This window comes from Rousettus aegyptiacus, unplaced genomic scaffold (assembly GCF_014176215.1).
Source record: "Rousettus aegyptiacus isolate mRouAeg1 unplaced genomic scaffold, mRouAeg1.p scaffold_m13_p_6, whole genome shotgun sequence".
Classification (NCBI taxonomy): Eukaryota; Metazoa; Chordata; class Mammalia; order Chiroptera; family Pteropodidae; genus Rousettus; species Rousettus aegyptiacus.
The window spans coordinates 26,151,729-26,223,817 of record NW_023416309.1 but is presented as its reverse complement, the minus strand read 5'-3'; positions in this window follow the sequence as shown (position 1 = coordinate 26,223,817).

Sequence of the window (72,089 nt, the reverse complement as noted above, 5' to 3'; positions counted from 1 at the left end):
GGAGAACTTGTCTTTTGGAAGAGGAGAAGAGAGGCTAATGAAATCTATGTTATTCATTTAAAACCACTTCCAAAGTCTTATTTTAAAAAGAGAGATATGTTCTAAAATATTGCAATCTAAGTAATACCAAGAAAGCCTTCCCACTTTCCACCCTCAGTTTGATTCTTTTTACACTTTAAATTATTTTTTATCATTTTTTTCTTCTAAAGCTACATGTTTCCAAACACATAATGCAGATTATTTAAAATAGTTTTCACTTGTATCCATTTGTACATTATTGGACAACTAATTCAAATTTCACATAGGACCAGGGAAATGTAACTATGGCGTTCAGAGTAGAAAAACCAAAATGATCAAGAAAATGGAGGAAACATTATTCGAGGAGAATCCATGAACAATTAGGAACAAATGCTACAAATAGTTTTATTCAAAGACTCTGAAGTCCTATAAATATAAATTAAATCCTATCAGTTTTGTGGCCCTGTGAGGACTTTAAGAAAGTTGACATTTAAGTTTATTGTTGAGGATGAGGTATTATGAGTACCCATTTTAGGAATCAGGAGCCAGGCTCCCAGTCCTAATTCTGAGACTCAAAAGTTATTTAATTTTGCTCGATCTCACAATCCATGCCAGTTTAGAAAGGAATTATATAAGGAGTCTTTCTGGGATAAAAATAAGGGTTGTAGGAGAGATCTGAATCCTCTAATATTTCATAGACATGTAGTATGGTCTGGAAAGGCATCTATAACTTGATTATACCATCAAGGGATCTGTGATTCCTTAAAGTTTAAGAACAAGCCCATGATTTTTCCAGAACATTGGACATATCAAATTTATCAGGTAGGTACAAGCCACAGATATAAAGAGTATTCAGATTTTTTTAAATAAAATATGTGGTTAAATTCATCAATATGCAAAAAAATCATAAAGAAAAATCCAAGACGTTTATCAATAACTTCTCTGACTGATGTAAAAGAAATAAATATACTATTCTATAATCCAAGCTATAGTGTGTACCATGAAACATTTTCGTTTAGCCACTGATTGTAAAAGATAATTAATATTGCCAGCATGGATAAGAACAATTTAAAATAGGAAAATAGTTGGCACTCTATAATAATGTCACTAGATGTTTATTAAATTTTAATCAAGAGTTTCACAATCTATGCTTACCAGAATTTGGGCAACTGTGTTTGGCAATGTTCCTATTTTTAAACACTGATCCTTGTGTAACTTTCAAGATACATGTTCTTTGTGAGAGCCTTTTTGACTCTTTGAATGAAGCTCTAGTTTCAGTTTATGTCTCCAATCTGCTATCCAGTAATCAATCTTAAAGGTATGAAGTGTTGCACAATTATTTCTAAGCCACTCGCTGACATAAAACACAATGTGCCAATTTTCTAATTTATATAAGAATTGATATTGCAATATCTCAACATATTTTTTTCACGTGTGATCTGGTACCATTATCAAAGCAAAAAAAAATGCACTAGATAAATTTAAACAGGTAATAAAGAGTTTATTCAAGGTTCTTGCAATAAGAGAGAGAACTCAGTTTAAATGTAGTCAGTAGTATTGAAATGGCCATGTGTAGAATGAGATGGATGATAGTCAGAGGAATCAATTTATTAATTATATAAATGTCTAACCAATGTACTGTATACCTGAAACTAATTAAAAAAAAAAAAAAAAACTCAGTGTGAGTTCAACCTTGCTGAAACAAAGGCCAGAAGAGTTTTTAAAAGCTCAAGTAGGAGGATCATAGGTCATCTGTATTTGCTAATTAAAATAAACTTTCACCTCTCTTTACGACAGCAGGCAGTTTCACAAAGTGCAGCAGGCAGTTTCACAAAGTGCAAATCAACCACCAAAGTTAGACTTCTACTATTCCACAGAGACTAAGAGATAAGGTCTCTACCTTCCTTTATGATTAAATTTCAAATGTATGTCTCCTAGGTCTTTAAGAAAGACCGCTAGGTTGTAAAACTGGCAAGTATTTTAATAAGATTTATTCAAAGAGGAAGGTAAAAAATTAACAAAAGTTTTCTAAAGTAAATGCTCTAAGAAAGGAAGGTCAAGGCCTCACTTCAGGAAGAGGCCTGGGTAAAATTTTAGTCAAGCCGAGGAAACTGTCAAAGCTGTCTCGGCCACTTTCAGACTTTCAAAATGCACCTCACTCTTTTCACATATCACGCAATATCTATCAATTGCAGAATCACTGGCTGCACTAAGATGCTAATAAGAAGTTACCATTTCAGCTTAAGCTATTCAAAAAATGATGAAATCTATAACCTTTTTTCACAGAAAATATGAAATTTATATTCTACTATTTAAAATAGATCTTTTTTTTTTTTTTTTTTTTTTTTTTGCCTGGGAGTTTGTTAAATTTTTCTTCAGATATTTATGTGAATTTTTAGTCACCGTGCATTTTTATTATTATTATTTCTCAAGTCCATTTGAAAAAAAGGGCATTAATGCAGCCTAATTGATTATTTTAGTGTGTCTGATTCATCATATAAAGGGCAGTCATTTCTCTTGACAGCTTGTACGGAGCATCTATATGCTTGTAAATATTTTGTATTGATCATAGTGTACGACCTGATCATTAAAAAAAAAAAATGCTCAGAATTGTCCTTGGCTATACACTTCTGAGACTGTCTTTCCATGTACTGTTTCTGGGGCTTCTTTATTCATCAGTTAGCCACATTGTTCACACTGTGCCAAGAGCAATTACAAAACGTATTCTCCAGCCAATGACCTTGGTGCAGAAGTAACCCCTTGACAGTGAATCTCTACTTTAGTGACAGTAAGAAGGTGACTTATCCCATTTCAACAGTTAAAGGGACCATATAACAGGCATATTTTCTCTCAGATGAAGTGAATAAGGGGACTGAAAGAAAAAGTTTAGTAAGAGAAAATAAAGCATGAAATACAAAGCTTCACCACAAAGGGAATAATGTATCAACCTACTTCTTTACAGACCTGTACTTCAGATTATATTATTATCACTCTTAAGCAAAGAAAGAGTCCCTCACTATTTAAACTGTAATAATATGGAGTAACAATAATATAAAACCCAGAAACAATTGGGTTCCTCAGAAACAGGCTCTGAAACAGAGATTTGCACACAGAAGTTTATTGGGGATGGATCTTTGAACCGAAAATTGATAAAAGAGTAAGAAAGCTAGGACTGAGGAGAAGGCATGTTGAACTACTGCGATTCATTTGCAATAGATCTCTTGTCTGGACTCAGGGGGAGTTCTGAACTTGAAAGGCCGTTAATGATGCCCTGGATTGAGGCAAGGGAACCTATGCTTTCTGTTCCCACAATGATCACCGCTGAATGCTGACTACCATGGAGGAGGTGGGGTAACCTTGAACAAGGTAGCTCCTTTCCTCTCAGGGCGGTTTGTGAGAAGAACTAACTATAGCAGTAGCAGCCACCACTCCCAGCTGTTGCCCACAGTGAATGTCTCCCTCTGCAAAGGGATCTGGGTGACACAAGATAGCATCCACTTTAGTTCACTCTTTTCAGCTTTGATCAACTTACTTTATATGATAAATTCATCTAAATGAGGAAGAGTTTTGCTGTCATTCTAATTGGTCTTTACCTGGGGAAAACTTGCAAGTGGAAGCTAAGTAGGACAAAGACCCCAGAAGCAGCAACTGATATTTATCATCTCCCTTGTCTAATACCATTCTAGATGCTTTTCATCCTCAGCTAGTATTTCTGCTTATACAGGGGTTTATCCCATAATCCCTAAGGGGTCTAAATTCCTGATCTCCATTACCTTTTAATCTTCAAAATAGTAAGTATACTGCCAAAAGTTACGCTCCTGTACACAATCAAATGTACACTTCCCTGTCTCCACTACTTAACAAGAGACTTTTCTCTTCCTAATGTCCTTGCTGGTCTCTTGGCACAGGAAGCACAAAGTAATTAAGTGGACGGGCCTAGAGTTTAATGGGGTACTTATTGTACCCCTGGTATAATGATTTCCCCTCTGGAACTGAAACCTCTAGACATCGAGTAGTGTATAAGAGAAGTACAATTGTACTAAGTGCAGCACTGGGAGTGCTGGTAGACATTCTGTTCCCAATTCTACCTTTGATTAGTGGACTCCACCAGGGATTCAGTCTGCTGATATAAACACCATATTATCCCTCCAGGATATTATCTCCAATCTGGCATTCCAGCTGGACATTTCGAACATTTTTTCCTCTCTCTGTCAGGCTCGGGGCTTCTGTTTCATATGATATAGGACAAATGGATTTTTATGATTATGCGCCTTATTTTCTGTATACTTTGCTGCAGATATGGGTACCCTGGTCTGATAATGGTATTTTGTAGAATCTAGGACTTTTGGAGCAAATATTCAGCAGATTTTCAGAGAGTGGTATTTATAGAGACCTTCAATCAGGAAAGGCAGATCCTAGTCAGAATATGTCAATTCTAGTCAAGGTAGACTTGTTGCCTTTTCCAACATACGAATAGTTGGTCCCACAATAGACAGTGTCACATCCGAGGCATGGGCTAGGTGACATCTGCTGTCAGAAGTATTACCTAGAGAAGCTGTGGTGAGCAGGAACCCATGCTATTGTATTTATATACAGCCTCCATCCCTACCACCATGGCCATTCCATTCGAGAACCCATTATTTCTGGATGCTGGCAGATGTCACCTACATGAGTAATTCTGCCTACTTGATTGTTAGTGAGTTTTCCATAGCACCCACGGAAAACAATGATTTTCACACCCATACGCCTCTTCCTCAAATCTCTTTGCCCATGATTTTAAAACTTTTAATTTATTTTGAGTATCCTTTAGTGGCTGAAGAAGAATAGATGAGAAACAGTTTTGTTTCATTTTATATCTGGAAAGCCTGTCTCTTTTATGTGGTCTCTAACTTTTGGTTATGAAATAAATGATTTTCTTATAAGGAATACAGAGCTGAATAAATTAAAACCGAATAAACAAAAACTAACACTTTCAAATTTGTCTATAGAAATCTTCTTAGTCATATTTGTAATTTGTTAGGCACATTTTAAAATTACAGAGTTACTTGTGGGCAATTATCTTGTTATTTGTTCTAACCCTATATAGACAACCTCCCCCCCTGCCCCCAACACACACATAAAAGCAATTATGCCAAGAAAATTTAAGTGACCTATGGATAAATTATTGATAAAATAAGGATTCAGGCACAGAACTATTAATGATTATTTCAGCTCTGCCTATAACATCATGTTCCCTCTCTGAGAATATATGTGAATTATCTTTAAAATGATAAAGCTAGAAAATTATTATATTATCTTTTTTTTTTTAGAAGTAAATTTCCATTGCTCTGGTATCCATTGAGCATTAAACTTGTTCAAATGCTTATTGAGAGCAGGGAATGGAATGAATTCCACTAAAAGATGACATAAGGCATAATTTCTTATTTCAGAGAAGTTGTAATTTAACTTGTGTTGAATAAGAATTCTGCTTTATGACTTTCTATTGTCTTTTTCTAACCATCATTACAGAGATTGCAAAAGATATCATGGGTTATCTCTTCTACTAAGGGAATTGGAATCGATCATGAATGCTCTAGGTCACTCTCATTCTAAGTGCTCGTCACAAATGTTGTGCCATTTGTCTTTGTATCTTACACTGACTTCTACGGGTAGAAACATACTTTCTTAGGCAAACAGAAATACCTTAAAAAGAATGTTTTTCATTTTCTAGGTTTTTCTACTTAAAAATATTTTTTTGTTCTAATAAATCTCTCCCTTTCCTTACATTATTTTTTTTTCTTACAGAGTTAATAAGTAATTTTGTCACTCTGAATACCAGTAAAATTACTAATATTTTATCCTCTACTTTTGGAAGTTTGACGTAGAAGTATTTATGAGGTCATATTTATGATAAGACTATAATATATTTAATTTGCATGCATATTTTCTCAAATAATTTTCTTTTGTTTTGATTACATCAGCTCAAATAATCAGATATTATTAATCATTAGCCTTTTAAAAAGAAAATTAAGTTTTATTCATGACACTAAAATATATACCAAACATAAACCTTGATTTCCATAATTACCAGGCAGTGGGCACGAGATGAAAAAGGCATTGACAAACTCACTTAGAACATCATGATGGAAGTGAGGAAAATAACTAAAATAACTGTAGCATTTATATAATCAACTCAGTGAAGTAAGTGAACCATTTACACTGTTTTTTGTAGTGTAAAATATAACTATAATTAAAAAGTATAAAAATATTCTAAGTCAATCCAAATGAAATAAAAAAACATTAATTGTATACCTATTAGGCCCTATCTTTATATAATAAACTAAATTTTCCATTAGTGGGAAAATAAAGGGCTATGAAATATTGTCACTTGTTTTTAAAGAAACTATATTTAATTAAAGTCAGATTTAATATCCTTTGGCATATATTGGGTATTTAAAATATCACCTTTTAGATTATATCCTGGATGAGTAGGTAAACTAAATAAACACACTGAAAATCATGGGTATAATGAAGTTCTAAATTCTAATTGAGGAGCTTATGCCAATAATTAATTTCAATACAGTGAGATGTACATAATGATACCAGCAGCTGTAGATTTTGAGCAGAATAGAAAAATCAACATTAACTTTACTAAAGTGGGGAAGGGAGCCAGGACAAACTTCGGAGAAGAAATGAGAAGAAAAAACGAAAAGACATCAGAAAACCCCCTACTTTGAAAAATAACCCATTCCACCCACCCCCTCTAGGATCAGACTATGGGAGCAACCACACAGTGTTAAAAAGGAGTTCTTTTTTCTGATGGAGAGGCTTGGGCAAGAACAGCTTCCTGAAGGTAGGTGAGTCATGAAAAATGGTTCTGTTCTATATCCATGGCAGTGTTTCCTCCTTCAAGTGAAAAAACACCTTGCTTTGAGGTGAGGAAGTTAGGAACACACTTGAATCATGCTAATAAGTAAAACAACATAACTACAATAAAATATTTTATTGTCAGAGCATGTTATCGTGGGAACACAACAATTTGAGTGGGCACTTCCTCTTGGTATGAAACACTCCCAAGGTGAAACATGATATAAAACTTGACAAAGAAGATGAGGCATTTTTTTTTTTTATATCAGAGTTGTTTATAATATATGAGGACTATACATTTTATCTTTTGCTTTTAAAAACCGTTTAATAACATCAGGTGTGGGAAAATAGTCTTCATAAAAAAATAAACTGAATAAGATGCTTTTTTATTATGCTATCTAAATATTAACACTACAAATGGAAAATTACAATAATTTTTTTACTTCGAATCAGTTTCCATTTCATTAAACAATAATATTTGTCAAATTGGATTGAATCGTATCCCTCTCTTATCATAGACTAATATTTTCAAATATGTTCTTCAATTCATTTAAACCAGATAGAAACAGCAAGATTCTCTGTAATATGTGGCAATTAATATGCAAAAATATACTCTGAATATTTCCCTTATTTATAATATGAATATTTAAATTAGAAATTAGTTATTTTCACTAAAATTATATGAGTCTACTTATTATAATGTGTCACTTTAGTATTTATCAAAATTATACATCTCATCATGAATTATAATTTTCAGGAATTTAGTTGGTCTTTTTTTTAATTGAAATATATTTTACATGTAACAGTGTATAAATTTAAGATGTACAAAATGTTGATTTAATACATTTCTATATTGTAATACAATTGCCATTGTAACGATAATTATGACTCTATCATGTCAGATAATTATCATTTCTTTTTAGTAGTTGTAATAATTAATATCTAGCTTCCTAATAAGTTTGATAATTATAATACAATATTGTTATTTATATTCACTATATTAAGCATTAGATCACTAGGACTTATTTACTACTCATTGAAAATGTATACTCTTAACATCCGATTGGTTAAAAAAATGCTAGAGTGAATAGCCTGTACAGTGAAAACATCTGTAAACATACAATACAAGAACCGTTGATGAATCCATATATTGACATGTTTCTTGATCAATAATCACTGAGTGTAGGGTCAGGCCTGGTTAGTGCTTGGATGGGAGACCACCTAGGAAGACCAGGTGCTGTAGGCATGAAAAAAAAAAAAGATACCAGGAGAGGGAGTGGTGAATAATCACTGGGGGGAAAAAAAAAATGTCTCTTAAATTGCAAAAAGTGTAAGATTTCAAAAGGTTTATGTATACTGGAAATTAATTAGTAAACTAAAATATCAACTAGGACCTGAGTTCTCTTAAAGGAATCTTTTAGTAATTAATTTGCTCCATTTCTAAAATGTTTGCAATATTGCTAGTGGAGTCTACTGGGCAAGTGTGCAGTGTTAATGAGCAAAGCAGTATATATATACACATACACACTTCTCTCTTTGTGTGTGTGTGTGTGTGTGTGTGTGTGTGTGTGTGTGTATATATATATATAATACTGCTTTATTAACTACTTGGAACCATTGGTGTTTACATTGGAAAGAAGAAATTTCATTCCATTTATTACCATTAACATTTATGAGAACAGCATAACAATTTATAGGAGCAGCATAATAAAATAGGTCTTAAAGTAGGTAAAATAAGTTTTCCAACTCCAGAATACATACATAGCATTCCTGTTTCCTGTTCTGTTCCCCATGGTGTGACCTCTGATCTCAAGTGTCTTATCTTTTCACTCTCCCAAAGCTTTTTGCTCTTCCATTAAAGCACAATATAGAAGTATCATCGTATAAACATTTTCCCTCATTAGTTTTATTTTATTTTAGCTTTTTGAGGGAAGAATTCATATCTTTTAAAAACCATGTAAGCCAGCATAGCAACTAGAATTTAATGAGTGATATGTCAATATTTATAGAATTCATTGAGAAAGCAATCAACTCTTCAAATGGTGCCTTTTACCTTACGTCATAGCTTCACAATAAGTGTGAAGATTTTGCCAGTAAAATGTCAGGAAACACAAAAAGTGTTGACCTAAAAATAAAAATATTTCCTCTAGAGGTCTAAGAGGAGAATCATACCAACAATTCTATTATAACTGTGTTTCAGCATATATTTGCACATTGTTGATGCAAAACCATTGACTTTTTCAGTAGATTCAAGTTAATTATTATGAGTACATAATATTGGTGTTGCATTTGCTTTTCAGAGTAGTAACAAAATTAATTCATAGAAAGGAATATTACTAACATGAATCATTTAGTATAAAGTTTTCTTAATATGGGGTAGAATTTCAATTATAGTTTTATAAATTTTTCATCATTTTAATAGATATACAATTTAACACCACTACATGTTTTTCTCATGTTATAACTTGTTTTATAAAATATTTATAAAATTCTACACAATTTTTAAAATATTTGAATGACAGAAATAAACTAATTTCTTATTAATTTAGTTCTGTAATAATTTATTTTTATCATTTTGCTGAACATCCAGTTATATATCTTTTGTCCAATTAATATTTTCCAGCAGTAGTCTGGGTGATAGGCTGATAAAAGTGAATAAGGAAATTATTTTGTGTTTTTCTCAAACTTCTTATAGTACCTGTCTTTATATCATATTAAGGACAAACTTCAAGCTATATCAATTCTATCCAAGAAATATAAATAAACACAACAGAAAAAAATGTTTGCTTTATAATTGTACTATGAAGTGGTTCCAGAGAATTTGTGGACTTAGACACTGTAATTAAATGAAAATAAGGGCCATTCAGTTGAATAATTGCCAGACCTATTAAGAATAAAAGCAAGAAAAGAGCATTTTCTTTAGGGAAGTCTTACAGATTTGCTAATATTCAAATAATATCCAAAGCATATATACAACAGGTCCACTGTTCTCTGTTTCATAATGTGATCACATACCTTTTTCAAATGTGCACACTATGTGAAAATTGTGGTGCCGTAGTAAAATTGAAATGATTATAGTAATGAAAAGTATCTTTTGTTTACGTGTGTATTTCTGTTTCATCTACATTTAAAAAATGGGCTTGCCCAATAATATTTTCTGAAATAACCCATCAAATGCATTTTAGATATAGTCACTTGCCTACATGAATCAAGTAGCTATTTGTGCCAGGCATATAGAAATAAATTTTGATGTCATATTTAATGACATATTTAAATTTTTACCACCATTGTATTTTCTCAACAAATAATGAGTTAAATTGTGGGTTAGGAGTGGGGAGAAGCTGAAAATTTGGTGGTACTGTTTATGAGACTGTGAAAAGTAAAATAGGGTCAAAAAAATCTGTATTTGTACAAACACTGAACAACCCACAGATTGCTTTACATCCCATTTCTTTTGTAACCTGCCAAAGTTCAGCACTAAGCTCATTGAAAATAAGCATTTTGCTAAGCCTTTTTCTAGTGACATGAACAGTGCTATAAAAATTTAACAGTGTTACAATGCTCATTAACGGCTACTCACATTTAGGTTGTAAATAAGAATGCTTTTAAGTACATTACTGCAGTGAAGATAATCCTAAACACATTTTATTTCATTGTAATTCTATATTCAATAGCATAAATTAAACTAAGGGCTTGCTCCTTCCCTACTGAGTAAAGATTATGTAGTTTACACCAGTGTGTGTGTGTGTGTGTATGTGTGAGAGAGAGAGAGAGAGAGAGAGAGAGAGAGAGAGAGAGAGAGAGAATGTGTATGCGAGTGTGTATCTTGCTAGTAAATAATAAATCTAGATTATTATTTGAAAATTATTATACATAGGCCCAACAGCCTGTTAATTGTTAGACGTATGAGTATGTTTGTGCAGCTTTTGTTTCTAGCTTTGATTGCATTTCCCCATTCTCCAATCCCATCTCCTTATTTTACTGTCATTTTCTTTTCCTTTTACCTCAGTTTTCTCTTTAACATTAATGCCAACATGTGATCTGAAACCTCAATATACAGATGGTCTGAGGGGGTTCTGGATGAACAATATCAAGTACATGAGGGCATTTGTTTCTCAATAGGCCAAATCTTTGGAATGCATCCTATTCAAAAAAGACACACACACACACACACACACACACACACACACACACACCCTGAGAAATTCCCAAACATTTGTGCATAATTTTAAAAACTAAATAAAATCACAAATCACCATAATATAGCGATAAAAATATACATGTAAACTTATGTTTTGGGGTTCTCATTCTTTTTGCTAATGGCATTATCCTTGCTCCTTAACCATTCATAGATTCAGAGCTTTATATCTCTATAAAATAGAAATCCAGTCTCTTATTCAATAAACAATTATAAGTAATGAAAGTACAATAGAATCTACATTAATCAATTTCTATTCCACCCAAGAAATTACACAGTACAACTAATACTCTACTCATGATCTGTGCTTTAGTCAGTAAGCTAATCTCTGGTAATTGTTTACAATTCTGCTCCCATCAGTCATTCTCATCTAATCCCAAATCTATTTAGATTAATTGTACTTTTGATAGTAATTAGAACATTTAAGTAAATAATTGGATTTGTTATCCATCACCATGATAATGTGGCATAACAAATAACTCAAAACATTAGTGGCATAAAATAATGAATCTTTATCTAGTTCATGAATTTGTGAGTTTTAGCTGTGAACTTGGATGGGCTTTCTGGCTCGTTCACCCATTTGCAGTCAATTAAAGATTGGCTTATATGGATTGGCTAACTATCAATTGATTTAAAATGGCCACAGATGGGAACTCAGCTTTGCTCCATGTATCCTCTGTCCTCCTGCTGGCTTGGGCATGGTTGTGGCAGAAGAACAAGAATGAAAGAACAACTTTGAGAAAACTATTTCAAGTCTCTGCTTTCATCATGTCTACTAACATCCAATTGACCAAAGCTAATTACCTCACACATTAAGAAATCAGAGTAGGAGAGCAACAATAGGTATTATAACAAGAGGAATAGATAAAAGTATTAGTGAAGAATAGGGCCTACACTTATACAATCCACCACAGTCTAGCAAATATCCATGCCCTTCTTATATTCAAGATATACATGCCATTACTTAAGCTACCCAGAGTCTCACCCAGATAAAGAATCAAGATAAGAGTACACAATCATGGGATCTATATCAGGTCTGAATGTAACATTTGCTGATACAGAGACTGTGAACTAAATAGTAATGAGATAGAAACTATAATCACAGGACAAACTCACATTCTAAAAAGAAGATGAATAAAAAGCATTTAGCAGTCATTGGACTATAGAAGTTTTGGTATCTTTTAGGGTGAATGTTGTCAAGTCCCCCTACTCCTGGGATGGAATATATATATATATATTTTGTTGTTGTTTAAACTTTGATTTTCTCCTCCCCAGTCCATTGTTCTCCAGAGCGCTTGAATTTGCCCACTGGAAAAAAATTTCTTTATAACATCTTCCTCTTTGTTAATTTCTTAAAAGGTTATTAGAAAATATGCCTTTGTGTAACTTTCTCTCTACTTCTGCCCATGAAAAGATGAGAGGCCAGAAGCTTTTGTACATTTTCAGCAAGCTCAGTTATTCAGTACAGAATGACAATGCTTCTGCTAATATAACTGTCTCAAAACCTCTGGACTTTTTAAATACATGTTATCCTATTTTATTCCATGTACCTAAAGTTACAGTACCCATTCTTTTCAGGACTCTTTCTACTAACTTTGGCACAGTATTCCGCTATAATAAACACCCTTAACGTTCCCAGGTCTCTTACAACGGAAATGTTCTACCTAGCACCAGTATAATTATTTCAAAGGTCCTAACAAAAAGTATCACATCTACACTCTTGATTTTGTTAGCCCGAGGCCACGTCTTCATTTGCTACATTTTCCTAGTGAGAAAGGCTAAGTATGAGAAACAGTTTTAATTTTTAATCTAGTAAATTTTGAGATCTATTTTCTCTAAATTCTGCTTGTGAGCTGGTTATTTTTTTTTAAAAAAACTCTCTTGTTCTTATACAAACTTTTAGAGATCTAGTAAAAAGTAAGCTATACATTAAACAGTCGACCTGTAAATTTGTTACTCATGTCCCAAAACTTGTTAGCTTTTGTATGTTTCAAATTGTCACAGTAACCAAGAAGGCCTTAAAGTTCCCCTTGGCCTCTCTAAACATTAGACTGGCTTCTCCCTGACTCTAGTCCCCAAATTTCTCTTATCCAGAGAATTTACTTTAGCAAAAGTATAACTGTAAATTCTTTCAATGTGACCAAGACATGAGAACAACCAACTGCTAATACCCCATGTGATACAGTATAACATATGGCTGGATTCAGAATCAGAAAGCGAAGCCACTACAGGTTTGCATGGCAAAAGAAATGGATAGAGGGATTGGTGGGAACTGGGACTTTAATGCAATAAGTCTAGCCCAATAATAATGCAAACCAGTGAAATATTTACATTAAAAAAAAAAAAGAAGAAATGTTTCTAAGAATGCTGTGGAAAGATTTAACAAAGATAACACCAAATAAAAATTATCTATTGAATCAAATAAAGGCAAGACAATTATAAAATATTAAAAAGATTTATAAAATCTTGAAAGAATCTGTTCTCAAACTGATTCACCAGTGACTTTCAGTTCTGAGTCACTTTATAGACATTGAAAATGGACATCAAAGAAAATGACTAATAGATACTGTTTACCTGAGTAAAAACAAAGGCAGAGCTATATTGAATGAAAGGTTTTTATCCTATATTAAAAGATTGATGGAGAGATTTAAGTTAAAATATGATTTTTAACATTTCTTGAAAATTGTAATTTGTTTAAACTAATTTGTATTTGGGCAAATGTATTTGAATACTTATTTTACTTGTTAAGAGAGCTCTTACTATGAAATAATTTAGCACTATGGTGGCAAATAATATATACTTATTATATTTTACATTAGATTCTGAAAACGATGTAACTTTAAGATATTCATTGTCACTCAGTGCATTTAGGAAATCCCTATAGATTTTCTCTGCTGCAAATTTTCATTAAAATTGCTCTACATGTGTTTACATAAGTGTGGGACCCTGTTTCCTAAATTTCTTTCCATTCGAATGCCCATTTCCTTTCATTTGCTTAATTATTGTCACAGGCTTAAGTCCATATGCTCATGTTATTGCAGTCCCTATTTTTAGCCAACTATAAATTTCTTTCTCTTTAGTTCTTTCATTTTATTAGACCCTTTATGTCTTCTTATAGTGCCACATGTCTCTTAAGTTTATAAGCTATATGATTAAGAAAGCACTGGCCTCTTAATTAGCGTAATAATGGCTAGGATACAATAACAATTCAATGTGGTTTGACCTAACTGTGACCAGGTAAATTCCAAGTCCAGTGGTTATCAGGATTAAGCACTGAGCCAGAGCAGTTTCTGTGGAGGTTTGTAGAAAGTCAACTTCTTTTCTGGTCAGCCAGCCTGGGGTACTGCAGCCTTGGGCTTCTTAACCCTTACATTTCTGGTCTTTTTATTGATCCAAAAGAGTGCTCTCTAAGCAAAATAGCTTTTCTTTCAACAATCGTGCATAAATTCAAACTAATGACTGAGATGCTGATCATAGTTTTAATGAAAAGAAGCTGGTGGATAGGAATACCACTCCTAGAATCAAGATTATGTTCTTCCAAGGTGAATTGGAATGGCCATTTGCAAGAAAAGACCAGTAGGCAAACATTCTCTATAGTGTTTACTACTGCAGTTTGGGTGGTAAGAATAAGTTCACCTGTGGGAATTATTCTCAAGTGTCTCCCAATGATCTCTGTCGGCCCAAAGAAAACAGGTTATCTTACATGGTACACTCAGCCTTGTGTTCTCAATCATTGTTGACAGCCAGTTTCATTGTCAAAAGTTAAACATTCGCCAGAAGCTTCCACAAGCAAAGGAATGCTGTTAGTAGACCTGAAATTTTAATGGCTCCTTCCTGGTTGATACAGCTTTTGGCAGATGTAGTGAGAGACTGGAAAATAAGACTACAATTTATGAAAGAAACATCACATAATTTGAGGCAAACTAGATTACATTTCTCCCTTGGGGACTCAATTGCAAGAGAGTACACAGCCCACTTTCCCTTCCATGATTCCAGATATTCCCTTCTTATTAAGTGAGAGACAGCTTCTTCCAGAACAAGGTTTATCAATTTCAGCACTGTTAACATTTTGGGCCAGAAAATTATTTGTTGTAAGAGGCTATTGTAGGATGTGTAACAGCATCTTTGGCCTCTACCCACTAGTAGCACCCCCTATTATTACAACCAAAACATCCCTGGATATTGCAAATGTTCCTTCATTAAGGCAAAGTCACCACCAGTTGAGAATCACTGTCCTAGAAACACCTTAGCCAAGATAATAACCTCCGTCATTTAGTCATTACCAGACTCACTCTCATGATCAAAAAGTGGTCAGATTCATTTCACCTGCACTGAAGTTAGGAGAGTTAATGCATTGTCTATGAACAACCAAGTTGATTGGGCATAGAAAATATAATACCATATAATGCAAGGTAAAGATAACAGGCCATCAACGACCAGTCAGAAGAAAGCAATAATTCCATGTTAGTGTTCACTGAACCTCTTACACACATTTACAAACCAAATAAGGAAGTCAAGATAGAAGGGGAGAAAAGTATAAAGAGGTATTTTATTTCTAGGCATATGTCCCTGACCCACAGTTGTGTTACTCCTGACATTTTCCCACTGAGAGGCTCCTGGGCTAACAGGCAGCTGAGAATAGATGAACTATGGGTAAGATCCCCATCTAATTTTTTCCCCCAAACTGGAACACACTTGAGAATAAAAAGTGGTATTATTAATAATGAGTCTAGAACAAGTATAAATGGTATGTTCCTGGCAAAATTACTGTGGATGGCTCTACGCAGACTAGGAGAAGCAATCCACCTGCCCTGTTATAGTTGGCTTCTACCAGGCTAGGCTAGGCTAGAAAAGACCTGCTACCTACTTCCTGTAAGATTGGTAAGGGGCAGGGGAGGATTAGCCTTCTGATTCTATGTAAGATGGCTTAGCATTTGTTTCTCTGACAGAACCATTGTCTTGACTGATTTGACGAGGTCTGAATATTTCATTACTAAAGAGAGCAGTCCTTCTGATATTTAGATGGTGTGCCAGGATACCTGCAGTTGGGAAGCCAACATCTCCTTCATGGCATCTGAATCATTCCTGTCTTTAGTTCTCGATTTTTTAAAAATTCGTTTTGAGCATTTAGTCCCTCCACTTCTCTGTTCTTTCCTCAACCCCTATTTAACTTCGCCCACCAATACATTATTAAGATTTTTATTTGATTATCAATTTGTACACACAAATTTTTATTTCCAAAACTGTGTTTTTTGAATGTTCTTTATATACAACAGCACGTTCTTACTTAAGGATGCTTTTTTTTTTCTCTAAAGATATTATTGAAATATATATTTTTAAAGTTTATTTTCTTTTTTCAAATATTTTTCTTTTATTTATTCTCCGACATTGATATAGTGGTTTAATGAAGTGTATGATGATTGTATCCTGTCTGCTTTAATTTAAGGGAGGGTCAATTAAAGGCTGATTTGAGGGTCTATGTCCATGGATGAGTTTTTCAACTGTAAGATTCACTGGAATTATTTTTTCATTGGGGAAATCTTATCTTAGTACATTTAAGTCTTTTTCCTTTTGGATGGTGATATTCCACCTTACCCCAAATCCACAACAAAATATTCTCTTACCTGGCTGCTGTTATTCCAGGAACCAAGTGGGAGAAGAAAGTAGGGGCTCATTATTCACAAAGTATATTTCAATCAATGCCCCTATTTTCATTACAGTGTCTTCTGTTCCTCATTCTGCTTTGTGCTTTCTACAAAATACACTTCCAATATTCTGTCAGAGTAAGAAAGAAATAGCCATCCAGATTCTCAAAGTAAGGATGATATCTGAGGGGTTAGCGTCTTTAAAAGAACTTAAATAAACATTCAGTTTTAGCTCCAATTTTGCCCATCAATTTCTCCCAGATATCACTAATTTCTGAGCCTTTCAGAGATGTGGTAGTGTAAATCATTCAGTTTTATCCACTGCTAATAATAGGCTTCATGGCTACTGGGTTAATCATCACTCATCATTCATCTGCTTTCCAGTCTCCAAAATATTTTTCTCACTTCTGTTCTGTTATTTTCTTGAGAGAATATGTCTTTTGAAATGTCACTTCTTGTCACTAATGGGAATTGGCAGAAATAGATGTAGAAGAACCTATTCAATTAGACATATTTATTCAGAAACGTGACCCTGACAAGGAAAAGACACATGATATTAAAGAAGGAATTCAGAGGCTTAAACTCTTCTTAATAGCAAATAACAATGTACCTCAGAAAAACATTAGAACGGCACTTTTATATTCACCACAGCATTGTTACAAAATAAAATGAGACACTATGACCAATTCAAGATGTTTACCTTTCACCAATGATCTATTAATAAGCTCTGTTACTCTGTATGGTTTTCCAGAATCCCTAGTAAAAGCAAGTAATGTATTATTGGTCTTTTCATACCAAAGAGGGGAAAAGTTTCAGTTATAGAAACAGTGATTAAATCTCATACCATTTGTATCACTACCTTGAAAATGGAAATTATGAGGTACCAGCTGTGGACTCCAATTTTATATCTCATAAATGGAAGAGAGTACATTAATATTACTGTCATATAAATTGCTCCCCAAAGCAGAGCAGAACTATCAGTGAATAAATTTACATGAGTTTTGGATACTTTTTTATTTAGTATATTCAGATACTTTCTGTGAATTTTTTTTGTGAATTACACATTTAAAAAGAATCTTGATGTCTTCATCAACATAGATGCTTTGAAGGTATGCATTTTAGATTTAAAATACTGTACAGGTAAATTTTTGAGCCACATGAAGGAAAATGTGAAGTTGTTTGGTATCTTTACAAAAATTATTTTGTTTTTTTCTTTTAAATTGATTACTTTGACTTTAAGACAACTTAACTCATTTGTCCAGTCCATAGACTACACAGGTCAGATATTTCAAATTACACTTTTCCCTACTACTTGTCATATTAACCCATAATATCACAAGTAAAAATAGTAAAACATTAGAAGCATGCTGGTCTCCTCACTCTTACTTTGTGGAAGGTTCTACACTGTTATAGATGACTGTGAAAATAAAAATTAGAAAGAAAAGTGTTGCTTAACAAAGCTATTTCTACTGCTTTAATAAGTCAGACAGAACTGCAAAAGTGGAAAGTCTTCATAAAATGAAAGCCTGCAGTTTGTTATCAATAACTCTGACATTAAATTTTATGTAAATGAAATTGTAATCAAAGGATATAAATGTGACTACCAAAGCTAACAATGGAATTGTTACATAAGAATCCTTCTTTCTTTTCCTGGGAACATATATGTGACATAAATGTATTTTGTTTCATTTAACAGGTAAGAATAATTCATATGACCTATAAATATTACAAAATATACTCTTTAAAAGTTATGTACTCTATTACAACTACAAAAATAAGCAGGCTTTTAAAAATTGTAAAATATCAATCCTGCTAAACCTGTCCTTAATTAAGATTTAAACTGTTTCATTTTTTTACTTCACTGTTTTCAAATATCGCTAAGTATCATTTCTAATGCTTCTCATCTAAGCACATATAACGTAAAAGCACCTGTTCCTTAGATATTGCATACAATATACTCCATTTCTAGAACCAATACATCACTTTAAATAATAACAAATAACCTAAAGTATATATGCTTATAGGAATACCAGACTACAAAAAAATATGTGAAGAAAATGATGACATTGCTAAACAGCCTCAAAGCAGCTGATTTACCATAATAATTTAGAGTCAGCTGATTCTTTCCTATCATATAAATATAATGATGACATAATTTTTCCATTATTTTTATTTATCACATTTAAGTAATTTCTCATTTTAATATAATGATGTTCTTTTATGAAACTATGTCCTCTCATTAACTGATTAAGATTGGAAGAATTATTCTTATTCTGTGTTGCATCGGTTCATTTCATTGCCTTTTTCAAATTCTTACATGTCAAAAAAAATTTCTTAAACTTCATAAAATGGAATTTACATTTATATGCAATTTGTTCTGCAAAAAAAAAAAAAAAAAAGCCCTTGAATAAACTGTGTTTTTTCCATAGATATAAATGTGGAACTGCAGGATTATGTCAATTACATAAACTAAAGCATTTAAATTAAATGAAATATAATTCTGCATAATATTATCTAGGTACTCATTAGAAAGAGATTATCTTTAATATATGATTTACCAAAGAAAGCCCAATTAGTGTTCTAAAATGTCTCAGTGCCAACAGTCTGGGGAGAATGAAAATATAATCTTCCAGAATAGAGTAGATTTCAAAGATGTTTAGAAGATGATGAAATCTGGATTTTACAGAGAATGATAAATCTTGTGATACTACTAATGCAAATCCATGCATATCAATTTTGATTTTGTGTTCAAATACATAATATAAAACAACATATTGTCCAGATACAAATTCTATTGACCTAAGTCTATTTCCTTACAATAAATCATACAGATTATGAATGATAAAATTTTATTTAATTTGACATAGAAATTAAACTACAATGAACCCTAAACAAGGATCAAGATTAGTTTTATACATCATACATCTATTATGTTAAATTGATTGTGATAATAAGAACTTTTGTAAGCAACTGAGAATACAGGTAATAAAAATTCACGGAAAATAAAAAATACTAAAATTATTTTTGGCAAAGTAGTCTTATTTTCCTTAAACAGAATTTATCTTGTAAAAATCAAGTTACTTTAGTTGCAAAGAGGACACTCCTATGAATATCACTATACCTGGAATGTGTAATACAGATCCTTTGAGACATAACTGGGCAGGAAACAATCACAGCAACTACACAGTTAGGTTGGTAGAGGAATAGAAATGTCACTTAGGATACAACAATATCTCAAGATTTCTAGTTTGACAGTAACTCTGATTACTCAAAAATTCTAACAGTATTTCCTTCAACAGAAAATATCCATTGCCCACTAATTTTATGACAGTATTCTAGTGATTTGGTTTCTTTCTATTTCTGATTTATATACATGTTTGATGGGGAAAACAATTTATATAAGTTTCTCATTCTCATGGAATCCCTTTAAAACTATTATACTGGAGCCTGTGGGTACTTTCCCCACCCAGCTTTAGAGTGTATTGGGAACAAATAATAATCAGCCAAGTTCCTCTCCAGGAACTGTCACTAGCCAGAAAGAGCTGCTGACCCAAGGTCGCTCCCTTCTTATCCTACATCCAATTATTGGTCCATGCAGTTATAAGGACTGGCTTTCTCAGGGTAAGATCATTATGAAGGGCCATCCCAGGTCCAGGGCTCCCCGTGGGATTGATTGAGGCCATTTGCCTTACTTCGTCCCGGTTCAATATCTCCCTGTGCCAATTTATACTTCCTTCCCACAAGTGTTGATCGAACACAGACATCTACATCTTAGAGTCTGTTTTCTAGGGAAAATAATATAAAACCATTGACACTTGGAGTGCTCTGAGGAAGTAAACTCTAAAGTGAAAAAACAAATGATGTGTATCACTCACCAGCAGGTTGATAATGAGGAACGCATTCCTAATGGTAAAGTGAAATAAAGATGGTCCTTGCAACGCTTTAGCTGTACCATTGTTAAAGCTCGTTTATGTTAAACTAAGGTAAGATTGAAGCAGGGAATGTATGAGCAGGTGTAATGTCCTAATTGAGAAATATAAATAATAAGGAATTGAACGACATTGTTGTGATAATCGATGAAAAATAATGAAAAGCTGAAAATAATCACAAATTTAACGTGAAGTGTGAAAGTCACAGGAGCTGTATTATGAAAGACCTATGTAGCTCAGTTAATATGGTAGAAGCTAGGAAAATAGGTACTGAGAGGGTTGAACAAAAAGAAGATGGAACATAAAGTTTGGATTAAATCTTGGCTTCAATTACATAGTAATTTATCATTGAATTTGACAAATGTTCTATTTTCTATCCTATGAAAAAGGAGGGCCAGATGCATTTCACAATATCATGGGGCAGAAAAGAGTATATATGTAGGTTTTTGGTCCAGGGCTATATTACTTACTCTCCTGCCTTCTGTCATAATGTAATCTGGATGGTCCTCGAAAATCTATAAAACCCACCAAACGTCATATTAGTCGTTCTGTCGATGACATCTTGTTAGTTTAAGTAGATGGCTAAGAATTGACAATCACCTTGGAGGTCTTGGTATGACACTTGTACTCTAGAATACGGAGATTAAACAAACAAAAAGATTCAAAAACTTATCATATCTATAAAAATTTTTTTTTAAGGATTCAGGTTTCTGAGAGATGCTGGGGCATACTCTCTAAAGTAAAGGACAAATCATTGTATCTTATATTTCATACCACTAAGAAGAAAGCACAATACCTGCTAGTTTTCATCTGATTCTAGAGACAAGATATTTCAGGATATTTCAAACTTGCAAACGATAATGTGCTACATTTACCAAGTGACATTACTATGGATTGTGTGTCTCCTCTCTCCTCCAAATTCATATGTCGAAGCCCTATGTTGTGATGGTATTTGGAGATGGAACTTTTGAGAGATAATTAAGTTTAGATAAAGTCATGAGAATAGGGCCTTCATGATGAGATTAGTGCCCTTATAAGGCAGGAAGACACCTGAGCGCCCACCTTCGCTTTCTTTCTCTCTCTCTCGCTGTCTCTCTCTCTGTGAGTGTGTGTGTGTGTGTGTGTGTGTGTGTGTGTGTGTGTGTGTGTGTGTGTCTGTGCACGCTCACAAAGAAGAGATCATGTGAGCACACAGTGTGATAGCCATCTCCAAGCCAGGAATCATACTTTTACCAGGAACTAAATTGGCCAGCACCTTGAACTTGGACTTCCCAGCCACCAGAACTATGAGAAATAGATGTCATTTTTGCCACCTAGTCTATAGAATTTTTTTATAGCAGCTCAAGCAGACTGAGGTAAACATAAAATCTATGATATTTGAGTAGGACTGAGAATATGAAAGGCTTCTGAGGTCCAGGTGGCAATTCAAGAAGTCCTATCGTTTGAACAATATAGATAACAGACATGCACTATTGGAAAATATCCTATGTGAGGCTCATGGCAACTCCAGTATGAAATTCACAACTTAGAACTCTGGGTTAATGGACTCATGTTTCAAAATCAATAGCATGTAATTGTACACTACACGAAAATAGCTCTGATATGTTATAAACTTGGTAGAGACAGAGTGTGACATCAAGAGGTGTCACTTAACAGAGTCTGACCATATGATCAGAACTGCTCTTTATAATCCAGTTTCTGTTAGGGCAAACAAGCCAAAGGTAGGGGTGGCCCAGCAATAATCTGTCATAAGGTAGAAGTGGTACATTTGAGATCAGGCATAAATGTAATCAGAAGACAAGCTACATGAGTAGGTAACTTCCCTGTCAGACATTACTGTCACACTGTACCTTTTGCCTCATCTCAAACTTATTTCATATTAGGTTATCTTTTGATTAACTAATGGAAGAGGAAAAAGGCAAAATTTGTTTAATAGATGTGTTGCTCTCTGTGGGGTGCAAGCTAACAATGGATGGCTCAAAGCCTAGAGAATACCAGGTAGGGAAAAATCCTCCCAATGAACACGTTTTCATCCACTTTGTGTGGACAGAAGAATAGCTTGCGGTAGGAATATAGTCTGACTCATGTGAATGGTAAATACTTTGGTTGGTTGGTCAATGGATCAAGAAAGATAAGAACATATAAGATAAGAAAAACTGGGAAAGAATCAAATTGATGGATTTAGGAAAGTGATTACAAGATGCAAAGACCTTTGAACCCTATGTTAATGCTCACTAAATAGCACATATAGAAATTTTCTATCCAAGACCTTCAGAGTATTTTATCTACTGACATAAGGTCCTGAATAATATTGCATTGAACCAAGAAACACAAATTAAGAGAAAAAAAAGTTAGGGAGGCTCTGCATACCTAATAGAATCTGCTGAATTAGTGCCCAGGAAAGGACATCAATACATCCCTAACCCCCAAGTGAGAAGAATCAGAGCTCAGCTACATAACTGGGCTGTCAGGCCTGTTCTACTGCATCATGTGGTCATACTGAGGTTTTTCTGTTTTGCTCGAGTATCTGCAATAAGCACGTGTGATATAGTAGGAGTCCAGGCCTACAATACTGTGAGCCATACCCCTTTGAGTCCAAGATTAATGGCATTGAGAGAGATCTTATTTTCTTTTCCACCCCTTATAAAGCTACTTCTTGACCAGCATGGCCCTCTACTTAGCTATGATCAGAGACTACTTCATATTGATACTTTGTAACAGTCTCACCTAATGGCAACAGCAAAGTCAAAGTGTGATGGTCCTTCCATATTCTTAAAGAAGATTGAACTCTTTCTTTGGTCAAGATTCTTGTACCACAGATTGTTGTAAATTCGTTCAGTGAGGGCATCTACATATCCAGGGAATCCAAAAACACCGAAACAATAAGTTGCAAATCTTACTGTATTTCATTTGAATTAAAGTCAGATAAAATTAAGAAGGAGGCTGTGTCAACCATTGTCAGTACTACTACAGCAGAAACCAAATGATTACAGAGAAGCAACCCATGGAAATGAGATTTTTAGAGAAGTTTTCTCAAAACTCAAAGTTGAGCTGGCACAAAGGAAATTTTGTCATATGCCCAGTGATCTCTGAAGAAATCTGTGCTTTCTGTACTTTACAAGGGAAAGGGGATAGAAAGTGGCTCTCAATTCTGCCATGTAGTGGGGGAAAAATGGACTAATCAGACCATTTCTTGGAGAGATTCCAATCTGAAACAAGCTCTTTAGTCATCTCTTGAATGCACAGTCTCATGTCAATGTGAGAGAAGAAGTCAAAGGTGTTCTCCTGACCAATTTATTGACTTTATTGTGAAACTACAGTGACAGGGGTGAAGATGGATATAAAAGAGCAAAAAAAATCCTGATGAAAGTATTGCTGCTTTATGCTCGGAAAAGTTTTTTTTTTTTTTTTAAATCTTTTATATTTGAGTTTAGTCTTGGTTTAACTTTTAAAACACTACTATAGTTCGATATTCTGAAAAGTATTCTTAACATGAGGAATAAAAAATTAGAACATTCCACCTGTTTTCTGTTTCTTAAAAAAGCTTAGTTTCCAAAAGAAACTGAGGTTAATATTGTTGGTGAAGGGAGTACGGAACAGTGTATCAGACACAGTATCCTTTCAAACTTACACGTCTAGCTGCATGTAGAGCTACTCGCTTTTGTTGCAGCTCTTGGTCACTAGTTGGCCCCTTCTCATTCTCTCCTTCATCCTGGTTTCCCCTGCATATTTAGCTATTCTGATTCCCTGAAAATATCCTAACATATTTACCACCAACATTTGCATTTACATATCTACAAATGAGGTTACTATAATATGTTTCTCTTTTAAATCTTAAAAATACAAAAATGTAGGCAAAATTTAATATGGTAAACTCTTGTTTTATCTATGAATTTTTAACAACTTGTTTTTAAAACTTTTTCCCATTTACCTCATTTCTTAACCATGTTAGCCCTTAGTAAAAGCATCACAACTAATTTTCCTTTAAATAGCATGATATTCTGTGAAAACTTTTTCTCAGTCTATATCAGTTTTATTAAACTTTTTCACTGTTATATACCTAACACCTAGTACAGTGCGTAGCATTTTTTTCCCTTGAGTAAATGAATGAATGAATGAATGAGAGTCATCCCATGGTCCTCAGGCTAATCCTGTCTCTGTTTACTAGATCGCAACCTTTTGGCCTCTTTCCTTCATAATCTTGTTTCTTCTCTCTACTAATATTCCCATCAACACAATTTGTTAAAAACAATTTTTCCTATCTTACAAAAAGAAAATATCTTCACCTTGAATCTCAGTTCAGCTACTGCCCAATTTCTCTGCTCCCTTCAAAGTAAAATTTCTTGAATGGCCACTGTGGTTTAGGACCACTGTAAGCCCATGCCATTCTCTTATTCTTGCCTTAGAAATTGCTCATGGCCGCCTGAGTTCCACCTGTCAGTGAGATCATTGTCTGTCAGTCTTAACCTGTGACATGTTCTATTACTCCTTCTTCATTTACGTTTATGATGTAGGAGTCTGGTTCCCATACAGCCATCGTGCTCTTCTGTTTCTGATATTTCTTCTGTGGGTACCTGTGTGACATGTAGCTGAGCAGTTTTAGGTTGGACTAGTCTCTTGGTCTTAATACTGTCCTCTTCCATGGTTCCTCCTCTTTTCTTGTCAATGGATTCCATAGGATCCCCTCCTTGAAATGAGAAAAATTTCTTTCACACTCTTCTCTGATATGTAAGTTATAAAATATAGTACCATATCCTCAATGTATCTTAGAGATTTGAGTTATACAAGTCATCTCAGCAGTATAATCCCTGTTCTAGGGGGCTCTCTGTACAAGGTCCTTAGTAGTAAGATAATCAATGTAGTCCGTGCTATTATATTGTAAATTGTTGCTTCTCTATTACATGGACTCATTATCATTTGATCTACCTATTATATTTTGTCTTTTATAAAGATAAGTTGCTTCACAAGAATTTTGTATAAGTAGATGCTCAGGGCTTCCTTATAAATACTTAGATTTACCTAAATTTCAAGGATGTGCAAGATTAGCTATAAGTCTCTCCATGTGTTGTGCCTGTTCAGATTTGTTCCCTATGGCCAAAGTATGATTGTATCTTGTGGGATGGTTGATGTAATGAGATATGACTATATAGCAGTTGCTGGTAAAGTGATAAATTTTCAGATATTTAATTCTCATATGGAAAAAAACAGCAAATGTGTGTGTGTGTGTGTGTGTGTGTGTGTGTGTATTCAGTGAAGCATCAGAAAGTATAATAATCTAATATTTTCTATCTCAAACTTCTATCTCTTCAGTTCAAATTGAAAAACAGAAGACTTATAGATTCCACTTAGAGATAAAAAATGTGTGATACTTCTCAAAAGCTGTTTCCTTCCTTGAGGGGAATACTATGAGAACATAAATCACTTAGGATACTATTACCTGTGTGATAATTGAGGAAAATCAAGATAACTTGTTTACTATACCATTTTTTCAAGTTTATATTGTAGAACAAATGATGAAAAACTGAAAATTTGGTTTTCATCACCCAGTGTCACTAGAATTGTTTTGCTTTCCCATCAGTATAAAGACCTTAAGGAAAATTAAATAAGTGTGATAGACATATTGAGGAAATTAGGTGCTGAAATAGCACTCGCCTCTCTGGTTCTGAGACTGCACAGGGAAACTCTCTAGTTTCTCTGAATCATGACATTCAGTAAGGCAGGGTTTCTCTACCATTTAAAATCCTACTTCCTCTTGATAAAAATCTCTCTTTGACTTTTAGTGTTATTTAAATCTAAAATTTATCATATATTGTGACACAGAACTCAAAGCAATTGAACAAAGGTATTATTTTATTCATGAACTAAATATGCCTTTTATGCACATCATTCTGATATGATTCTATTTATCAAAAACAACCTCATTCTGAGCTGTAGTAGCCTCTCTTTGTTCATAAAAATGAGAGAGAGAGAAACAGCAATATGATAGATTGATGATAGATAGATAGATAGATAGATAGATAGATAGATAGATAGATGAGAGAAAGGAGAGAAGTAGATTGAGGAGAAAGGAAGAAACTTTTATTTAAGGAAATCCACAAAATTGAAGTAGAAAAATTGGAGTGGAAAAAATTGGAGTACAAAAATTGGAGTACAAAAAAGTCTCAGGAAGAGAAAGGCAGAGTGTAGATAATCCAAATCAGAGGATTTGCTATAGTATTTTATAGACACAAAGGTAATACTAAGGAGCATACTAGAGTGTATTCATTTTTAAAGAGTTCATGGGAGTCCATTGTAATATTCATATTCATACTGTAATATTCATATTCATGAAGATGTCATAACATCATAATAATATTGTGATGACAGCTATTAACACACACCCATTCTGCTTCTGGGAAATTGTAATAGGTGCCTTAGATAAATGAAGACAGATTCCCCATACTTCACAAACCCTCACCTAACCCCTCAAAGCTTTAGAAGAAATTTTCCTTCACATCTGCTCATAGTGTCTTATTTCACTTTTCTTTGCTAGAGATTCTGTTCTCTGAGAAAGCTCTTCTTTATTTTGGAGATTTAATCTAAATAAAATGAGATATTCTTGATAGCATGAAGCATATCCAAAGAGAGAAAAAGTCATTATTCAAACCAAATACTGGAAGATCAATTGGATGACACATTGACACCTTACCAAATTAAGTCATAAGTTATTATATTGAGTGAATGATTTGAAAAACAAATGTGATAAAGTGAATCATTATATTGTGTAATTAATTCTTTGATATGGTTGGCAAGCATTTTTAGTATTTGACAGACTTTATTTCAAATATTGGCTCTACCACTTACTATGTGATATTAGACAAGATACTTAATCTTTTTAAGATGGAGTTTCCGCATATTAACTCTAAATCATACTTACATATTAGGGTTAATGTAATACCCAAATAGGGTAATCATTTTTAAAGCTTCTAGTTTATTATAAATTATTATGATAATCTTCATCATCACCACTATGAATTTTTATTTTTCTAAATTTATATCCAGCTTCTAAGACTAGAAAGAATTACAAGTGATTTCAAAGTGACATAGCAGTATCAGGTGTTCATACTAATTGGTAAAAGTACAGAGAGAAGAAAAAACTCTCGTCTATTTACAATAGCTACTCCAGTGTAGATACCGAGGAATCCAGAAGAGTCTCAAGACCCCTTTGAGTATGTAAATAATGAGAAATATACCAAGAGCAAGAAAATGAACCTTAGATAAGCTTGAGGACAAGCTACAGACTTGCGAAGAATTTATGCTTCAAAACCACTGAAGCAGTTGTTATTCAGACCCAGTCACACAATCTATTGTCCTACTCTGACAGTTGTACAGATTCTTCTAATCTATAAATTGGAGATAATGATGCTGCCATGGAAAATTCATTTGAAAGACACTGTGAAGTGTAAAGCATCGTCATGTTATTACACATGGCTCACTGGTCTGATTATTGATACATACAGTGTCAAAAACAGTTTTTTCATTCTGCTGCTAAATTAAAAATGAAAAATAAATATGTTAGTATTATTCTCTATCAATTCTGTGGTTGTCACATTTAACTGAGTTAACATTTCATCATCAGACCTATTTAAATTTTTTATTGAACATGTGGCAGAACTGTTATAGAACTGCATGTATTTTAAGATTCTCTCATAAATGAGGCAATTAAATAGGCAATTACTATTTTGGCCTTGATATTCTGATATGTCTTACTGAAAGAAATGTATATTGTGTTATTTTTCTGAGTTTTTTAAACCTAGAATGTTTTCCATGTGTTTCTGTCAGTTATAGCTCATCATGAATGCAACAGTTTTTGAAATATTACTTATTCTTCTCCATGCATGCCTTATTTTTTCTAATTCAGAGCCCCTGTTCAAATATTTTACCAGTTTTTATCCTGTACCTTAAGCTAGCCAGGCCCATTCACATAGATTGTGGGTGAAGTAACTACAATAACGATAAATTTGTATAGAACTACTTCAGTTTGCATACAACCTACTCTTATATTTAAGCTTCTTTTTTAATCTTGATCTGTATTTTCTATTGTTTTTGGAGATGGTCTTGATATTTGATATTTTTGTCTTCTCTAGTTCTTTAGACTTTTCAGCCAATCTTGATTTTTCTGAAATGACCCTCAATGTTCACAAAAATATATCATCTCTCACTATTTCTGCCTTCCTTTGGTAAATTTCCCTCTTCTAAATTTAAGTACTAAAACATAAGCCATAACATAGCTACCACTGTTCACCACCCTTCCCTATGGACTAAGAGGAAGAGGGAAGAATCTAAACAACTCTTTTCTTTGCTTAGTAAATTCCTTTACCCTGTATTTACATATACAAACCTGATACAGTCCTCAAATGTCTTTAGTTCTTTTCAATTTCAATACCACTATGACGTGATCCTAACATAACATTAATCAATTAACACTCAGCTATACCTAAAATTTACCTAGAGCTTTCAGGCTAAGTCTAAACTCTTTAACATGGCTTATAAACTCTTTGTGATCTACCTCCTCTTTACCTTCCCAAATGACCATGAGCTCTTGGGGCTTAAAACATTATACTCTTATTCAGTTACCTAAATGTATTACATTCTTTCATATTTTTTATGTTTTTGCAGGTAATGCAAAAGCATGATAAAGTTTTAGCCCTACTGATTATCGATTGATCAGTCTGTGCTGGGAAATGCATTTGGCACTGGGGATAAAAAGATGACTAGCGCAAAAATTCTCCACCAGACAAGAAGCTACAATTATCTTGTAAATGGATAGTGTCTGAACCGAATTATTAAAAACTAGGTCAAGAGGGAAAAAGTCATTCCTAAGAGAGTTAAACAAACAAACAAACAAAAAACAGCATGAGCTTCCAGGTTTTCTGATTCAGTTGTTCTGATTTGAAAATTGCATTTCTAACAAGTTCCCAGGTGATGCTGGTTTTGCTGGTCAGAGAGAACCATGGATTTTAAGGAGAAAATACAGTCACCATGTTGAGCAGATAGGAAGGTAACAGTGAATATGTAAAATTCCTCAAAAACCAGTAAAAAGGCAGAACATAAAGAATCCAGTGAATGAAAAACAGGACCAAAAGGAAAGAAGGTATACCTCCCAGCCTACTAAGCTGAATTTGAGGGTGGCTAAAATCTATTTAAATATATGATTTCTTCCATAATTGGCTGAGGAATTTTGCTATTTGGGAATGCCATTTGGGAATTTTTTTTGAAAGGCATATATTTAGTTTATAATTATTCAAAATATAAATATAAATTAATTCAGGATAATAATGTTAATGTTTAAAGGAAATATTTTAGAGCTGGAAGAAACATTATTACAAAATCCATCATTTTAAGGAGACAAATAAATAAATAAGAATGGTATATTTATATTATCTTACTAGATCAGTTGGTATACAAAGAAAGAAAATTTGAGTTTTTTTTTTAACTTAGTCCAGAATTCACTTGACTAGAAGATGATCTATCAACCTTTATGATCTAAGGTAATTTTACCTGACTCCACTGGCTAATGCCAAGACTCCCATTGACTGTACACATTTTTTGATCCACCTACCTAAAATTTGAAATTCCTAATTTTTAAATTTTATTTGTCTTCTAAAATTATTTAATAGTTTTATAACTATTTACAAAACTGGCATACTTGATGTAAATTCAGTTGTCACCATGATCAGGGCCATTTATATTGCTCAAATACAGATCACAAAGTATGACCTATGTGCTAGTGTACCATAACTATATAAAATGTTATTATTTTTCTTTTTGTTTTGTAAAATAAATTGGCAGAGTATGCAAGTGCACTCATTATTTTGTGATTTTTTTTTCAGTTGTTTCACACCTATGCTTCATTAGTATAATGAGTGAATGAATAGCTACTGAAAGTTTATACAGATGTGATTTTTAAAATGTCATTCTTTCATCTGTGATTCAAAAAAAAAGGAATAATGCTGTCTTTTGATAAATTTTCATTTAACTACTAAATATATAAAGTTGTTAATAAAAAATCAATATAAATTAGCCTTAAAAAATGAGAGAAACTCCTTAAGAATACTGGTAAGATTTAGTAGAGTTCTTTCATTAGAAGATATCTATAAGCAGCTATGAGACTAATGTCTAGGTTTTAGAGAGATGAATGTTTAAATTTTACAGTGAAGTCAACCCTGCAGTGTACAGCCAATATAACATATGAACACAAACATGGCATAATATTTTATTTGTTATGTGAACATTCAATTTATTAAGACAGCAGTTCTCCAAAACTTTTTGGTTACCAATGTATCCTGGATACTTTCATTTGTTTTTCCAGAATTACTCTCCACCCTTCTGTATAATTGCCTGTGCCCTGGGAGGCTTGGGTTGGCAGAAAGAGAGGCACTTTTAGGAATATGGACACTACTCAAAGAGCAAGCTTGGGATGTTTATTCTTTCAGGTCTTTCCTTGCTGATTTGCTGTTCCTCTACCAAGCCTCTGCTCTTGGCAGGAAGCCATTTCCACACAGCTACCCTTTCTGGATTCGGATAACCACTCTAGTCCACATCTCACATCATTGTAGGTGCTTTCACTATTGCAAGAACTAAGCCTGCACTATAAATGGTTTCCTTAAATAGGCTTTTAGTGAACTCTACTGCAACTGCCCAAATTGAGCGTGCTATTTTCTTCTAGAAAATTGCTACTTTAAACATCCTCAATATTCTGTGATAATTTCATAACAACGTAAATACTACTAGTAACATTTTTGTGCCAATATAAATTAATTATTTAATAAGTAGTTACTAAGGGATATAAACTTAACACATAGTCTTATATTACTAGGTGTCCCCCTATAATGTAAAAAAAAAATACTCAAAGAATTTTAATATTGTTGCTTTGATGTTACAGTATGATTTTTTTAATAGACCAAAAATTCATAGGTAGCAATCATTAAGGATTTTTCACTATTTAAGATTTTAAAAACGTTTTTGTATATATTCACTTTAATAGTAGGGAAATAATATAGTTAATAAAATTTACAGTGTAAAAATTCTGTTGCTGAAAATATGTATCTGTGTACCCTATAGGAATAAGCAGATTGTGTCGAATTTTAACATCCCCTCCCCCCCACCCCCCCCCCACATACAATTACTATCCCTATGTGGACCGTGGACCTGAGGTAAAGCAATTAAAGCTAAGACAACCGGGAGGCAAATATTAGGAAACTCTTGAGGCAATGTTCCTTTTGAGATTAACAGAGAGAGAGAGAGAGAGAGAGAGAGAGAGAGAGAGAGAGAGAGAGAGAGAGATGGAAGAGAGATTAAGGGGAGAGAAAGGGAAAAAGTGACTCTCACAGAGATTTTAAGCACTAAAAATGTATAATATCCTATCTATCCATAATTTCTTTCCTTCCCAAGCCAACATAGTAATTACTTCATGAAATATACTGGGCGGAGGTGGGAGGCTGTTAGAGGGGATATTATTAGGAGAAACACATTTTGTGTGTAATATCCACACTTTATTAAGTGACAATCCTGATCCTGTTTTGTCCAATTAACTTCTCTCATCACTTTATACTCTAAATAGATGAAAACAGATCCTCTAATTGTCCACATTAAACCTTTAAGGTCTAGATCCATATACCACATTGATGGGGATTGGGATAGGGGTTGGGAGTGGGAAAGTTTCAGTTTTTGCCATTTCTATTTGTTATAACTATTTACTGTTGAAGAATAACTCCTCCCTCTACCCTTAAAAATGATTGACTTTCAAATGACAACCATTTTATTTATATTTTATTTCTTCACCTTTCCTTACCAGTGGTTTTTCAGAGGCTGCATTCAGCTGATAGGTCAATCAGGGGTTGAGCTCTGCTAGGTCTCTTGTATGGCTAGCTTTTTCCTTTTTCCATTATAATCTCAGGGCTTCCCTGCCTTGTGGTGTTTCTCTCCAAATTGCACCTGCAGTAGGGTATCCAAGTGAAAAAGTGGAAGCTTCCAAGGCTTCTTTTGTCTTACACCCAGAACCTGAACAGTGTAGCTTTCTCCACATCCTAATAGTTCAAACAAGTCATAGGCCCAGCTCAGCTTAAAGGGAATGGGATACATGGGTCATAAATGCTAAAAGATATGATTTACTGGGAGCACAAATGCAATACTGTCAAACCTAATTATTCAGATACCAAGTTATACAAAGGAACCCCAAATCTGAAGATATTTTGGTTTAACACCCCTATCTGACATAGCCAACTAGTGGTAAAAAGAATACAATGTCATTATGCAAACATACTTATTCAATACCATCGTACATTAATGGACTTGAGCAGTGATCAGAAGGAAGTTAGATATTAACTTTTCTGCCTTAGTTCATTTCCAATTCTATTTTAAAATTAGACTTCTGTGTGACTATTAATATTTAATAATACAAACATAACTGTATGGAGCTAAATTGACACACTCTGATGGAAAAGTACACAGATTTACTGTGATGATCAAATAATGAGATTTATAGTCTCAGAATACACATGGTAATTAAAATCATTACTACATGGTAATTGACTAACAAAGATATCTATGAAACAGAATAAAGAGAAAACTTAGGCAGAAGGTCCTTTTAATTATTTTACTGAGGTGACAAAATGTGGAATCTTGTTAGAAATCAAGTCTCAAAATCTTATTTTTCTTTTCATTTAGAAAAAATTAACACAGAGAGAGGTAATATTCCTTTTCCAAAAAGGTAAATTGTAATTTTCTCTTTAAATTGTTGATATCAACTAGCTTTAGATGTGGTGGACTCCACTTTGAAATACTTGTAACCTTCATCCAATTATGTGCACCAGTTTTCTGAGCATAAATCATCTGGGCTAATGATGTCTCAAGCTTCCATGATAGACTTTGTGAAGTTTACATCTAAGAAAAAGTTAGAGACTGATCGGACAGGCAAGTGAAGTACTTCCTGACTAAATACTGAAAGAGAACTATTGTCCTTAGTCAGAAGAGTTTTACTTGGAATCCAGAAAGCAATGTTTTGAGATGAAGGGGCAAAACAGGTCCAGCAATGCTATGTGAGAACAGGTTTTGGCAATAATCACTCTGACACCTGCTATAGACCTTCTATTCTGTTTTAAGCTTAATACAGTGCAACTCAAGCCATCTGCTGATTGGCCATCCACACTTGATCAATCTTTCCACATTTAAAGAACTGATCTCACCTGTAGTATTTTTAATATTTTTGGCCCTAGCTCTTAACTTAAGCAAGTGATAAAACCTAGGAAGCTACACATAGTGTCCTGGTGACTTAAGATAGAGAGTTCTTGCTTCCTCATTTCCATTAGAGATCATTAAGATGAAAGAGTATAGTGCATAAAAAGATCAAGAAATTCCATTAAGAAAGAAAATGAAAAAAATCTGCTTTTTTAAAGTCTCTGGATATCAATCCTGGCTTATACAATGGCTGTTTACTAGCTTGAGAGACTAGATTCTTTGCTATTAACAGTGAGTGATGCCTCTTTATAAATTAACCAATCACTCACTCAGTCAATCCTGAATAATGCCAGAAAGGGTGAAAAGGAGTTGAGTTGTATTTTTAGAAGTTTGGTTAAGTTTTTATTCTCTGTTTATTTCTTTATTAAGCACCATAATCCCATTGCATATATAAATGATTCTTAATGATAGATACTTCTAAGAAAGACCACACACAAAAGAAGTAAGTTAAAGCCTATTAGCTAAAGTTTTCATTCTCAAATGGATCAATAAACTCCAAAGCCTTAGGAATAATCATTCATAATGAAAATGTGCACTTGTTCATCATCACATAATCAATGCAATAAATAAACTGGGTGACAAATTCGTTTCTGTCCTTTTTCTCCTTTTCTTACTATAACTCCAGCTCAGGTCTTATTTCAGTGAGCTAAATCACTGATCTTTTTTGTCTCTCTCTCTCCCATATCCCATGTTCTAAATGACTGAATAGATATATGTTCACAGTAAATGTAGACATGCACCACTTACAGAAGATGAAAGAGAAGTATTTTTATCCATATACATACATATGGATAAATGTATATATCCATATGTATGTATTTGTGGTCTCCTACCTAACATGAAATTTATGACTTAAAGAAGTGGGGATAGAATTATAGCTCATGGAAATATTGCCTCTTTCCTCATTGAAATCTTGAATGTAGAAATTTTCTGTCCTTTCCTTACTCAGGAGAGTAATGAGATTTTGCTTCTGCCCTCATTCCCTTTTGAAGTCTTCCCTAAGGGAAAGGGGGTCATCTGTCTGGTTGGTTCCTGACCAGCATAAATGGACAGATCACTGTGCTGCAAGTCACTGCTCTTTCAAAGAACTTTTTGTTTCTGATGCCTCTTGTACTTCCTGTGGCCACCTAAGGCCGGCTGATTCTTCTTATAACTAGAGAAATGGGTAAACTGAGCTGGATTCTTTCTGGGGACCTGGTCTTATTTCAAGTATGTCTTCCCAGAGATTTAGAATGGGAAAGAGAGAGTAGGAATAATTTATTCTAAAATCTAAACTGTGATTCTAATGCAACTGTAAGAGTTTTTTTTTGAAATATCAGGCATTTGATCGACATCATTACTGTTGAATTTTACTACTCTTTGGCTTCCCTGGAAGGAAGAAAGAGTGAGTTATATATTTAAGTTCTAACAATGATGACTTTAGTTAAATTTTATCTTCTGTTTAAATAGCATAAAATGGTAAGAAAATAATTTTAAAATAACAATACAGGATGGATGTGTGACAGATAGTCTAGGTTACATTTCTAACAAGGATTCTTCCACTTCCTAATTCTCAGTAGCCCTCAACTTATGATAGTTATACATGTGGCTCCATTTCAAACTCCAAACGTAGAAGACCATACCAATTAGAATATTAGAATATCTAGCCAAGTGGGACATTTTCGGGGTTGTCATCAGTCTAAGCTGTTCCTGTAAGAGTGAATAGTAGGACTTTTAGTGAGAATACTAGTACAGAGATATCTGTCTCCAAGAGCTTAAAGTAATCATCTTGTGATCACAAGCACAGCCCTCCTCTGGCTGAAGCTGCCATTGCAGAGACAGAGCCGAGAGACATAGAGTAACTGAGCTCTTATGAACATTTTTGAATTGCTCATAGAAAATATACTTCAGAATTTTCCAGATCTATTGTATCTCTATCTATATCTATGTTGTTTAAACCAGTTTGAGTCAACTTTTCTGTTATTATAACTAATACTATATAATAGATATAGGATTCAGAGAAAAATGCTTATTATATTTTTCAGATGAGATGACAACAATATTTAAGGTATGTTTGACCTAGCATCTGTCATTTCAAAAATTACCTTCCACCCACCCATACAGGGAGCTGCAAATATGTTATGTGTCCCTCCTTGCCCCTGGCCACAGATAATTGATCCTGGGAAAGCTCTTGATCAAAGCCAATCCATCTCACTATTTTTTTTTTTCTAACTGGAAATAAGGAAAGAAAGTTAATGGTAGTGGAAGCTGAGAGTGGAATGAGAGTCCTGGCAGATTCAAGTCCGTGTTTTCACTGGTCTCTGAAGTCAAGCGACATTGCTGTCATTCTCAGTGATATTAGTAAATGAGCCTCACTTCGGAATTAAGTTTCCATCATATGTACCACAAATATATTTTAAAATGTTAAAAGGTAGTTTTTTCGTAGCTCCTTTTTCCAAGTCACAGAAATGTGATATCTCAAATTTACATTAGAAACTCCTCTTATTCTTTTTAGTACAAATACTTAAATACTGGAATGACAACTTTTATTATCTGTATAGAATTTTAGTCTTCACTTTTGGGAAAACAAATGCATATATATAAAGTAAATATTCCAGTGCTCCAAATTTAGCTGCAGGATTTTAAAGCCAATAATAAAACACTCAAAAGATGTTCTCGTTATTTATAAAGTCAGCAGAAAACTCTGAAGTGAATTATAGCCTTGTGGACACAATAAGACCATCAAGTACTATTCTGTACATAAACATCAAATATTTACCAAGTAGCAGGTAAAAGGTTTTTTATAAAGATATAAGTATACAAGAATATTTCACTGTGAGCATTACAGACAAAAGCATGAATAGCTTGATTGAAATCACAGAACACTAGATTAACACTTGCAAAAAATAAAAGTTTAGGGGAGTGGGTATTTATTTACTAGTTCAGTTCCACTTTCCCAGCCAGACTAAAAAACAAACAATGGAAATAACATCTGATATGTATTGGAATATCAAGTGGGGCAAATACTCTTATTTTTCTTTTTATTAGCACATAGCAATTTATTATATTTTATGATATTTTTAATTTTTTTATAAATGCAGAGTGCATGCTTCCTGGCCAAATATTATCCAGGTTTATTTACTCACTGAGTGAATGGTTCAATAGACTGATTTTTAATAAATAATTTATCATAAAAATCATTAAACAATGCAATAACAAAAATAAAAATTGTCCTAAGGTTAAGTAAGTAGATACAATAGTTTAGTCCTCATAAAAATGCTTAATGTTAAGAGAGAATTTGTAAGGAGAAAAACCCGAGTTTAAAATAAAAGTGTAACTTTAGTAACTATGCAACTTGAAAGCTGAATTCAACATAATTTCCTTTCTCAATGTTGGACAATATGTGGACTGACTTACGTTCCTACATATATGTTAAGATATTGGAAATAAGCAAAATCAACTCAGCTACTTAACCCAGAAAATACTTGCTCCTGGAAGACAAGACTGTGAGCCAACCGAGATAGCTCACTATAAGAACTAATTGGTTGCTTATCAAGGAATTGCTTCAAGACACTTGCTCACTGTAATAGCTAATCCAAAGCTATCATGTTACAAATCATGCAATACTAACCAATTTTCTGTCTTGCAACATCTTTTGTAAAATCACTAACTCCAGTTCTGAAGTTTTATAAATATCTTTCTCTGATGTTTCCTTCTGGGATGACACTACTAAGGCTTTTTGAAGGTAATTGTCTCCTACTGCAGTAATGCAATAAGATTAATAAATTTAGCTTTGCTTGTTCAAAATCTTTTTTAAATGTTTTCTTGTTGTTTTCTTGATTTTTCTTCTTTCTTTTTCTTTTTCTTTTTCTTTTTCTTTTCTTTCTTTATTTCTTTCTTTTCTTTTTTTTTTTTTTTTTTTTTTTTTTTGTACTTTTGAGAGCACCAGTTGACAGAGCTGGAGATCTCACTGACATCCAATACAAACGTCCTTGCTGCCATCATTACAATTTGTCAAGGTAACCAAAAACAATGTGTTTTTATAAAAATGTAACTTTATGGTTCTTTGGTTTTCTGCCTTCTAGTTTTCTCTTATGGTGTAGGAAGAAAGTTGTTTATTTAAAGTGGTAATTAGTATGAGTGATGTCACCAAGAAGAGAGAGAGAGAGGGAAATATAGAACTATTGTTTCTACTATTCTTCCAGATGATTTAGATTAACTAGAATATCTTTAGAATTCACTCACAAAGAAGAAAATATTTTAGCCTTTCAGATGATGGGTTTTCCTAATAATTCTTATTTATTTTCTTATTCCTATTAAATAGATAAAATAAAATCGATATAATTAAACATTTCCCTGAGTCTACTATACAAGTTACCTTTTAGATGTTTAAATAGAGTCACTGGAAGTACTCTTCTTATCTGTAAGCGGTGGTTACTAATTATCAGTCTGTTGACCAATTGATTCACCAGATATATTGTATTTAGTGACAAAAATTTTTAACATTTTGGAAATTTCCTCTAAAAATTAAATTTCTTGATTCTTTTAAGAAATCTGATCATCTTCCATATCAGTTTGCATTCACATTCAGAAACAGCTGGAGCCGAATAATAAAGATTGCTAATATGTATTGAGTGTTCATTCATTATAACTAAGGGACAATTCTGAGCACTTTACATAGAATTTAATTTTTACAATTATGTAAAACATACCTTATTAATAGCCTCGATTGACAGATTGGAAAACTAAAACAGAGCATATAGTGACTTGCCCAAGGTCATGCAGCTAGTAAATACTGGGATTAAAATGCGTAAATCTGACTGCAGAGTTCATCCTCTTAATCACCCTGCTATACCGCTTCCTTTAGTTTGTGTAAATGCATTTCATGCTGACAGTCTCCACTGTTGCACTGTCAGGCAGGCATATCTCTGTACTCATCATATAGGTTACCTTTATGACTGTTTCAGGAGTTTGTTTGTGATTTATGATCATTTTTGAATTCTGGTGTATAAAATGATGAAAAATATATATTAAAAATATGGACTTCCAAAAGTAGAATTAGTCATTCTAATGGAAAATTTTAAAAAGACTATATGGTTAAAGAAGTTACTATTTCTGTAGTACTTTTTTTTTTTTTACAAAATTCAGTGAGTTCCTATTCACCATTGGAAGTTCTAGTTTAATGGTCAGTCTGCAGTTTAGAATTACTGTCTGTAATCTCTTCATTTTATTAAATTTTCCAGGACTAACCTGAAATTTAAGACAATTTCTTCACGGACAAAAAATTTATTCTGACTTTTGTATTGCTTGTGAGCCACATAAAATTTTCTTTAAATACCATTTTAAGTAAAGTAAATTTAAGTAAATTGTAAAGTAAAACTTTCACTTTATGGGTAAGAGTTTTTTCCTTATATCCCTGTAGTTTGATAGAATATGAAAGAAAGGTAGTTAATAACATGAGTTTAGGTGCAACCTAGTCCCCCTATGATTACTTTAACATCTTTTTGCAAAAGTTAGTATTTTAACTACAGTTAATTTTGGATATATACAGTAATTGTGTTTCATAAACCCACCACAAACAGTGAGTTAGTGAATAATGAACCATCGCTTCTAGGAGAAATACAGGCTTGGGTTCCTGCGAGCCTTTAGTCACATTGTTGTGAACTCATCAATACATAACTATGTTTTATGTATGTTGTTCTTTAAATACATCTTATTTTAATATATATCATTGATTAAATAACACTGAGCTCATGGCCAACAGCACGTATCACTTATACCTGAATGAAGCTTATCTAATACCCATGTGTTCTCCATGATTAACATCACAACCTTCTTGCACTTGGGAACACGAGAAAGCACTTCAGCATTGCACTTAGAGATGATGCTGAACAGTGAAATCACCTTTCAAAAGAATAAAATGTGAAAGATATGACATTGTATAGACCATGAAAAGAACTATTTGTTTATAGAATGAGAGCTAAAACAAGAAGTCAAAGTATCAACTTATTTTATCTCAGCTGGGCATGTGCATATTGGGTGACTCAACTCGCCCACTGCTCTGCATATGTTTGCAAATGACCACAAAAGTATCATGAGTATTGATTTTGGGGTTACAAAGAAATTTCAGTGAGTACAATTTTGAAAATACAGAATTTGTGAATAACAAATAGATTCCATTTTACAAATTAATATCTTCTTAGTTCAAATAATGATATCACAGATAACAGTTAATAAAGACCTTTTTATGGGATACCTCAGCTAGTTAAGTCAATAATGATGTATTTCATTTGTATTATACATTAAAATATGAATTAACAACACCATTCTCAGATGATCTTCTGTAGTTTATCTGTATACTTTGGGGCAGTCAAGATATTCATGAAATTCAGATTATACTGCTTCACATTGATCAATGTGCCTTCCCCTCAATTCATGTAGCCCAGACCACTTGGTGTTTATTTATTGCGTTGTGTTATTCTCAATTTACTTAATTTTATTGAATATTATCTCTTTACTACTGTTTAAGCTTCTTGAGGTAATAAGCTCTTTAAAAAACTATTTAATGCAATGTTTGGCAGAACTGTTTATCGATCCTTCTACATGGTACAATGTTCCCTATGCTCCCATATTCTTCTCATTTCTTTCACCTCAAATAAACTCTGTTTTTCTTACTTTCTGTTTCCATCCTCTACCCACTCATTTTTATATTTCCAAAATTGTATTTATTCTTCAAAGTCCAATTAAAAGTAAAAATGAAATGTCATTGATGTTCCCCCAGACCACCATCAGATTCAGATATTCACTAGACAGATTCACAGAACTCAGAGAAGCTGTTATAGTCGTGGTTATAGTTTATTTCAATAAAAGAATACAGATTAAAATCAGCAAAGGAAAAAGCACATTGTACAGTGTCCAGGAGATACCAGGTTTTGTTTTTATTTGTTCTCTTCCAGTAGAGTCATATGGACAGCACTAATTCTCTGCACAATGATGTGTGACACTACGCATGGAGTATTACCAGTCAGAGAAGTATATCAAGCCTTGATGTCCAGTGAGGGCAGTTATATTGGCATAGAGTGCCCATGTGACTGATCTACTTATTCTGTTGCCAGCCTCTCCAGAGGTCAGACTGGTATAATATAGCCCAAAGCCCCAGGTAAAAAAGACACTCTTATTAGGCAAGATATTCCAAGGGTTTTGAGGCTATCTTTCTGAAACTGGTCAAGGGCCTGACTGTCTTTTGGAATGTACAAGCTTCTAACAACTCAGGCCTGCTGAATTAGTTCTTCATGGACAAATTTAATTCACTCTATGTATCTCCTCGTGCCCCATCATCTCTAGCCCAAATAAATGTCTGAGGCCCTTATATGTGGAACAAGAGAAAATTACTTGAAAATTGCAGTTTGTTTTACAGACTAAGAACAAAACATAAATTTTCTGGACCAGGCTATGGGAGGAAGGGGATTTGAATTTCTGTTTATGAGAGAAAGGAATAGAGAAGACAGTGTATGACTAAGGGTAGAATTTTGGAGAGAGGACAAATGGCTGATTGGGAAGTTTAAGCTGTTTTGTCTCTCATGTAAATTTTAACAAAATCCATATATGTTACAATTCCTTGGAGAGGGAAAAGGAAGAAGTGCAGCAACATTCTGAGAAAGGCCCAAATCGAAGATTGTCAACCATGTTGATGCTACATATAATGGTTCAAGTAAGCTTATTATTTTTCTTTAGACTTTTACCATTTGAGAGTAGACAACATGTTTGAAATAACTTTTGAACCCTCAGATAGGCAGCGTATTCTTTGGTATATAAATTAATAGCTGACTTTTATTTTATAGTTATTATGTATCAGAAACTATTCTATTACTTTATAAGCTTTATCTCATTTACTCCTGTGAGGTAGGATTTTTTATGTAGTAAATAACTAAGGTTATTTAAGTAGGCTGCTCGAGGTATAAAGCTAGTAAGTGGCAAAACAAGCATTTAGATTCATGTGATTTGACACCAGAGTCCATAACTTTAACCACTAAATAATACTGAGCCCCATAATATCACCAGTTGCTGAACTGATTCAATGAATGAATATTTTGTGATTATCAAAAAGTTGATATTTGAGTTAATTCCTGACTATATCTTTTTAAATCTTCAGGAGAAACTTAGGCCTTCACTCCAGAACATTTTCATGTTAAAAACAGAATATCGAGTTAGAAGAGTGACAGGTTTGATTCAAGACAGAACATATATTGTCTTTGTTAGAGTTTGAACTTAGCTTCAAAAAATAGAACACATTTACCTTCATACTGTCATCAATAAGAGGACAAAATAAGCAGTGAAAACTAAGTCATGATTTACTGTTCAGCCCAAATAAGAGACCTTTAGCAAAAAACACCATTTTCCTGAACTTTGACAGTGCTAATCTAGAAGTTGAAGTGAATAATTTGATTGTGTGTTGCAGTGGGAGAACAGTTGGTGGTAAACTCTGAAACATAGGAAATAGGTATAAATTATCTTCTTCCTTTTATAGTTGTCACTCACTTAACTATTTCTGAGAAATAAAAGATCAGAGCAGAATGTACACACCAGACAAAAGAAATCAATTCAAGAATGTAATGAAGCATATAAAAAGAAAGCAAAACAATTGGTAAGAACCAGGAAGATTTGTTTTAGGTCTGCAGGATCAAAGCAAAAAATAAGAAAATAGTTCAGCTGAAAACAAAGTCATGTTATTTCTTATGATTAAAATATATAGACAATAATAAATATAGAAAATGAAAGTTGGAAGACCAAGTATCTTATTTCATCCTACTTAGGTAAGATGTATATAAATATGAAAGATATAGCTTACTAACAAGATATGGGACTATAAAAAAAACAATTAAGTCTTAAATTCTGAAATCTTAGAATATTGGATTCAAAGAAAATGAAGAACTCACTCAATCCATGGTTTTTTGGTAGCTCTCAGTCTTCTAATCAAATGCTTCCCACACTTCTACTGTCATTAATGATTCTATTCCAAAAGAATAGTTCTGTTTTATGGTCCAAGGCCAAGGTAGTAACAATTTCCATGTGTTTTTCATAAATATTAGCCTTCATGTTCAGAGGAAAGGCTAATTTAAGAGAATTATACCTGTTTCATGTAAGAAAAGAGCTCACAAGGGGTATTATTAGTTATTGAGAGGGAAATATATTTTTGCTTCTGCTTCCTAAAGATGAGATAAGCTCCTGGTAAACATCGACCTGTTCAAAATATGCTGCACTCCTGAGAGGTGAGAGACGAAGCTAGAGATTTGGAGAGAATGCTAAATGATCTGTCTTAACTCTGAGGATTTGCCAGAGAAAGTAGACTTACAAGGCCATCCCTTCATCCAGCAATCCTTACCTTGCTGAAGGGAATAAAGCATTGTAATTAAGTCTTCTTTTACCACATGTTATGGCTGTTTAAATCCAGGCCAAAGATAGTCTTTGTTCTAGGATCGAGAGCTCCCTGCCAATTTTAGTACTCAGGGAGCCAATTTCCCATTTCAGGTCTTGAATATTCTGTTTCCCCCATTTAATCTGACAAAACTCTAATTTGGGTCTGTGCAACTGAAACTGTGGCCTCTCGTGTAGCTTGAACATCTGGACATTAAGTCTTAAACAGTAACCATAACCACATTGCTAATCATGGTTTCTGCCCGGTGTGAATGGTATATACAAGAAAACAAAAACTAGTTTTACAGTTGGACTGCAAAATTTGTCCTTATCCAAGAGTAGCTTCTAAAGACCTCACTATCCTTAGCCCAAGACCACTCACCTTTGAAGCAACTCATAACCTGGTTCCAACAAAATTTATGACCAGTGGAACAACTGTTTCCTTAGTTACAGTGATGATTAGATAATTCAACAAATGATAGCAGTGGCTCAGACTGAAGTGCTGGAAGCCAGAACCTTTGAAGTACCAGGAATAAGCACAGTTATACTCAGTACTGATTAAAAATTAAGATATATGGGTCCTGGTCTAACTGTACTGAATCGATTGTTCATAGTCATCTTTGAGACTTCACTTTCAAATGCAACTGTTTACTTTTTCCATTCTCAGTGTAAGCAGAATACAGCAGATTGTAAGATTCCTTAATAGAGAAATATTGGCTTCTAAAAGTTCAACTAATTAAACTAATGTACAGATATTAAGGGAACACTATCCGTATATCACAGCTATATACAGGAATAGTTATACCTCAATATATGATATTAATTTATCTAAAGAATGAATGTATGCATGAAAAAGTTCAATAACATAAAAAAAAGGAGCAGTGATTATGGCTGAATGTTAAATTGGGGCATACAATCAAATCGGTCACCAGAGTGTGTTATTACATATATATGTCAGAGACACTTCTTATTTCGTAGGCTTCTCCATGACCTAAATATCTCCTCAGCTATTTGTTTTCTCTTTTATCATTGCATTCACATCAAGTAACTTACTGATTACTAATAGATTTAATAACTATCTTGATTTTTAAGTAAGAAGTAACCTAGGAAGCATTATAACATTCTGCCTGTTTAATGCATATATCCTCCTCTATAAATAAGTAAACCAGAATAACTGTAAACTAGCAGTATACATCAATACAGTGTGAATCTACCACTGAGAGTCTGAATGTCCCTAGGTGAGCTGGTTTCTGATGTAAAAGGATGAGGATCTGATCTTGGTGAATGAAAAATGCCACTCCATAGAATCCAGGGCAGTCAATTGATTGACTTACCTCTTGTCACACAATGTCTGACTCAAATCTATGGGGAAAGGATGAGCTGTCAATAATTACTATAGGGATAAATGAGGATACACAAAAAAATGACATAATTGAACTCATTTTTTCACATCATGAACTAGAATAAATTTCAAATGAATTTAGAGATTTACATTAAAACAAAACTATAAGACTATAACAAAATGAAACCAGCAAAATTAGACGTATATTTATATATTTACATATATGTGTGTATATTTATTTATTTATTTATTTATTTATTTATTTATTTATTTATGAAGAGATAAGAGCCAGATGAGCAAAAACCAAATATAAATTTCAAAAGGTAAAGAACATGGCTCTCTTAAAAATATAAGCTATTAATGCTGGTTCAAAGAAGTGTAGAAGAAATAAAATTATTTATAGGGACTGAAATAAAGAAAACTGGAATTAGATTGATAAATAGATTAAAAATTTGTTAATGTCCTATAGAGCAATAAAACTGTAACTTTTAGAATTATCTTTTTAATAGGCAAAAATTATTTGCATCACTACAGGACAAAGTCCATTTGATTTGCTATTGTACCAAGATAATTTGCACTACTATCATTGTTCTAAAAGTTAATATTAGCTTTTAAAGTGTTGCACAATATCCTATCCAATAGTAAAGAATAACTCAAAGAAAAATGAATATTCATAGATAATTAAATTAAATCTTTAAGTGGGACTATTTAACCCATGCAGCAAACACCAGTGAAACACTGAAAGAAAGAGCATAAAGTCATCTTTTTGCTTATTTCCAAATTTTTGAAATTTTTGTTTTCTTAGCAATATGACTATACCAAACATGGATAAATTGTTAATAAATGTTTAGATACTACCTGATATAAAATATGTCTTTTCTATACTGCACGTTCTGAGGTCTTTTCAAAAAGAAGGTCTTTGATCAATTTAAATTTTAAGACATTAGATAGTAACACTTTTATCATTGTGTGTTGGGTGTTTAGGCTACTTAAAAAATTCTCAATTTACAAGATAATTTAAAATTCTTAAAATAGATAGATAAGTCATTTAAAAAGTGATATTTACATCTCTTTAGCATTTATTACCTTCAATTTTCTACTAAGAACATGTATTTTTTTTAATGTCTTCTTCAAAGATCTAAAAAAATGTAATAGCATTTTGGAAGAAATACAAAGCACACCAAAATCATAGTGCAGGATTTATTGCCTTTAATGAAAGCATTAACTACATTAGAAGAATCATATTATCACCGACTTAATGCATCTCTTATGAACATCACACCAAAATACTTTATACTCAGTGGAATGCTTAAATGCTTTAAGCTCAGGAAAGATATTCAAAATCATAAAAGGGATTTTTAAAGGGTATAATGCTAAGTAAGATACATCAGAAAAAAAAAGACAAATACATTATGATTTCACTCATATGTGGAAACTGAAAACAAATGAATAAACAAAACGAAACAAAAACTCATAGATACAGAGAACAGATCAGTGCTTACCAAGGGAAAAGGGGACTGTGAGTAGGTGAAAGGAGCGAAGGGGATCAATTGTAAGGTGATGGATATTAACTAGATTTTGTGGTTGATCACTTCATAGTGTATACAGATATCAAATTATAATGTGTTGTACAACTGAAACTTATGTAATAAAAAAAATTAACTGAAGTCAAACTTACAGTGGTAGAGAACTGTTACGGTTAAATATATTATTAGAATTTTCAACTTTCAGTTAAACACATGATTATAGAGAACACATACTGACTTTTTGACAAATAGATGGAAGTAAAAACTGACCAAATGTTCTGGAATTAAAATTCAGTTATGAACATCTTAACTTAGTGGTTTCCAACCTTTCGACACCAGAAACAGTGCTCCTCTGAGAATCCAATATCTGGTAATCTGAGTTGGAGCCGAGCTAGTGCTGGGGAGTGGCTGCAAATACAGATGAAGCTTTGCTCTCTTGCTACCGCTCACCTCCTGCTGTGTGGCCCAGTTCCTACTAACAGGCCAAAGTTGGTGCAAGTCTACAACCCTCCACGCTGTGTCTTAACTGTCATAACTGTTCATGAGTTGAAATCCCAGATAAATAAATAAAAAAAAAAGACGCATGTTAGTGTATTGTTAAAATTTCTTTGCCAAGCAATTTTTTAAAAAACAAAATTGACCAAGTCCAAGATAAGTTAATATTTCTTATAGGTTATAGTTGAACTTTCAGGGACCTCTCAAAAATCTTATTCTTTACAATTTCTGGAGTCAAGGTTTGGAATCAAGCTGTCAGAAAGTGGAGCTTTGATCAGAAAGAGAAATGTAGATACCTGTTTGGGAGTAAAATATTTTCTTTATCCTTGGAGACTTGGCTTTCAAAATCTCCTGAAAACGATGTCTTCTCATCATTGTTATAAAATTCTTTCTGGGTCAAGACCAGATTGTGGACCTATGAAAAAGGTGAGTGCTTAGTGCTTGTGGTCTAAAGCTTAAGTGAGAGAGGTGAAAGGTGCTCCTGTGCCACCAGAAATATCATTTTCAGATCATCAAGATAAGGGGATTCCCACAGAGACTTAGATTCCAAGCCTCAGAGTAATATGTGTAATTTCAGTACTATAAGTTTACATTTAGAAAGGAGTGATTCGCTTCATTATTAACAATATTAATATTAGCTAAAGAGCATGCACACACACATGCACACATAATTTAGAGAAATGTGCGAAATAGGTCTTTGTGGTAGGCTTGTTCATATTTTCCAAACTAATCCGAATTCACATTAGACTGAGTTTAGTAATAAAATTTCTATTCTATTCATCTCCTTCCACAGACTTTCATTGACTAACATGAATTGTCGGTCATTAATTTTTATTAGGTTTCAGTCTGGAAACATCTACTACTAGTGTGTAGATTTGGTATGTGTAGTTGTGTGTATTTGTGATTACATGTGTGGGTAATATATGTGTAGATATGTACATGTTTGGGTGTGTGGTTGTGTGTGGGCATGATATTGGGGAGTGGGTGTGTGCTGAATAGGAGAGGTCCTATAGATATTTCACTCTAGGTTGATGCTTCACTTGGAATGCTCCCTTTGCTTCTTTCCCATAGAAACATTCAATAGTCAGACAATCAAAACTGTGGGTATTAGGATACCCACTAGAATTCTTTCTACTCCATCAAAACTAGTACATTGCTGCCTCTGTGATGTAATATATTCATATATACCAAAAACTTCAGCTGTTGTCCCAATAATTTGACCTTATTCTACTATTTCTGTCCTGCTCTGTCTTTATAAAATCACCTCCAGCTCTCAACGTCTCTACTCTTTCCAAAGTCATCTCTGCTTTTCTCTACCCTAAGATTTTCTTGGTGAATACAATAGCTAAGTTAGGCATTTACCAGTGAACCTATGGAGTAAACAAGTAATGGTAAATGTAAGGTTGGATGATGATCTCTCTGTAGGGGTGGAGTTTGAGTATTTCTAAGACTCATTCAAAAGTACTCCCACTGAGTGGACCAGTGCAGCCAAACAGATCCAGAAATGGTAGAACGGGGGAGAAGTGGAGAATTGGAACTAGGTCATTGATATGTACTTCAATTCAAGCTGCCTAATTCTAAAGCCTTTTAGAGTTCATGTCCTAAAGGATTGGAAATATGAGCAGAGTGCCTAGCTTGAAGAAAATATCAAATAAAATTTAGAAGAAGGAGAGTAAGTCTTCCTGTCGTTTTCCCTCTTTCTATGTGACCTTAACTTGTGAAGACTTGATCTTTTTATCTCTCTCTCTCTTATGGAGTAAGTCTATATACTAAACATCTATCAAGATGTTAGAAACTCTCTACGCCAAACATAATATTGACAGTGCAATTTCGACACCTGCATATATTCTATTTTTGACATAAATGTCATATTTGCCATGTATAAGATTTGTTTTTTAAACTAAAATAATATCCCTATTCCTATGGCATAAAAAAACAAATTATCTTAAATTTAAATTATTTTTTATATAAAAAATTTAGAACTTTGCTATGATCTTGCTTGCATTGTAAATAAGCATGGAGTATAGAACCAGTCTGCCTGGGCTTGAATCTGCCTCCTTTACCTACCATCCCTGTGATCTTGAGCACAAAGTTATTTAATAAGAGGTTATTTGAACTCTCTGCTCCTTAGTTTCTCTAAATATAAAATGGAGATAATATTAGTTTTCAACATAGAGTTGTTTTGAGAATTAAATAAGGCAACATTTTCAAAGAGCTTAAAACAATGACAGGCATATAGTGAAAGCTCTGTAAGGGATGATGAATAAAATGATTGACTTGGAGCCAGTTAATAAAATTGTCAAAAGCTCACATTAAATTTTGATGGTAAAAATATTAACATCTCAATATAGAACCAAAGGAAATTGTGTCAACAATTGTATTTAAGCAATGGTCTTCCTACCAAACTTCTAAAAGTAAAATAATGAATTGTGTACGATGCTGTCAAATTTGAAAAAGGCCTTAGAACTGGAATCAAGAGGCCAGTGGCTGGTACAGCATTGTTGCTGATTATGTATGCTGTGTTCAGTAAGCCATTTGAGCTTGCCAGGCTTCAGTTGCCTTATTAGTAAAAGGGCAACAGGTTTTTTTTGTTTGTTTGTTTGTTTGTTTTTTGGAAAGAAAATATTCTATAAGGTTAAATCATATAGAAATGACAGAAAATGAATTTTAAATTTACAACTTTAGAAGTCATGTCATTCACACCAATTTTTCCACCTCAAACTGGATAGGAGGAAAATATAATCCAGAAGATAAAATAATTTGCCAGTGCTTCTATCCGTGCCTGCCCCACGCTACTCTACCCCACCCACCATGGGGTGACACAGTTACCAGGCTCAGAAAGAATCCAGCTGTGGACCCCTGGCTCCACTAGCTCATCTAAGAACATCAGAATTTATGTTTATTTGGATTTCAATGTAGTTAAAAATTGTGTTTGTTTAAGACATTGCTTTTATCTTTGATAAATTGATCAGGACTTATTGAGCAAGAATAAATTGATGTACTATGTAATTAAACAAGTGGATAATGAAATCAGTCCGTCTGCCTGGGTTCAGATTCTGTTTTGATAACTTACTAGTTTTATGACCTTGAATAAGTCATCTACCTTGCCTTTGTCACAATTTCCTCATATGACAAATGGAAATTTTCGAAAAAATTTTATAAAGGATAATGCATTAATATGAAATACCTGGTAAAAACTATACCAAACATCATGTAACACTCAGTAAATATTTAATTTTTATATACACATTAGAATTTTTCATAGCAAAGTGACACTACCTTCAAGGAAATTGGAACTTAACCAGTGATTTTAAACTATGTGCTACATTACTATAAGATTTTCTTTTTAAAAAGTTCTCAGAAATTGCTTTTTGGAGGGTGAAGATATTTATGATTCTGATTCCAACAATTGCTCATCTGCTTACAATTACCACTTTGACAGATGAGAACAGTGTTAAAATTTTTTTTTCTATTTAGCTATGGAATAAATTCAATATCTGTTAATTGTTTATATACTTGCTCGATTGTAATTTCCCTATAGTTCAGGTAGCTCCCACTCTTGAAGCAAACACTCTGACAGTGTCAGTTACTCTTAAAGATGCAGCCCAGAGTACCTGGTCTTCTGATGGGCTGGTGGATGAAGGGGTATAGGGAAGAGAACATTTGCATTTGTGAACCAGGAGGTCACTGGCTTCACCATCACTTACAGAAGCCAGTATCTTTCATTCTAATTTCACTGGGAACATTAATCAATTAAATGTTTCATATGATTTCAAAACCACCATACCACCCACCACCATTAGCTTGAACACTTGCATATATGCATATGTTCATGTGCATGCACACACATGCACACACACAAATGCGATGTTGTCATGAAGATTCAAAGATAATTAATTTTTTTCTACCTGAACACACTATTAAATTGGAAACAACGACAACACATTTATTATTTGAGTCACTTACAATATCCTCTTTCTCTTCCTTTCCTCAATTTAAATTATCAGACAGTAGTCATATTATTTGATACAACAGCAGCATCAAATTTAAAGGCAAAAAGTATAAACAGCTATTTATGTGGTATAACTTGAAAGACACAATGAAGAACTGCTTTTCCCAGTTTGTTCAGTATTGTAACTGAAATTCCATCATCAGAGCTTCATCCTCTGAATTTCTGAGAATAATAAAAATGCATTTAATAATAAAAATGGACTCTTTAAATGGTAAAATGTAACATCATTCATTATGTTTTTAATGGAAACAAGTATAAGACATTTTACAACAATGAGATCAAGCTGTGAAGCAAAGATATACAAGATAAGAACTTGAGATACAAATGTGCCACCAAAGTTAGTCAGCCACATCTATATTACTTATGAAGGATAGTTTCACAGGACACATAATGACCTATTAGGAATCAAGAAAGTATAGAAGAGGGACTTATATGGAGGGAATTTCTGAAAAGGGAGGGAAAATAGTGTCTATAGCCCAAATTTGCCATCTATATAATTTTGCTTTATATATGTTATTGCTTTTATATATAGATTTTAAATATAAGCATGGAGGATATATGGCCTCTACCCTTCTAGCAAACATGTGTCAGATATGTGGACCCCGAATACACTGAAGTACAAGTATAGAGAAGAAGTATTGTTACCATAACAATAAAGTGTTATTACTGTATTCACCCCGAAAGGCAATACAACTTTAAAGGACCATATTGTGTATTTCTTAAGAGTTATTTCAAATACTTCTTGAAACATTTACATGTAAACAAAGGCAATAAATGTCTGTGGTTGGAACTGAGAAAACTCAGGAAGCTATTATTCTTAGAAATGTTAACATGTCTTCTTAATAAGACTCCATTTCCTTGGTCTTAGGCATGACACTGAGACTTTGGAAAACATTGGCACATTCACTAATAATGGATGATTTAAGCTTAATTATTTGCATCTTCTTTTCACTTCCTTATTGCCACTACACTTACACAAGTAATTAAAAGTTGTGTTCTGTAGGCTTTATTTCTGAGACAGGATAAGAAAAGCAAAAGTAAAATTAAACTCAAGGCTTACAAGAAAGGAAAGCAAGTGTGTCCTATAACCAAAGTTAAATGACTGATTATATTCACACACATATATTTACTGAAAAAAATAAATTTAAACCTTTTTTGATTTACATTAAAAGAGCAAACTTTCTTTAAAAATACAGTACACATTTACTTGCTTTATAAAGGCTAATCTGGTGTTAAGTACTGCAAATTTGACTAAATGAGAACACTGAAAGTCAATATACTAAACACTAGCAGATTTAAACAATTTATCACATGGTACTTCTGCAAAATCAATTTCTTCAACACTACTTTATTTTGAAGAAAACTTTTGGCATTTAAAGTATTTTTATTTTCATACCAAAAGTTTTTTTGTATTTGGATTGTGGATGAAAAAGGAGTTTTATGGAAAGTAATCTCACAGGGACATCTGATCATAGATTCCTACCTGGGCAGATCTCAGTGGGAAGTCAGGTCCCAAGCATTTAACTTCTTTAGTAAAAGGCTTATGTTTGCTGTAAGCAAACTCTGTCCATTGTTCTTGTGCATCTAGGTTAATATACCTTCAAAATGCTCCCTTTCAGACCTTTCCTTCTAATTAGTGACCACCCTTCCAGTCCCCTCAAGAGAGCACATAATCGTGACTACCCAATAATAATGCTTGATTTACTTTCTACCATCTTCCTCATGTTTTCTCCTTAATTCAAAATGTGTAAAAGAAACTGCAGAACTATCATTGATTTGGCTCATATAAACTCTTATAAAAAATTTGTATAGGTTTGAACGTCTTATGTTGACACGATTTTATTGAAAGTTATTAAACCCATGAGCCAAATAACTTCCTGAATATTGTATTAAACAGATGGCCTAAGAATTTCCCTCTTATTTTTCTTTCTAGTCCCTTCTAGGAACCAACTAAAAAGAGATTGAATTCATGAATTTTTCCTGAAAGAAAATATTGCTTTTTTGTCTCCAAAGAGGCATTTGTTTGGGAGAACCAGAGCGATGGGTATGAAACATCATATCCCAAAGAGGCCTATCTGCTTAGGATACTCTCAGTGTCATAGTAAAACAATCTCTTTTCAGTGGGAAGATGTAAAGAGAGACAGGAAGGAACGATGTAAGAATTTTTCAAGTTATTTGGGATGGTCAATTATTGTATGCTTTGGCTCTGTTGTTACCGGAGAGTGAGGTTCTCTTGACGCAGTGTCCAGGGTCTCGATGTCTCGAACAAAGAATTGAGCAAGACAACAAAATACAGCAGAAAAGAATAGCTTTGTTAGAAGGGAAACTAAAGCAACAGTACACTTCCAGACATGGAAGCAGGGCCAGACAAGCAAGAAAAGAGCAGCTCAAAGGCTCATGGGCACAGTAATAAAGTCTTTGAGATTTTTATCCCTATTTGCTGTGGCGGTTACTTTCTTAAAGGAGTGGGCTTTCTCAACTGACAACAAAGATTGACAGGACTCAGTGACTCATTGTTTGCTCTCTGTGCATATTTGTTCCCAGAATTCAGTCTGTTATAATGGTACTAATGAGCTTCCGAGCATATGCATCATATTATAATGATGATACAATGAAACTCAGGTGAGTTGGAGGTTGTTGGAGTCTTCATTGCACAGGTGCGAGTGACTGGCTAAAACTAGTACCCAATTTTCTGTTTACTTATTTCTTTGAATGAGTTACTTTTAGCCTCAAAATGTCCTCTGGTTTGTTTAATTGTGGGCAGACTACGGCAGACCCTTTCTAGAATAGGATAACCTCAGCATCTTTGAGATGCACCTAAACCCCCTAACTTTCCTACGTAACTCATTTCTAAGAGCCATGACCTCCTTTTTATTAATACGGATGTTGAGGGATAGGAGGTCTCTTATTCTGTATCTGTTTCCTGTTGATGAGGGTAATAGTCCAATTGGAGTTTCATTGAGCTCTTTCCCTCTCTGTCAGAACTGGGTCCTGGGTAACCTGCCAAAGTGCACCCCTGTCTGTAGACAAGTAAAAACAAAGATATAAACTCGTCACTTGAATCATCTGTCTAGTTATGTTTCTGTCATTATCTTGCCCATTAAACAGTTAAAGGAAAACAAGCTTGGTTAATATATTTCATAAAAGAAAGAAAAAATTTGTGTTATATGTCCCCTCCTCTCTCAACTCTAAGGACCCTGTTTGACCCAAAGCCATTCCTGCCTTATAATGGGACAAGAAGAAGGCTGAGCTTCAATGATCCTTATCAATAGCCAGAGGAACTGAATCATCAGTTAGTTTCAAGGTAATTATCTAAGTGTGAGGAAGAGGATCTTTCTCTAAAGAAAGGAGATAGGAAAAGACTTTACTAGGTTTACTAAAAAGATTTAAAATTTTGCAAATGATGGAGGTATCACTATGATTTTCTGTCTTTAATTGAAATTCTCACTACATTCATGCATTTGTTTTCCTGACCTTATTGAGCACCTTTATGACTGTTATTTTGAACTCTTTATCAAGTAAATCACTTATCTCTATTCATTAAAGCCTGTTTCTGGAGTTTTTGCTCGTTCTTTTGTTTGGAACATATTTTTTTATTTCTTCATTTTCCCTATATTCCATTGTCGATTTCTGTTCATTGGATAAAACAGTCACACCTCTCCCAGTCTTGATGAAGTGTTCTTTTGTAGTACATAAACCTTATCAATAAGCCCACCCCTAGCTCTTTGTTGTCTCTCAAACCTCTATGATTGTTCAAGCTGCCTTTATTAATCTTAATGGCTCCAAGTAGTTGCGAGTATGACAAGACCTGTCAGTATCTTAAAGAGGGGTATTGCCAGTAGTACCTAGATGCGTCTTGCATCCACATGTTGTCACTGACTTAAACCTTGTAGTAAACCTTGGAAACTGCTCCTGTCTTTATCATTATCTCACATTGACTTTTTCCCCAAATGTTTCAGGTTGCTTGAAATGTGTGGCAGCAATTTGTGAGTGATCTAGAGTCTGAATATCTTTGCCACCATTTACTGTTGCCACTGTATTTCCTTTAAATTTTAGCTGTCTTCATGTGCGTGTAGTGATATCTCATTGTGGTTTTAATTTGCATTTCCCCGATGATGTTGAACAGCTTTTTATGTGCTTATTTTCCATCTCCCTATCCTCTCCAATAAAATGCCTCATCTTTAAAAATCTTTTTTTCTCAGTGAATTATATATTTGTTTTTAAAATGATTTTTGAGAGTGGTTTATATATCGTAGTTACTGGTCTTTTTTGGAAATGTGGTTTCCAAATTATTTCTCCAGTCTGGAGCTTGTATTTTTATCCTTTTGACAGGATATTTTGTAGAGCAAAAGAGTTTAATTTAGTCAAGTTCAATTTATCAATTTTTCTATTTGTGGATAAGGTATTCAGAATCAAATCTAAGAAAATTTTGCCTAGCTATAGATTCTAAAGATTTTCTCCTATTAAATTGTTAATGTTTTATAATTTTTCATTTAAGTCCATATTCCTGTCAATTTTTCTATAAATTGTGAGTTTGAGGCCAAAGTGTTTGTTTCTCTCCCCCCACCCCCAATAGAAATCCATTTGTTCCAAGACCAATTTTAAAAAGTTACTTTTGTAATTTCTTCAAAATTATTTAGGCACAATTTTTAGGATTTCTATATATTCCTTTGATCTATGTTTCTATACCTAGACAGTCACCATTATTGTAGCTATATGTTGTCTTAAAATGAGATAGATTGATTCCTTTACTTTTCTCATTTTTTTAAAAACAATTTTAGCTCATCTAATTCCTTAACATTATCAACTACCTTTTAGAGTAATTCTGTCTTTATCTACTAAATATTCTTGTTGGGATTTTGATAAGAATTGCATTAAACTTGTACATCGATTCGAGAATTACCATCTTTACTATATTGAATATTCCAATCCATTAACAAAATATATCTTTCCATTTATTTCAATCTTTTCAAATTTCATTTGTCAATACTTTGTAATTTTTAGCATATGGTCCTATACATGTTTTGTTAGTTTTACAAAATCTAAGTGTGAGTTTTGGGGACAGGGGGAGAGATTTTAGTGATATTGTTTTATTTTATTTAGTGTCTATGTATTTATTGCTTTTTATATGTTTACTTGCTTTTATAAGTTTACCTGCAACATTGCTGAATTATTAGTTACAAAAATTTTTTCTTCTTGTAGATTCCTGGGGATTCTTTATATAGACAATCACATCACCTACAAAGAGAACTTATTTCTTCTTTTCTAACCTGTAAGCCTTTTATTCTTCTTGCTTTATTGCACTAGTTAGAACTTGCAGCACCAGGTTGAATAAGAGTGATATCACCATACATCGTTGCCTATTTCTAATCTTAAGGGGAAAGTGTTCAGTCTTTTGCCATAAATGTAATGTTAATTATAGATATTTATAGATGTTCCTCATCAAGTTGAGAAATTTATCCACTTTTCCTATATTTATGAGAGTTTATATCATGAATAGGTATTTATTTTTTGAACTGATTTTATGCATTGATTGTTATGATCATGTGATATTTCTTCTTTAACCTGTCGTTATGATGTATTACCAAATATTTAACCATCTTGAATCTTTGACATAACAGATTTGCATACTATGATTTATACGAATTGTTGGATTTTATTTAGTAATATTTTGTTAAGGATTGTTACATTTATATTTAAAGGATATTAGTCCCTTTTTTGTATCGTTTTCTTTTTTTGTATTGTTTTTGTCTGGTTGCTGATATCATGGAACAGAGAGCAACATGACACCCACAACCTCAACAAAGTGATCAAAGTCAACAGTGACCATAATAAATCATGTTGATAGTAAAAATTTTGAAATTATGTGATGCAATTTACCTCTTTGATCTTTCTCCGAAAGCCCATAACCATAGTCAAACCATTAGAAAAATAAATCAGGCAAATCCCACTAGAGAAGCAAAATACCTCTCAATGTCTTTACTGAAAGAGGAGTCTTAAATAGAAGAGGTAAAATTAGAAACTAAATTGTCAGAGACTGATATTGGGATATTTCTTGGGAATGGATTTGGTTTGGTCTTTGAAGATAGAAGAAATTGTCAGGGAAAGAAGCCTTGGAGATAGGAAGATGTGAGTTGAAGAGGAAAGTTGAGAGTATCAAAGATACGATGTCAAATATTTTATCATTTAATCTGGGTCTCATCTTTCCTATACCTCTTCTTTCTTAACTTTTTGGTAGGAGAGGTTTTTGTTTGTTTTATTTTGTTTTAGGGACCTAAATTGTGCAATGATGATAAAAAGAACTAAACTATAATAGTCACAAAATATGGAAGAAGAACCTAATGCCTATTTCTTGAGCAAAAAAATGGATATACAATTTGCATTTAACAGTAAATTATCAGTCTACATATAAAATTTTTATAATGCAGAAATTTAAAATAGCATAACTTAAATAATCAAATAAACATTGTCATTTTAAAGTAGTCTATATGGGAGACAACACAAATTTCTAAACACTTTATATATTAGATTTTTAATATTTGACTTTAACATGAAACAAAAAAAAATTCTTGCAGATTTTCTTTCCACATTTTAGAATGTACTATTCCTTTCAAGTGAAGCTCCTCCGTAGCTCCATCAGGTTTCTTCTCTGATTTTCAATTTCTCTCTCTCTCTTTCTCTATCACACACACACACACACACAACACACACGTAACTGTATAGCCTACATACTACTTATAATAAAATAAAAGGAATCTCTAGTGCAATGAGTATATTGAAGTAAGACTGTTTGGGTTCAAATTCTAAATATACTGTGTATTGACTTTGTGTCATTTAGCATGTGGCTTATTTCTTTGTGTCTCAGATTCTCCCTTTGTAAACCAGGTATGATAATAGTATAACTTTTACAATGAATTGTAGTGAAAAATTAAGTGAGCTAATATTAAAAATTACTGAGAATATCTAAAATTTTATAAATGATAAATGTTAGCCATTATTATTGCTAATATAGTTAAGTGTACAGCCATTGTTAATATACCTATTGATGTGCACTGAAAAGGATGAAAAATAATAGTGACTAAATATCAGTTAAGTAAAAGACACTTGTTTTATGTACTCTCTTGCTTTTATTGATATTCTCTCACTAGTCATTAAAAAAATCAAATTTGTTTACATTTTTAATCATAAGTGAGAATTACAGATAAAGATTCCACATATTATAAAAGTTCAAAATTAAAAAGACCTATTTCTGATAGGAATTTGAAGGATAGGATAGATAATTTCAATATATTTTTGAAATTTCTCTCTTCTAGTACACAAAGAGTGCTAACAAGCTACTACTTTTCATTTTCTCTCAGTGTTATCCATCTCTATAGATCCCTCTTAAGGGTATGTAAAGAAATTCAAGAAATATGGTAATAATGACAATAAGTACTTCCTGCATGTTTAACATTCTGGTAGGTTATATTGTGTCATTTAATATAGTAATATTTTTAGACAAGGAAATGGAGGCTTAGAGAATAAGTCAGTTTCTGACAGCACAGGAAAAGTGTCAAAGCCAAGATTTAAATCCAGGCTCTTTAACACAAAGCTTAAATTCTTAACCACCGAGCAAATCTAAATCTTTAAGTTTAAGAATAGAAGCAAAACACAGCCCCTACATGTTCCACCTCTAAAGAGTGTTGTGAGACTAAAAAAATAGCTGTAGGTACCAAATGAAAATTATACGGACAAATTGTCCTGTTTTGAAAAGCAAGCTCTTCTCTTCTAAAAAGACAGGCAATTGTTCAAATTTGTCTACACTTTGTCCGTCCTTTAAAAAAGTATGTACCGGCTGGAATCAGTGGTCCTGCAATTGCACTAATAGGTACAGGATATAAAAACTACTTTGAAGTTCTTATTGCCCTTAAACAACAAACCATATTTTTACAGGATGGAACTTGTCATTTACAGGGGAAATTTTCAAGCCTTTATTTGTTGTTGTCATGATGTCAGTTCTGTCTTGTTTCAGTATTTCAGAAAACTATCTGCAGGCAAATGAGAAAGAAGTAGAGGAAAAGCAGTGAAATCTCATTCTGATCTCTTCATTTCAATGAGCACTTTGCATCAAATATGGGTGGAACCATTAAAATATGATTTGTAACACTCAGAATCTCTATGGTAGGGTCAACTTTACTAAGGAAACTAAATTTTGTTCAGGGAAAAAGACATTAACGAATATCAGACCCTTGATAAAGAAGGAAGTGGGTGATAACTCAAATGACTTGGAAATTCAATAACTAATGTATACAAGTACTATTGTTATTTTTATGACTTGTGAATTATACCACTTCACAGCCAAGAAGGAAGTGAGCAATTTTCCTCCTTTGCAAAGACTAACCTCACTCCAATGTCACTTCATCCATCCAAATGGGGCATTGCTCATATCACTGATGATGATTTCTGAACATCAAACACTATAGTGAGTTTTGAATTATTACTTAGATCAAACATTCCTTTCTACTCTGTTATGTCCATAAATAAATATTAGCCTCCAGAAATTTTATCTAAATTTTAAAAAAAAACAAGAAGGTTCTTCTCAATGAAATGATCTTTATATTATAGCCTTCTGGCCACAGAAACATGTTTTCAAAATGAGCAGTCACAAAGCAGTGCCATAATAATTAAAGCAATGTCTTTCGAATCACCAACAAGACTTTTGGTTTATAGTGTGAATATGTGTTGTCTCAAATACTCAACAATTCCCCAGGGGATAAGATGAAATCCTCCAGATTCCACCAGCTGTGTTTCTCCCCTGATATTTACCTCAGAGATTTTATCACCTCAAACCATAGTGAATTGGCTAGCCGTAAAGCATCACTTCTCTTCATACCCTCCCACCACTGTCCTTTGCCCTGTACCATAGTGATTGGTCATACAGAATTAAGGCTCTGAAAGCCAAGTCCAATTTTTGACTCCTTTTTATGGCAGAACAACTGTGGTTCTGGGTTCATTTTAGCACAGACTTATGAGACTCACATATGTTTTAATCTAATGCTATAATGTTTAAGCACTGTAGAAGTATGAAAGGGACCAGATACAGTAGGCATCATCTTCATCTCATCAGGAAGTTTACTACCTTCAAATTGCTGATGATCTTTTTGCCCCTTATTTAAAGAGAGCATAAATAACTTACCCAAGAGGCAGTGAGTCTATTAGTCACCTTAATAAGTAGTCGCCAGAGCTACTTTTCCCACCAATCAATGCAGCTCTAAGGCCAGCGTACCAACTCACAACTCTCCTATCCAGTCGTAGTTCCACACAGCAATTGAGGCAGACACAGAATAGCTAATTTATGTTAACTTTGCTGTTTCAAAGGAAACAGTGCTGTGGAGATGACGGTTATTTTCAAATAGTCCTCCATCGGTGAAGACAAGATGCTAATTTGTCATTAACCAGTCTTTCCCTATAACTTATAGCAGAGGCCTCTACTTCCACATTGATTTCTATTCCTTTTCAGTGGTTCTATCTCAGAAATTCTTCATTGCAATTAAATGCCACACATTTTCTGCATCTAGTAGTAAAAATAAAATGTGTCCTTAAGGTTACTAAAATATAAAATTTGTTTGATATCTTATAATGTTTTTCATTTGCTATTTAATGTTGTTTTAAATAAGAAAAATTAAAAATTAAGTTATTAGCATGGATTTTACTATTCATTTTATGGTAAAGCAATACCAGTTTTAAATGCAGTTATCTTGAGTATTTATTATTTATATATATATATGAATCACTGAAATTGCAGCTTATAGTTTATAGCTCATATATATGTGTATACTTGTTCCTCGATTTATATGGATTATCCATTCCATGTATCTTTTTAAAAATGTGAATAAAACCACGTAAAAAGAGACCACCAGTACAAAAAAAATACTAAAGAAATAGGCCAATATAAGTCATAGAAATATTTATTTCATATATTTTCACAAAAAATGCTAATGAAAATTCAGAAAAACCAAAATAAATTTTATTTGCTGTCAGTGTCTGTACTGTAATCTAAAGCAATCAACCTTCTCTTTTTAAATGGCACAAAGTCACTATCTTCATTGCTCAAACTATTTGGAAGTATTACTTTGGTTTCATTATTTATGTTTATGTTTTTGGATGGTCTTTTTGCAACCCCATCTTTTGCTAAGTTTTCATAAGTATTTTAATATTCACTGCAACATTTTAAAAAATCTTTTTGAAATTTTAAGGTTTGTTGGATTTTTGGAGCAATATTTAGAATTTCAGTTTCCAGTTTTGTGGCCTATTAAAAAGCTTTGTAAATATTTTTTGCAGTTCAAGGTCACTGCTGAATTCATCAACAAGACGCGCTTTAGATATTAACTAAATTAATTCATTATCACTTAATTCATGATCAACCAGTATTTGTTAATACTGTCTACATTAAATTTTCAGAACCTTCTTGAAATTTATTTAATAAATGAATAATGCCAGTTAATCCTTCTTCAGCGGTTGAACTGTATTCCCTGGTACAATCACTTCTGGCCATATTGCTTTTCAGCAAGTACTTAAAGTTGACAGCTTTATATTACTCAAAGATAAAGCAATATTCTTGATACAACTTAAAATTTTGTGTTTTTTCTAAGCTTCTGTAATGGTAAAGGATTATCTTTAAATTTATTAAAAATATCATTAAAACTCTGTTTAATACAATTTATCTTAAAGGTGGAAATAATGCCTTGATCTAAAGGTTGGATCAAGGAAGTCATATTTGATGGCAAATGTAGAACTTTTATGTTTAGATGTTCTAAAGTGAATGGATAACCAGGTACATTATGAAAAAGTAAGAGTGTTTTAAAAGAAAGGCATTTTTCCTTCATATAATTTCCAGCTTCTACAGCAAAACGTCTGTAAAAGCAATCCCAAAAAATAACGGTAGTCACCTATGTTTTTTTATTTCCCATCCAATGAATGCGAAGTTCATTAGTATTAGTTTGTTGTATGTTGCTGAGTTAAGCTATTGTTTTTTAGAAAGAGTAATCACCAATAATGGAAATGAAAAAGAAAGAACCCCATAAAATGAGAACACGTAAATTGAGGGATGGGTGTGTATGTATATATAATATTATACATGTACACATATCCTATAAGAATAGAAATGTTACATAAACCTCATTAAAATGTTTTTACTTCATTTTATGGTATGTGCATATTCTACCAACACTCTCTACCTTTGGTTCATTAAAGAATGAGAAAAGACCGAAAGGAAAATGAACTATGGCTTGATCTATCTCCTTCCTTCTGTGGCATTATTTTTTCAGAATAGATTGGCTAATGCAGGGAAGTGACATGAGTAAGGAAAATATTATAGTGTTCTTTGGTCATTTATGTCTCTTATACCATCATGATCTTCTTTCTGCATTCAAAGAAGTTATGGTTTGAATTGAAAGCACACTCTCACAGCTATCAGTACCTCATTTTAGTCAGTCATAAATGTAACATGCTGTTATGGACTATACTATGCCTCCCCAAAATTCCTGTGTTAAAACCTGAGCTCCAATATAATGGTGTTTGGAGATGGGCTTTTGTAAGGTATGTAGGAGTTAAATGACAGGATAGGGATGGGGCCATAATGAAGAGATTAGTACCTTTAAAGGAAGAGGAAAACACCAGAGTCTTCTCTCTCTGTGTCAGGTGAGTACATAGTGAGGATGCAGAAGTCTGCAAGTCAGGAGGAATGCCTTCACCAGAACCCAACTTTTCTGGTACCCTGATTTCAGATGTACAGCCTCCAGAACTATAAGAAAATTAATTTATACCATTTAAGACACCCGTAATATACTATTTTGTTATGGCAGCCCAAGCTAACTAAGACACATGCTTACTTTGTGTTCAGTTGAGTGGTGCTGAGCTCCCAAGCAGGGAACATTCTCTGCTCATGAGACAGTGCAAATCCTATAAGTAGTAAATGGAGCAGCAAGGAATACCAGAATGTGTATTGTATATATCTACTCTACTCACACAATGCTCCACTGTCCTATCAAACATTGCTTATAAAACATAAGTTCGAAATGAAATTATTTAAAACTTCAAGGCGTTGAGTTAAGTGTATTAAACCAAATACAGGACCTTTCCAAGTGTGGGTCCTGCATGTGATCGCATAGGTTGTGTACTCATGAAGCTGACCCTGAGTGTAATCATTTGTATATGGAACTGGAGAATATCAAAAACTGTTTCCACGGAAAGAGGGATACTAAGCCAGAACATAAATATTAAATTGCAGAATAGAAATCCTCTCATAGTAATAAGGGTAGAATTAGGGATATCTTAACATGAAGTACTTTTTGAATTGTATTTTAATAGAAAAGTGTAACTTAGGTCATTCTACCAAAGGTAGAAATATATACAGTGTTTGAAAAAAATAATTTTAAAAATATTCTCAATATTAGAAGTACTGTATAGCAAATACTGAGATCCATCTTATTTCTAATTAACTATCCCTATTATTTATTTTCCATCCTGGCACCTTCTCTAATTTATTGTCATTAGCTGATTTCAGCTTTAGATAATCTGAAAATCATATATATTTTTGGGGAAAAAGACTCAATTCAATATAAAAAAATAAATACATAAATAAAGTTACAAAATATAAACATTATATAGAGTATTTAAAATCTTCTAGAGCATTAGTTCAATTGACATGTTATATAAAACCATGTAATACATTTTTATGCATCCATTTAAGATTTGTTTTCATTTTTTCTGCTTCTTTGAAAGTACTGTGAATTCATTAGTGTCAGTGGGTAAATTGTTCAGCTTTGTGGTCACATGCCTCATCACTGTCCTTAGTTTAATTTAGATTCTAAAGAAATGTCCGTTGATCTAATTAATTGATTTTATTTTGTGACATTTGGAGCCTAATCACATTATTTCAAAGATAGGCAACTTTTATCCATTAAATTAATTTTTTACAATTTTATTTGGATCTGTTAATCATTATATACTGTTGCCTTTATAAGATCTTTTTATTTATACAAATATAATGACAATAATATCCAAAACAACAATGACAGCATTAAATAGATCACAGATTGTTTTCTACTGATCACTTCATGTATTTAGGATTAGTTATAGCTAATTTTCCTAGTTCGAAAATGGGAGGGGGGAATAAATCTCAGCATAAAATAATAGATATTGTTTATATGAGCAACAGTTGCTAAGAATTGCTATTTATCAGAGATAAAGGAGACTAGTAATTAACCTTTATTCTCTCGAAATTAAGTATATGTAATCCCAAGCAAAACAAATAAAAGCAGGAGAATAAAATTAAAAGTCAGAGCTGGAAGAATCAAAAACATGGAGATTGACATTAAGATATAGACTTGGAAAAAACGAAATAACTTCACAGTTTTTATGCCTTGGCAAAAAGGGAAGCATTCATACCAGAAGGAGGAAGAACTTAATCTTTTGAAAACTAGCTTACAAATGAGACAGTAATTTCAAAAGGAACCTTTTTCAAAATGGAATAAAGTGACTCATGCAAAACTGGTTTTTGAAATGCACTCAAAACTCTTTTTTCTGTCTGTCCTCTGTGATAATAAAAATGTTTTAGTTCACATTTTCCATTTTGAAAATATGCAGCACTTGTGCATATTATCTAGTTAGTGATTATGACTGTTATTCTGTCACTTACTTTAGGAGTAAGAATACTTGTTTTTTAAGTGCTCTCTTGAAAACAGAATTTGTCATTTTTTTGAACAGAGTTATTCTTCAGGAATGAGAATGTATTATTTGACAAGAACTCCTCCCCCTTTTCTTTACTTACAAATAGTTTTGCAGTGATTCTAACATAATTCAAACATATCTCAAAAGTTGGTCTTGGATCATCTGAATTCCTTTCATTTGTCTGCTTTAATGCTCATCTCTAGCTTCCCGCCTAGACAGACTTTGTCTACATTGAAGTCATTATTACCTGACAGTTCTCAGAATTTGATATTCAGTTTGATTCTTGAGTGAGTTCACCTCAACTCCTAAGTGGTTCTGCTGGCCTCCTTTATCTTTCATTTCTTCATTGTTGCTCTAGCATCATTTACCAGCAATGATCAACAGAGTCTGACAATCAAAAGTACCAGAACCTATCCAATACCTCTCATTCCAGATCGAGCCACTTAGCCAGCACAGAATGCCATTGATCTCCAACAGTGCACTACCATTACTCATAGAGTTTCCATTTCTAAGTAATTCATCCAATGGCAGAAATGTGTGCCTCGAGAGTGGTAAGAAACAGAATTCCCTGCTTTTGCTTTTAGTGTCTAGAGTTTATTCTCAACACTGTAGTTTCAGTTATCTTTTTAAAACCTAAAGTGACTCTTCTACTCCCAACTGACTTAGAGTTTTGTTAAATCTTAAATCCTTATTTAACCCACACGATTCTATATTATCTTGTCCTCTATCACCCCTCTGCAATTATCTCCCATTTTTTTCCATCCAGACAAAAAGATTTTTTTATATCTCTTATACACACAAGACACACTCTCCTATTAGGTCCTGTACATTTAATGATCCTTTGCCTGGAATGCTTTTCCCACACATGTCCCACAGATACCTCACAGTCTCACATCCTTCAAGAATTTCGTCTTATGTCATCTTCTCCATGTGGTCTTCTATGGTCCCCTAATCTCTGACCTGCATAATTTCTATCCCCATTTCTCATTCTGTGTCCAAACAATTTATAACCAGGTAACATACTATACATTTTATTTACTTATCTTGTTTATCATCTGTCTCTCCCCTCATCCTCCAATATTAATTCCATGTAGGCTGAGATGTTTTCTGTTTTCTGTACTAGGTACTATTAGCACCTGGAATATATCCGTATCATCATAAGCACTCAGTGATCAGTAATTTGATGAAAGACTGAATTTAGAGGGCCATTAAAGTTATTATGTAAATTCATCAATTAAAAAAAAAAAAACAGCTGAGCTCTGTTCAGCTGATGACCACAGTGATCTGAACATTTGTGATCTTGACTCATTTATTAACTTTACAAGGGGTTTGCTTTTGTGGCCTTAACAAACCAAGACCTTCAAAGTCATTAATAAATAATTTAAATTATATTTAAATATTTTTTAATCATTTAATCAATCTGAAATACCAAATTGAATCTGTTAGAATGTGACTAAATTATAGCTTATAAATGGGATAACTATGATTGTCCTTTTTAATAGGAGACAGCATCATTCAGTAGAACAAAAAAGGTACTCTAGGGATTCAGTAATAATAGTTTCTGTTCTAGTTCTGACATTGACTTTCTGTGTAATCCAAGGTGACTCACTTAACCTCTCTGTGTTCCACATTTTCTAATAAGCAAAATGAAGAATAGGCTCGGCTATAGTTACTTTTAAAAAGGTGATGGTCAAAGACAGTATAAATGTTAAGGGCTACTGCAATAGTATGTTTTTCTACTTAAAAATATTACTTTAATTTAAATTAAATCTGTTTCTTTCCACATAATAATATAGACATAATTTTCAAATGTGGATATTCATCTCTTATTTGCACATAAAATTCCTGGAAATATTTCAGAATATAGACAAGGTGATCTGGTTTGTAATTTAGTAATCTCTATGCTATGGGACTTTGCACAATGAAGTCCCAAGCTTTGTAACTATAGCATAATGAGATATATCCAGTATTGTCCCTGATAATAAGACTTGCCTTATCATTGAATTAATCGAAGGGAAGAAAGATATTAAAATTCAATTTCTGAAACAGTCTTGCCCTTAGTTTGTCTTTTTGTTTTGTTAATTTTTTCATGATGGATTGAGGAGTCTCATAGAAATCACCTGTTTCACTGGGGCGAAAAATTAATCCTCCATTTAAAAAATACCTTTAATTTGTAAATCAATAAGAGCTACTATTTACACACTCTTCCCAAAATGTGTACCTACTTGATAAAGCAGGATCTCCATGAAGGGAAAAAGTACAGAAGGCTTGGTGAAAAAGAGTTGAAAGGGAGGGACAATTATGTGTCACTCAGGTTGTCTTCTGGCCCAGTTTATAGTGACTTGTAAGAAAGTCTTGGGCACAAGAAAATAGGGGAAAGACATATCACAGAACTGTCTTTACGTCTCTATAAAATGGTAGAAAAAATATATGGAGGTACGCACATGATAAGGGAAGATATTTTCCTTCTGAGCAACATTATATCTAGAACCAGAACAAAAGAATAGTTCTTACAAATTCAGAAACAGTAGAGCCCCATATGGGAGTCAGCATGAGTGATGTCAAAAGTCATCTCAGTAAAAATTTTTTCACAGACCATGAGTGAATTATGGTCTGAGGATAAGGAAGAAGTGACAAACAACACAAGCTGAGAAAAAATTAGTCAAATCCATTTACAAACACACATGAGGTATTTCAGTTACTCCCTTGGATTTGGAAGAAATGTGATTATGATATTTCTAACTAATATTATTTGAGATTAATAGCGGGAGACTTACAATATTACGAACTATTGTTCTTGTAAGGAGAAGCCAGGGGACCAAAAAAAGGCAGTGAATCACATGGAAATATGATGATGACCAGGAAAAGGAGTAAAAGAAAAATGAAAGCGAACTTCTTTTAGCTGTTTGCCCAATAATTTGTTTATCTTCTAGGTAACATATCAATTTATAATGTAACTCTGAGGCCCTATGACTTTAAAAATGAGGATTTTACAACAATATTTAAATAAATCTAGCTGACTTTTTAAAAAAGTCATCTGCCTTGATTGCTGAATCTGAAAATAAAATGAACTTAAAACTAAGTTTTTGTCTCCAATGTATTTAGTTATATCCTCCAGTTATCCAAACTAATTATCACAATCCATAAAATTCAGCTTTTATCATGCCTGGTGATTTATTATGCATTATGATTAATTTTTGTATTTAGGAAATGATCTCACCTTTTGGGAAGAAACAGTTTAGTATAAGAAACAGAGATCTTCCTCAAGTGACTCAATATCTGTGATTGGATGACTCTTGTACTTCTTATAATTTTCAGTAAAGTAATTAAATATCAGCAGAAATCTGGTTTATTTTATGCATTTTGTATGGAGAAGATTGAAGAATAAATCAGTTTGACATATATATCTTTATTAACTATTGGAACAATATCTATTGCTATTCAGAAGATACTCCGGGAGATAGTTTAGGTAAGCAGAGCATAAATATATCATAAATTTCAAAGTGCTGGATTTTGAGAAATGTAAGATATAAAGTAGAATGATGGGAGCGAAAAGATGGGAAAGTATTTGTAATCATTTTTTCAAAACTTAGTGGAAAAAACTCCAACAAGAATTTAGAAAATTATGATTATGAATGTTTAGATTTTCTTTTTCTCTCATACTAATTTCTGTTTTAAATTAAGTGAAATAAAAATTGTTTTTTTTATACTTGTATTCTCAGACTTAAAAGTGATAGAGGATGATATTTAAAGAGATGATAAAAATATATACAGTAAATATAGTTAATCATGTAAGCCATCTCAAAGTCCAATAAAGAAGTATGGAATATATATATATATATACACATACACACACACATATATGTGTATATATATATATATATATATAGTAGAATATTTTCTACAGTGTACATATATAATGTCTATAGGAATAGTCACAGTCCAATACTCTGGAGAACATCACATCAATTTCTGGCCATGGACTTGTCTTACCATTGGATTAAAATCAAGAAAGAGAAGGAAAGAATCTGAAAATTCACCCTCTACTTCTCTAGTCTTATTAATTTTTAAAAGTTCCACCTGAAATGTTTACCATCAGTTGAAATCCTGATTTCCACATCATCATGCCCACCTCTTCTCCTTTAAATTATATTTTGTAATCACCACACTAGACTTCCTTAAAACTATATGAGACTACACATAACCTTTAAATCAGATAGCATGAAGAATGTGTACTTTAAATCTATAAAAATCATGTATTTGGCCTTATGGAACATTTTTGAAAATCTCTCAGAAGCAAATTTTACATTGCTGCTATCATATACTGACCATTGAATTTCTTGTTTATTTCTTGATTTTTAATCCTATTCAGAAAGAGACAACAGATAAATCTGAACAATTACTTGAATATTTGTGGAAAATAAGTGTTTTTATTCTTATTTTAGTTTTAACAAGTTTGAGTTTATAAGTCACATTCAATCAATAAATAATTTGATAATATTTTAGAGTATAATTCTCCATTATATGTATAACTTTTAAACTAATTTATTTTGGTTTAATTAAAAAAATTGTGAATGTGGTAAATATGCAAGTAAGCAGAGGCAAATTTGATTTTCTAACATATCAAAAAGTAACTGATGTCCTAGTAATAGTCTCCTGAAAAAGAGGAAAGTGGGACAGTTGTTAGATTTCCTCATATTTGAATGCTCTCACTTCATAACAGCTAGTGTACCCTTTCAGAAGTGAAACTTCTACCTCTAGAGTTAATAATTGTCATCACAGTCCAAACACTGATCAAATGCCGATTTTAAATTTGACCAATAGCTGCTGCTTTCTGACAGTTTCAATACTGCCAGATAATTTAGTACTGTCACTTTTCCATCGAGATTTTCTCTCACGAGCTTAGCAGAAACAATTCTTTTAAACAGAAAAGATTCTGCATTTAACTAAGCTCTAAACTCATCCCTATCCCTGCTGGGATTTGCAGGATTGCTGTCAGAGAATTTTTATTATTCTCCAGCACAAATCAATTTCATTCATATCCAATATCCCATTATACTGTCTCCTTAAGAACTTAGCCCTGTTTAATTTAATTTAACAAACTGTTTTTTTCTATGTTAATGCACATTTCAAGTCTATAAATAAGCATGCAAAATGAACAGTTACTTCTACTGTGTCTAGCTACTGTCTCTAGCAGAATTTTATTCTATAATTATCTAAGAACCTGACATAGAGAAAAAACAAACTTTCTTTCCTTTGAAAGTTGTAAGCAAACTTAGCTTCATTGCCTAAAGTTGCAGAAAGCAGGCTGATTCTTTCTGAGCTAATTCGCCCAAAGCCAATGATCTCAATGGCTAAATTATAAAACAAAACAAAACAAAACAAAAAAAACTATTTTCTAAATGAACTCTCCTTAGCTTTTTTTTTTTTTTTCCCAGACAAAAGCTCTCTCTCTCCTCCAGCTCCCACTAGATTTAGGTGTCCCCAGGCCACCCACACTTTTGAACAACCTGCTACAAATTGGGGGCATTCCATAACCATCTCAGGTTCAATAATTTGTTAAAACAACTCACAGTACTGAAGAAAACACTATATGTACAATTATGGTTTTGTGATGACTCTTTTACAGTTTTTCATTTTCCTATACTCACTTCTTAAATTTTTAGGTTTCTTGATTTTTTTCCCCTCGACTTGCTATCATTTTCTCATTGATTGGGTTAATTTATTCATTTCTCAATTATTATTATGTACTCAAAATTTCCCAATCACTATCTCAGGCCCAGATATGCCTTCTTAGTTCTAGACTCTTATCTCCAATTTTTTACGGCAAAAATTCTAATTCTCAGACAATTTAACATATCCATAACTTATTGTCTACTGCTTAGCCAACAAATCCACTTCTCCTCTAATATTACCTGTTTTGTCCTCTCTACTCATACACCCAAGAAATCTGAGAGCCTTTGTAAATCTTTCTCTTTTTCATCAGCATTTACTTTTGGTGAGTCATTGAATCAACTACCTTCTATTTAATACATAATTCAATTTCACGTACTCCATTATACTCCCATTCCACTGCCTAGAGTTTTTCTGGGTTCTCATCATAGACAGCCTAGATTATCACTGTAGCTTTCTAATTGGCTGTTTCACAAGGACATTTGATGCAAATTGTAACATATTTTCTTCTGCTTAAGATCTTTCAAAATATTCTTGCTATTTCCTAAAGTATTCATTTAAACTTTTAACTAGGCATACAGACAACTCACAATTTAGCATCTAGCTATATTCTGTCTTTAACTTCGCCATTATCTCTCAAACATACTACTCTCTATTTAAAAAAAAGAAAATGCACTTCCCCATATGCCCTCTTTCAATGCTTTACACATGACAGTGTTTCTTTCAAATTTCTGATCTTGCTTCCTTTCCTTTTTTTTCTGATTAATTCTAACATTTTTGACCACATTACTCAAAAGAAACCCTATTACTGAGATACTTTCATCGTCTTAAACAGTGGAAACATGTTCTTCTATTGGAAATCACAAAGTATATTTTCTAAGCTTTAGCTTGAAACACATCCTTGAGTTAAAACTTCTTATCTACATGTCTATTTTCTTCATATAGTGAACTGTTCAGGATATGTGAGCATGCCTTATTCACCACTGTTATTTCTAGTACAGTACTTAATTCCTAACATAAAACGAGCACTTACAGTTGAGTAGAAGAGGTATACATGTAAGCAAGCAAGCACTTCACAAAGCACAAGTTCTATAATACAGGCATATATAAGATTCACTGGTGGCAAAAAGAAGAGAATAAGTCACTATTCTTGAAAAGGTCAAGTTCAATCCTACAAAGAATAAGAGCCTTGAGTTTGTATTGAAGGATACACAGAAAAGGTTGTCAAGAAGAAATAGTAGATATAAAGATATGGGGTCATAAAACAATATCACAAAACTAGAAACATTTATGTATTTTTATAGATGGAACAAAGGCTATAAGGAAGAGAGGAGTAAGAAAAAATCTGGAGAAGTAGACAAGACTTAGATTTATAAAAGCTTTGTAAGTCCCAGTATGGAGTGAGGGATTTATCCAAGAGGCAGTTAGAAGCTACTAAGAAGTTTTAAGCAGGATAGAAACATGTGCTAGGATGTAGGGTTTGGAAGGATCATTCTGATAGCAGTGTAGAGAATGAAGCTGAGATGAGATAAAAATAGAAGTAGAAAAATCAGAAGATTATTGTCTGATGAGGACTTAAATCAAGGCATTAAGAGGGTAAATAATAGTAATTCAAAGAAAAATAGATAAGATTCTAGATATTTCACATGTATAATCTCATTTCATTAACAGTTACACTAACCTTCCCAGGGAAGTGACTGCTATCTCCATTTAGCAGGCAGGGAATCGGGAAACATGGAGAAGTTTGTTTTCTAACATCAGACACTTAGTAAATTGCTTAATCAGGATTCTAATCTCGTCCAGATCTAGGTATTACTAAAATCGAGACATGTTAGCACTTATTAGATTCAGAGAGTAAGCATCGGAAAATGTCTAAGACACTTCCCATTTCTGAATTGCGTGAATGGCGGTGGCATTAACTCAAGAGACAAGATGAGGGACAGCTGTGTGTCTGTATTCGCATGCAAGCCCATGAACACTTGGTCATAATGCTGGTAGTGGTAATGTAGTTGTAAAGCATGATG